This window comes from Rattus rattus, chromosome 1 (genome assembly GCF_011064425.1).
Source record: "Rattus rattus isolate New Zealand chromosome 1, Rrattus_CSIRO_v1, whole genome shotgun sequence".
In the NCBI taxonomy this organism is placed as follows: Eukaryota; Metazoa; Chordata; class Mammalia; order Rodentia; family Muridae; genus Rattus; species Rattus rattus.
This window is the reverse complement of record NC_046154.1, coordinates 260,328,367-260,398,855: the sequence shown is the minus strand read 5'-3', so window position 1 is coordinate 260,398,855 and position 70,489 is coordinate 260,328,367. Positions and strand designations below refer to the sequence as shown.

The 70,489-nt window shown below is 49.7% G+C and overlaps 1 protein-coding gene across 1 annotated transcript; it reads right to left on the bottom strand.

The window, feature by feature from the left end:
- Positions 1-17,723: 17,723 nt before the first annotated feature.
- Calcoco1 (calcium binding and coiled-coil domain 1) lies at positions 17,724-32,835 on the bottom strand. Its single transcript, XM_032884356.1, has 15 exons — positions 32,761-32,835; positions 30,106-30,291; positions 29,748-29,850; positions 28,806-28,996; positions 27,155-27,313; positions 26,672-26,820; positions 24,803-24,893; positions 22,491-22,646; positions 22,063-22,317; positions 21,592-21,717; positions 20,971-21,066; positions 20,546-20,654; positions 20,192-20,391; positions 19,704-19,810; positions 17,724-18,699 (listed from the first exon to the last, which is right to left on the bottom strand). The coding sequence occupies exons 2-15, from the start codon at positions 30,259-30,261 to the stop codon at positions 18,522-18,524; spliced, it is 2,076 nt and encodes a 691-aa protein (XP_032740247.1). The 5' UTR covers positions 30,262-30,291; positions 32,761-32,835; the 3' UTR covers positions 17,724-18,521.
- Between the last annotated feature and the right edge of the window lie 37,654 nt (positions 32,836-70,489).

The window sequence follows — 70,489 nt, the reverse complement described above, 5'->3', positions numbered from 1 at the left end:
TGGGAAGAATCTGAAAGGAGAAAACCCAAACACCATTTTTATAGTTTTTAAAAATCTTTGTGTGTGTGCGTGTGTGTGCGTGTGTGTGTGTGTGTGTGCAAGTGTGTGTGCATGTGAATGCATAGGCATGAGATGTGTGTGAAGTGTGTGTGCACATGTGTGTGGGTGTGTCTGTGTGCATGAGTGTGCATATATCGTGTATGTGTGTGTGTGTGTGTGTGTGTGTGTAACCTGTGTGAGATGTGTGCACACATATGCTTGCATGCTACAGCGTGCATGCTGAGGTCAGAGGGCAACCTCAGGCCCTGGTCCTTGCCTTTCACCTTATTTGAAACAGGAGTCTCTTTGTTGTTACCTGCTTGGTAGGCCAGGCTAGCGGGTCTTCCGGCTTCCTTCTGGTGATTCTCCTGTCTTGGCCTCCTGTTTTTCCAAAGGAGTTCTGGGATTGCAGACACATGCTACTGCATCTCAATTTATGTGGCTTCTGAGGATCCAAACTCGGGTCCTCACACTTGTGTGGCAAGCACTTTACCAGCTGTATCCCCAGCCTGTCTAGAACACCTACATTCTGATTTCAAGCTCAGTCCAAAGTCTACTGTTTTAGATTCATTTCTGCCATGCTAGCACCTTTGCCCAATGCAGATCCTGTTCTTGGACTCTTTCCTAATCTATATTTCTCTCCTTTTCTCTTCTCTTCTCTCCACGGGTCTTACTATGTAGCCCTGGCTGACCTGGAACTCACTCAGTAGACCAGGCAGGCATCACACTCCTAGACTTGCCTCTGCCTCTAAAGTACTTGGATTAAAGGCGTGTGCCACACCTAGAAAAATTTTTTCTTTAGATTTATTTTATGTGTACTAATGTCTTGCTTACATATGTGTGTGTGTGTGTGTGTGCCCACTGAGGTCAGAAAAGGGCCTTGAATCCCCATGGAACAGAAATTATAGACTTTTGGGAGTCACCATGTGGTTGCTGGGAATTGAACTCAGGACCTCTGGAAGAGCAGTCAGTGCGTTTAACCACTGAGCCATCTCTCCACCCCCCCCAGGAACTATATGTCTAATTATTTTCTACTTTTATTCTTATAGTGCTTATGCATTCAATAAACATGTCCCCAGGAGCTTGGTTCCAGGGGTACAAGAAAATGACACTGAGGCTGGTCATAATGGCGCATGCCCTTAATTCCAACACTTGGGAAGCAGAGGCAAGAGGGTCTCTTAGAGTTCTAGTCTAGCTTGGTCAACATACCGGGACTGCATGGAGAGACCCTGTGTCAGAACACAAAGCAAACAAACAATAAAAAGAGCCACCGTCAGAGCTAACGAGGTAATGGACTCCTGGTTTGATAACTGCACAGGATGTTGAGCACACAACGGGTCTTCAGTGTAGGTTTGATGCACTGGTGAACCACGCTGCTTTTCAAATAGGCGTTTTGTGAATGTTTCCATGACAACGGGGTAACAAGCCTCTGACGCAGATACAGACATCTCCTATACAATCTGGAAGACTATGAAGTAGGCACTACTGTTATCAACACATTATGGAGGACACCCAGAGAAAGCTAGGAAGTGGAGGCAGAATGGAACCCAGGAAGGAAGTCAGATTCCGCACTCTGCTGTCTACTCAATAGACCAGCATAAAGGACAATGGAGGTTGTGCAATTCACTTATCACTGTGTAACATACAGAAATCACTTCAACTTTCTGGTCTTCAGTGCCCCCCCTCCCCCAATTATAGAGGATGACCTTAGGTGGACCCGGGCTTCTTCGTGTGGCTTCACCTCTCAGTTGCCAGTTTGAATGGGAATATTTCCTGGGATGTAGAATGCTCGCCATCGAAGGTTCATTCAGAAAGCATGTAGCCAACACGTGGTTATGACTGAGAGACAGGTGATGAGTCGGTTTCTTTCTGACGGACAAGGTCAGGAAACTAAAACCAGCTATCGAGAAACAGCGGTGAGAGAGTGAAAACATCCCAGAGGAGCCCCCAGCATAGAAAGAAAAGCTGGGGGTTGGGGACTTAGCTCAGTGGTAGAGCGCTTGCCTAGCAAGCGCAAGGCCCTGGGTTCAGTCCTCAGCTCGAAAAAAAAAAAAAAAAAAAAAAAAAAAAAAAGAAAGAAAAGCTGTCTGAAGATCCCCCACACGGTCCCTTCATAGGTAGGATGTTGCCTCCCATGTACGCAAAGGATGATTGAACAGTGTGCATGGCTGGCCAGTACCAGCCGGTATTTGGCATGCTTAAGCAAACCTAGCTTGCTGTTTGACAGGTCTTGCTCCCACATCTCCCTTGCTTGAATGTCAAAGGTCAAGGGTAGCCCCTTCTGGATACTAGCTCTCCTAGGACTTTTTGACTGCAGACAGCCTGGCCAGTCGGCCTTCCTGAGCTTCGCTTTCACCACCTTCTTCAGCTCCAAACTCATCTTGTCATCTCCCCCCCCTCCCCCAGGAACATTTTCTGGCTTCCGTTGTAAGCTTCTAGCCTCTCCTTCCTCTGTCCCCGAAGAGAGTTCTACAGACACCAGAGCGGAAAGCATAATTAAAATCAACGTCTCAGTCTCTCTGTCTCAGTAATTGTGGTCCCCCTCCCCTTCTCTTCTCCTTATCCTCGTTCCTCCTCCCTCCCCCTTCTTCACCTTATTCCCCCCTTCCTCCTCTCTTCCCCATCTCTTTCCCTTACCCCCCCCCCAACAGTAGTTGGCTGATTTCATTTCAGGCCTCCCTGACGCTGCAATGCTCCTCCCCAGTAATGAAACAAGTTTACTCCCTCATCGGAGACAGGCCTAGCCTTTATGGGATCCACCTGAAATTGCTGAAGGACTGGATTTCTGTGGCATTTACTTGCCGCTAGGGGCCTGGTGACTAGCGCTGTGGGTCGGTGTGCATGTGTGTCTGTAGACATTTTCTTTAAGACACTTTGGTTATAGGTGAGATTCTAAGTGTGTGGGAGGAGGTCTTGTGATGAAAGGGGAAGAATAATTCCCATCAGTGGGAGTGGGGATTCAAAGAGAAGTATTGATTCCTGTCTTCCTGGGAACTCCCAATATTTTGAGAAAAACATCAGAGATCAGTGGGGTGAACCAGGGGTTCAAAGGAGCTTGGGGGAACAGAGACACTTCGTTTACAAACCTAATACAAATGCACTGGCAGATGCTTTAATGCTGGGACATCTAGGACACAGGACAGGAGGCATGTGGTGAATGCCTGTGATGGTGGCACAGGTCAAGCCTTCCAGAGAGCGATGGGGATGTGCTAAGGGGACAGTGTCCGCAGAGGTGAACTGCGAACTGCAGTTTGAGCACTGACGCCAACTGAGGCACCAGCTCAGGGTCTGCCGCAGAGCTGAGCCCAGGCGAGCTGGGCGAAGAATCCGGACAGACAAGCCTGGCTCTCTGTTTCCTCTATAGTCTGACCCCGCGGGCCTCGGCTCTCGCCTCTGCTCCCCATCGTAGACCCTTTACAACTGCTCCTCTCACTTCCCCTGGATAATCTTCTGACATCTCTTCAAATCCAATTATCGAATTAATTGACGTGCGACGCGAGAGGCAAACCGAGAGGGGTGGCAAACTCCACGGGACTCAGATTTATCCTCCGGTCTCCACACGCCCCGGGCCGGCGAGATTTACTGGGTCTCGAGCACCGCGACAGTTCAAACCTTTGATTAATCATGTTTTTCTCCCAGCCCTATAATTTAGTTGCTCTTTTTCCCTCCCTGCCTTTTTTTTTTTTTATCAGTAGAAACAGAGACGGGATCCTCATCAGCTTCAATTACAAATATTAAGGCTCCGGACAGCACTTTGACAGAGAGGCGGCCGGCCCTGCTCCGTTCCGCCCCCCTAAATCATCGCTGAATTAACATCACAATCGGCGGCTGGCGCACGTTCAGACTTAAATGGTGGCATATTGTTCGCGCACTGTCTCGGGCAGACCCGCGGGATCGCTGCACCGGGCGGTCGCCTCCGCCCCTCCGCCACCGTCCCCTCGGCCTCCCTGGAGGCTGCGGCTCGCCATCACCGCAGCGCGCTGGGCCCTGTCGCCGGCAGGGGGCGCTGCAGGCGGGGGTGAGCCAGGGTGAGCGCGGAGGGGTTGTAGCCCGGGGAGAGCCCCAGCGTTTGGTCCAGAGTGGGAGGGGAGGACTGTTTATTTATGCAAACCAAATGCAAATAAAGGCTCCGAAGCTGCTGGTTTGGGAATACCTCTTTCTAGACCTTTGGATGAGATTCTGACCCCTCTCGGGAATTTTGGCCGAGTGGCAAGGAGGTAGGAGCAGCAGAGGATCCCGCGAGCCAGGATTTCTTTAATTCCCAGCATATCAGAAAAAGTCGAGCCTAAATTACAGTTGAAAGGCTTGAAGATAAGCTTAAGGCAGGGCAGGATGAGGTTCCCTGGAGGGGGAGTCTGTCGCGTTTAGAAGGCCCTCCAAAGTAGCCAGATTTTAATGGATTTTTGGAGGTGGGGAGTGGGAAAGGGGTATACTTCGCTCTTCCACTCCAGAGATGAAAAGGGACAGTTATTATCCTGACCCTATCGAGCCTTTGCGATTGAAAGAACTCAGGAATAAAAAAAAATGTCCAGGAGTCTAGGTTTCCAGATATTGTCATAGTCACCTGCCTCTCCAGTTCCGGCCTCATCAATCTCCAGGACCCAAATTTTGCCTAGCAACATCTCAACCAATCAAGACGCAATTAAACCTGCCAAGTCATCTCATCCTTAACTGGGATTGGCTGCGCGCGGAATGCGTATCCCAAGTTTTCATTGGCTGACGGCCACCTGTATGGAAATGAGAAATACCCGGGACTCTGAGGCCCTTTTCAGCGGTACAGACCTGTGGCTTACTGCGCTGAAAGGCCGGGCAAGCCCAGAGCCCAACCTATGCTTGCTCTATGATATTCTACCCTACAAAAGAGATCTCTTTTTTTCTTCTGCGCCCCAGCTTGGGCCCAATCTGAGAGAAATTCGAACCAATGACGCAGAAATAGTGTAGATGTGCAGAATTTTGGCATCTTCGCAATTCCTCAGTTCAGTGTCAGGATTTTGCCCTGTGCTTCAATGCCGTCACTATTCCTACCCCTTATCATTCTTGTCCATCCCAGGGGTGGCTTCTCTCCATGTGAAATCCCTCACCCGCAAGCTACTGTTCTAAAAACCCCCTCTATGGCTTCAGCTCTCCCAACTTCCAACTGTCCCCTGCTTGCTACTCAAAATCCAGGCAGCTCTCACAACAATCCAGTTTAGAAGGGAGTTAGAGGGGGAGACGACACCCTCCCCTAAAAAAGAAAAAAAAAAAAACCCTCCATCCTCTTTCCCCATCCATTTTCTCCGAGGGAGCCGAGTTTGACAGCGAATTCATTCCGAGCGGGGAGGGTGATTTATTCTTCAAATATACCGACAAGTGCGGGCATGATGGAGCCCATTAAAATGTTGGGAGATTGTTTTTATGATTGAAGTCTGTATTACTCCAACCATAAAGAAAGAGAGCAAGGAGTCATTAGCATTTTCATGATGGTGTATTTCTGCTTGTCTCCGCGCCATCACTCATCTTTACTGCCCGTCCCTTTGCTCTCGCTCTGCTACAACGAGGAGAGACTGAAGCCTGAGCTGGGGTTGGGGGCTGCGGGAGGCGGGGGCCAGAGATCCCCCCGACACTCTGCCCTTCACGCCAAATCCTCACCCTCTCTGGGACGCAGATACGGGGGTGAGAGGGACACAGAGGATATGCCTCCACTTCTTTAGCCAGCTCCTCCTGCACCCCCCCCCCAAGGAGGCAACAGGATGTCCTGCCCAGGTGGTCCTTGAAGACCAGGAGGGGCTGGCCTTGGGGATAGGCCTTCTTTTCTCGGGCTCATTCTTTCCTCACTTACACACCCCTTGGAGCTCTCTGGACTCATCTCTGTGGGAATAGATACAGGACTTCTTGTCAAAGTGCCCTGGCTTGGAGATAGGATAGAGAAGAACAAGAGGAATGATCCCCAAACCTGTGGGTTGGGAACTGTGTTGGCAAGAAATTGGAAGTCTGGGCATTTGGTTCTCGATTCAGCTACTCTGGAAAGTGCCTTGTCTCTATTCCAACCCCCCCAGCTCCCACTTACCCCCCAAACCCCTAAACCCTCAATTCTTTGCAATCCTTTGCAGCAAAATCCTCCAGCGCCCCAAGGAAACCAATTTGTTCCTTCAGTGAGTTAATGGAGATCAAAATAGCTATGGTGGGGACTGGGAGGTAGCTGAGAGGTAGAGCACTTGCCTACATTGTGTGGACGCCTTTGTCCAATCCCAGTACAGTAAAAAAAGAAGCACAAATAACCACTACCATGTTAGGAGCTTAGAGTGTGCTGGCAATGGGCAGAACCCTGCCTCCAGGTGCCCAGCGGTCGCTAGAGTCTTCTATGCTCTTCCTTCTCATCGGACGAGATGACCATGGAGAGGTGTTCATTTCTGATTGGGTGGCTACAGTCTGCCTACATGTTACAATGCCCCCAAATGTATGATAGACCTTGGGTTGGGGGCAGGTTGGGATCACTGAAGGGTGATAGAAAAAAAGGAGGTAGGAGAAGAATCAAGACCTGAACTTGGTCTGCCTAAGAAGGGTCTCTGATGTAGAGAAGTCCAGTGACACATTGTCCTATCCACCGGCTTTATCTAGGTCCACACGCAAGTATGGAAGGCTGGTAAAAGCTTGAAAGTTCTGAGGAATTTTGGTAAGAGTACTCCTCATTTGGTCACTGTGTCTGGGTAGCTGGGCTGTGGTAGTTAACCACTGTGTCTGTGGCTAACACTGCTGGCATCCGTACTCTAACCAGTTAGGTAACGTTTACTGAGCATCTACTATGTGTCTTTTTTTTTTTTTTGGTTCTTTTTTTTCAGAGCTGGGGATCGAACCCAGGGCCTTGCGCTTCCTAGGCAAGCACTCTACCACTGAGCTAAATCCCCAACCCCTACTATGTGTCTTTTGATTTACCACAGCTTCCCTTTTCACACCTTGTCCTTTCCTGAGATGGGCACCTAGAAGGGTTGTCGGGTCCTGGACCAGGGTAGCGGCCCAGAGGGAGAGGGGGTGAAGAGGTGAGAGCCCCTTCAGCGTCCGCACAGTGCTCAGAGGCTGCTGCAGTAGCGGCTCCAGATTTACAGCTGCCCTGGCGCTGATGCCATAAAAGCAAACGATCCTTCTCTGTACTAATTTCTGTGTAATTAGATCTCTCCTGGCATGGAAAGTGGGAAGTGGGGGCAGCCGGGAGAGGAGGGTGCCAAGGACTCCTCACAGAGTCTTTCTTGGGAGAAGGGGCTTCAGGACATACATGACTTCACATGGCTTGGATACATGGATCTGCATGCACCGTGACAGAGAAAGCCAACGATGCATACACAGAGACAAGGGAGCAGCTAAATCTTGACATGTCAACACGGTGAAGCTCAAGATAGGAGCAGAGAAACCTGGGATAGTGTACAGACTTCTAGAAACCAGAAGAACGTCTCCTGGCTATGGGGCCATATAGCCTGTGTGCACACAGAAGGTATTGCAATTCCCAAAGGAGAGGGGAATGCAGAGTAAGACCTGTCAGAAGGTTTAAGCAGCAAAGAATTCCTGCAGACCCACCTACATTTGCATCCACATATGCAACACCACACACACACACACACACACACACACACACACACACACACACACACCTGCACGAGAGCATATGCACACCTCTCTTAATCAAGAGCAAAGTTTATAGGGTCTACACATAATAGGAGCTAAACAAATGCTTGAGTGCCTCCTCCATTGTTGCCATTCACTCATCCCATAGAGGGAACTAAATGACAAATAAGGCTTTTTGCTTAAGTAAGATTTCTTTAAGGTGCTTGAAGATGGAGCTTATGAAGAAAAAGATGAGGACTGCAAAAGAAATCAAGGCGAACACAGGGGTGTTTAGAAAGGGAATGTCCCCCAGACTCTTGCTTTTCCTTGAGAGGAAGAAAATCTCAGAGAAGGGAGAATACTACGATTATTGCTGTCCCCCATGCCCACCCTGTGGTGACAAACAAGCATGTTGGGCATGGCAATAACGCTGTTTGGAGCAACACTTGTGCCGTGCTAAGTATTCATCATCCACTCAAGTATGCTTGCAGAGGGACCTCAGAGGGCCTCTTACCCAATCTCCCTCTGCAGCCTGAATCTCTTTCATGGTAAGCTTGCCCGGGAGTCAGCCAGCCTGCTTCAATATTCCTGCTGAAGTGCAGCTCTGTACTTCATGCGCAGTCTGCCCCTGTCACTGGACAGCTGTAGGGGTGAGGATATCATTCTGTAGAATCGAAATCTGTCTTCTCTTTAATTTCAGAATATACTAATCCTAACTGCCTGTCATATCTCCTTGAGTTATTCTAATGTTTTAAGACCGGTTCAATCTAAGCATTAATCGTCCCCCCACAATGGCAATAACAATTAGGTACCCATTGGAAAATCAGAGATTTTGATCTCCGCAGATGACTGTCATGTACTTATCTTAAGCCCTTGTTCTAATGGGTAATTTCTGATTAACCCGAGTAATGGAAATGTATCACAATAAAGGAAGATTTGTCATGCCTTGTTATCGCTTCATAAGGCCATCCTTCCAGATACCTGCCATAACATCGGGGTATTTCTATCCCAATAAAACACGATCATGATGTGCGTGGCTAATAAAAAGGAAAAAGCCGTGTATTAAAATATGTTGAGAATGATTTGCGCTAGTGGTGTAAATACAAACTACCACCATCATCATGGTCAACGGCATCTCCTGTTTATTTGCCGTTTGAAATCCCTGCCTGACCTTGAGGGTGAGAGGTAGATAAAGGAGGAGAGAGAGAGAGAGAGAGAGAGAGAGAGAGAGAGAAACAGAGAGACAGACAGAGACAGAGATAAACAGAGAGAGACAGAGAGACAGAGACAGACAGAGAAACAGAGAGACACAGAGAGACAGAGACAGAGACAGAGACAGACAGAGAGACAGAGATAGACAGAGACAGACAGACAGAGAGAGACAGAGAGAGACAGAGACAGAGACAGAGAGACAGAGAGACAGAGACAGATAGAGAGACAGAGAGACAGAATTTAGTATTTATTAAATGCTTAACACTTATTAGGTGCTGTGCTCAGCATACCCCTTATATGGGGAAACTGGGCTCATTCACCACAAGTCACTTGCAGGTCATTGGGGAAGGAACTAGACAATTGGGATGTTAACCCAGTCTGACTTCAAAGTAGGCATTCTTTATTCTCTTTATGGACTGGTTAACGGGGCTCTGACCCCTGCAGAGCTATGCTGAGTGGTTCTGTGTTATTGGCATGGAGCTGGTGGTAAGACAGGCTGGGCTCAGTAATTTTGCTCCACATTCAGAGTTCTCCAAAGAGCACCTGGGTGTTCGAGAGCTTGAAGTTCCTGGGTCTTCTGCCCAATCACATTACCTCCTTCACCTTGGGTGCTTGTACACTGTTGTGTGCAGAGCCGTACACATTGATGTACACTGATGTAGTCACAGAACGCTGTCCTGGCCAAGTGATGCCCAGTAGGTCTCAGGAAGACCTTTAGTACCTACCTCCCTGGCTCTTTGGTGCTGACGTGAACAGCCAGCAGGGGTCGCCGGCACACCAGGAATTACTGCTTTCCAAGTCTGTCTCCAGCAGCAAAAGGAAGGAGGAATGTCTCTCCTTCTTTGCTCTGTTCCTAAAATCTTGGGCTGACCCCTCCCCTTCCCCATTTCTTTCTCCTCCCAGCCTTTTACAGTCTGAGATTTCTAAGGTACAGCACAGCTGAGCAGTTACCCCTCAAGTCAGCACTCTGCCTTCCTAAACCCTAAATCAGATAAGGGACCAGGAACTGGGCTATCGGTGGTCAGATAGCAAAGAAGAAACCTGCAGCCCCCAGCCTCCTGGTCCAGGCTTGGGCGACTGATTAAAAAAGACACATCCCTCCTCCCAGTACTTCCCCAAACCTGCTGTGGCATATCCACTAGACTTGGCCTAGACCATCTTTGTCTCTTCCCAAATCCCTGTAAGCATCTATCTCAACCCTCCTCAAACCTCCAGGTCTTTACTCTCCTCATTTCTGGAGCTATCTGTGGTCAGTGGTTCCAGACAGGAAGCTACCCATTGGGGATACAAGAAAAGGACCTGCCTCACAGGGCATAGAGGGGCCAGGTGTCTGTTTTCTTCAGGGAAGGGGCTGCGAGAAGGGCTGTGTAGGCAGTTTTGTCTGTTTGCTGGGAGGGGTACTTCTCTGTGCTTTTCCACTCCTCTCCCCTCCCTTGTTGTAGCAACAGTGCCCTTCCTCTCCCACCCCATCTCTTTGCTGATCCCCTCCCTTCAACTCTTGGAGCTCAGTGATTGGCGGCTGCCTGCTGCAGAACAGGCTAGGTTTATGGCTTTGCAGCAGCTGGGGAGAAAGCAAGGCCAGAGATAGAAAAATGGAAATCAACCAAGAAAATTGAGAACAATGACAGAGAGAGAGAGAGAGAGAGAGAGAGAGAGAGAGAGAGAGAGAGAGAGAGAGAGAGAGAGAGAGGCAGACAGACAGACAGACAGACAGACAGACAGACAGACAGAAAAAATGTCTCCAAGAATATTAAGAACCAAAATGCTTGGAGGGATTCTGGAAGCAGAGCCATTGATTCAGCCCACACAGAAGTGATGGAGAGAAAAATAGCTAGAAAGACACTGGAGAAACCCTTAGGATAGAGATATGTACAGCTTTCCAAGGCAGGTTTGGGAATCACCAGTAGGACAGTCCTTGTATGTATTTAAGGTCTCCAGAGATCGTTCCCTGATACAGACCCGAGTGGAGAGGATCTTGCCGTGGGTCCCATTTCCCCCATGAGAGCGCTGCAATTCAGTCATCTTCACGGTAGCCTCTTCCATGTTCCTGGAGCTTTAAAGCTGCTGTGGAAATGCCCTCCTTGAGAGCAATTGGATTTAGTGTGGAAGCATCTTGTTCTGTGTTCCTTGAAATGAACGGGAAAGAGCTATGCGATTTGGGGGGATTTGGGGATTACAGCCTCCTTGGTTGGGCATGAATAACTTGCGATTGTCATTCCTCGGCCTGTGGTGGCCTCAGCCGACACACACCACGTACACCTTATAGTCACTTCCGTGATTTTGTTAAAATGTAGGCTTCTTTAATGGTCCGATCCATGTCTGCCCTTCTTTGCCGTGTCTACAGGGTCTTGTTTTTGCTCATCAAGTGAGCCAGCGAACGGCCCCGTAGAAGTTTAAACAGAGGGTGGATGACTACCAAGGAGGGATTAGTCCAAGGAATGTCTACACCGAATGGGAGGCTGGGGATTCTTCAGGAGCAGCCTCTGGTCTGGAGGTTCTGTGAGTCTTTTTAAACAGAATGGAGTCTACTCTGCAGCTTTCCTTAATCCTCTCAATCTGCTGAGCGAAGGGACAAAGTGGGAAACGGGGAATTACAAAGCAAGGGCCGAGAACTGGACCCCAACAAGGAGGCTTTATCTGCGTTTGCAAGGCTTAGATCCAGCAATGTCTTACTGAGGTCAGGTGACTAGGAAGTATGTCCTATCTGGGCTACAGGAGTGCATAAGAATGCAATCTGAGAGAAGTGTGGTGACACATACCTAGAAGCCTAGTTAGTGCTTGAAAGGCTAAAGCAGGGGGATTTCAAAGTCATCTAGAGCACCACAGAGTGAGTGCCAGGCCAGCCTGCATGTGTGTTTTCGTGAGTGTGTGCACACGTGTCTGTTCCTGTGTGTATGTGTGTGGGTGTTTACATGCATTTGCATTTCATGTGTGTGTGGAGTGTGTGCTCGTGTATGTTCATGTGTGTGGTGTATGTGTGCATGTGTGTTCATGTATGTGTGTGAGTGTGTGGATGCATGTATTTACTGAGATCTGTCTAAAATATAAAACTGTAACAAGCAAAAAAAAAAAATGAAGCTTTTTGCACTCCAGGCATTTGTCTTCCTGCTAGGGGAGACATTAGGTGTCTGGGGGCGAATCAGAATCTGGAGAGTCTGGGCTTCAGGAATTGGGGCGTTACTAGAATTTGTTTCTACCAGTGTGGGAAATTTCCACAGTTACGGGTAGGAGGAAAAGCAAAGAGGAAAAGGGGTGGAAATGTAGGAAACAGGGAGAACATGTTTCCTAAATGCAGGGTTGTAGGGCCAGTTCTGATCTGTAAGCCAGGAAAACACCATTACATGTTCGTGTACTTGTGCTTGTGTGCATATGTGTTCATGTGTGTACACACGTGTGTTCCTGTGTGTGTGCAAGTGTGAGTTCACGCATGTATGTGTACATGAGTATGTGGGTGAATGCATGTGTGTTCATGTGTGTACACACATGTGTGTTCCTGTGTGTGTGCCAGTGAGTTCATGCATATATGTATATATGAGTGTGTGCACGAATACATGTGTATTCATGCATATGTATTCATGTGTGTGTAGTGTGTGTTCATGTATGTGTGGTGTATGTGTGCATGTAAATACATGTATGTGTGTGATGTATGTTCGTGTGTGTGTGTGTGTGTGTGTGTGTGTGTGTGTGAGAGAGAGAGAGAGAGTGTGTATTATGGTATTTGGGATGTGTAAGACATTCATACCATTGGGCAGCCCTCCAACACTACTCCTTTGTGCTTCCTTTATTTTGATATAGGTCTAAATTATTTCACAATCTTCTTGCCTCAGGCAGATTTCTGAGTAGCTAGGATTACTGTGTGGGCCACCACAGTTTAGCTAAAACTCACCTTTGTGAATTAAGACATTTCTGGTTTCGCCTGAGTAACAAGAGGAAAAAAGAAAAGTCTCAGTGACCAGAAGAACCTTGGAGACAGCACATCATAGATGGAAATCTGCACTGATTGTAGGGGTTGGGACAATGTGGCTCAGGGGTACGTCAAGACTGAAGTCTTCCAGCTTAGGATGAAGCTCAGTTGTCCAGTATGCAAGAAACCCTGATTTTTATCTATAGTACTACATAAAACGTGAGGACTTCAGTCCTCAGGGAGGCAGAGATAAGAGTATTTGCAAGCACAAAGACCTGAATTTGAATCCCTAGTCCCAAGTAAAAGGCTGTGCATGCCTATGCATGCATGAATGAAAACAGGCAAATCTGGAGAGCTCACTGGTTAGCCAGCCTCACCAAAATAGTGTATGGGTCAGTGAGAGACCCTGTTTCAATGCAACAAGTTGGCAGTTGGCAGTTGATAAGGACACCTTGCATCCTGCTCTGGGGCCTCAATACACACAAAGTGGGCACACACACACACACACACACACACACACACACACGAAAGAAAGAAAGAAAGAAAGAAAGGAAAAAAGAAAGAAAGAGGAAGAAGAAAACAAAAAACAAAAGAAAGACTGTAGTCTTGGGAATTCCATGTATTTGTCTTCCCGCTAAGAAAGATGATAATTTGGGGACACAGGGAAATCCAACCATGTCCTGACTGTAAGGGTCCTATTTTGTCAGTGAATAGTTTTCCTTTTTCTTTTCTTTTCTTTTTTTTTTTTTTTTTTTTCTTTTCCTTTTTTTCGGAGCTGGGGACCGAACCCAGGGCCTTGCGCTTGCTAGGCAAGCGCTCTACCACTGAGCTAAATCCCCAACCCTGAAGGGTCCTATTTTGTAATGGATCTTAGGCTAGTGCTGCACAGAAGAAACTTAGCTGTGGTCGATACACAATGTAACATTTCCTAATGGCCTCATTTGAAAAGTAAAGATAATCCAGAGTAATATTTGTTTATCCACTCCAGCTATGATCCCCAAACATGAATGATTACAGCTGTGGTTTGAATGTGTCTTCCTAGAATGTATCAGTTCAGCCTGAAATCAATGTAACATTTTGAGACATTAATGATTTTAAAGTATCAGAGTCTTTGAGATCTGTTATATACTCACGCACACACAGCATGTCCGTGTGGACTGGCTATAGTTCGAACATTCAGTAATGTAGTAATTGTGGCTCCTGGCTTCCCTAGTGAACAGAGCAGGACTTTAAATCACTTCAGCTTTTAGGCTTGGTGGTGCCTATAGTCCTAGCTCCTAGAGAGAGTTGAGGCAGGAGGATTAGTTGATCTCAGGAGTCTAAGGCCAGCCTGGCTAAACATAGCCAGACCCTATCGCAAAGAAAATTAGTGTGTTCCACACCCTGTTGGCAGGAGACTCTCTGATGTTGGAATTCTAAACATTTTGATTTCTACTCCTTTGGTTTTTGTTTTGTTTTGTTTTGTCTTTTGTTTTTCTTTCTTGCTTTTTGTTGTTGTTTGTTTGTTTGTTTGTTTGTTTTTTGGCTTTCTGGCTGTCCTGGAACTCACTATATAGGCCTCAAACCCAGAGATATGCCTGACTCTGCCTCTGCCTCCCAAGTGCTGAGATTATAGGTGTGAGACTCCACTGCCCAGCTCCTGTTTTTTCTCATACTTCAGTTCGGAGGCCTTTGTTTATCTTAAAATTTAATTAAAATTATCATTAAAATTTCATGTATTCTATGTGTATATACATGTGTGCGTGTGCCATGGTGCAGTTCTGGATGTCAGAGGACATCTTACTGGAGTCTGTCCCCTTCCTTCAACTGTGTGACTCCTCAGGGTCTGTTCAGGCATGGCAGCAAGTGCTTTAAATTGCTGAGTCATTTTGCTGGCGGTCTGGATATATTCCCAGTCCCCACAGCTCAGAACTCTGTACACTGCAGGGGCTGTGAAGCCAGCAATGCAGCCACTGCCACCCTAGGGCCATCTGTCTCAGCAGTCTGTGTCCCCGGCTGTTAGTCCAGTGGCTTCCAGGAGTCATTTTCCTGGCCTTGGTGTTGATCCTTCTTCTGCTGGATCTTCCCTTTCCCACATTTCCTAAGTAGCTTCTTATCTCTCTCTGGTTCTTTCCCATCATCCCCATCACTGTACACTCACCTCTCCCTTTCAGGTTGACATTTTCCATTCTGTTCCTGACCGTCTGGCTTTCATTTTATGCAAGTTCCCCCCACCTTCTTCTTTTTTAACCACCATGGGAATTGAACCTGGGTCCACTGGAAGAGCAGCCATTCAGGAAAACCACTCATACACATTTGAGAGAGAGGGAGAGATGAATGGAGGGAGGGGAAGAGAGATGGGGAAGGGGGACAAGGGAGGGGGAGAGGAAGAGGGAGAGGGACAGAGACTAGCTAGATGTGGTGGCATATGCCTTTAATCCCAGCACTTGAGGCAGGAGGTTCTGTGAGTTTGAGGCCAGTCTGGTCTACAGAGCAAGTCCCCCAAACAGTCAGGGCTACACAGAGAAACCTGGTCCTGAAAAAAAATCTGAAAAAGAAAGAAAACAAAAGGAAAGGGAACTGGTTTGTGAGTTCAGTGTGATGCTCACTTTATTCTTTATGTATTATTTTGTATTTATGAAGTCGTTCCCCCCCCAAGACAATATTTTACAATGTCGAGGAATCAACTTCTGTGCCAGTTTCTGTATTAGATTTTGGAGCCACAGGGTGTACACCTTCATGTTCCTTCCAGAGAGATGAAAACCTTGTACACATGATAACGAGCTTTGGTTTGTGTGCAGTGCTGGAGGTTCGACCAGGGCTTGCCCAGGCAAAGTCTGCACTACTGGGTTCTCTGTACCAAGCCCCTTCGTTGCCCACTTCCTCTTTTCTTCAAGGATGGGGTCTCACTTTGCAGTTATGCTAGCCTGGACCTCGAAAATGTCATCACACCTAACCAGCCCTTGGCCTTTTGAAACAGGATTTGAAATTGTCTATTTCCCAGCTACTGGGGTTCCAGGCATGTGCAGCTGGCAGAGTGAGCGTTTCTGAAAATGCCACACGTGCTCTATCTCTTTGTTCAGCACCCTGAGAATTCAGGTGGGTTTTGAAAGCAGCCTTTGGGTGGATAGAAAAGCAGCTGCTCAGTCACTCGAAAACTGCACACTTCTGGTAAATGGTTCTGTTCTACTGCAGCACTGGGTTTTCCAGGGCAGGATGGGAGGTGGAAAAGCACACTGGGAACAGCTAGTGAAGAAGACCCTGCACTGGCACCCCAGGCCATCCACACTTCAAGTTCCTGTAGATAGGGGGGCAGCCACAAGGTACTCAGAGGGGACTGGGCTCATCGTTTGAGGACAAATACTGACAGGAGTGTTGGCCACTTCACCTGACTCTGCCTTTCACTCCAAGATCTTCGGTTCTCTCAGCTTCTGCACAGATACCACAAAGCGAAGATAAGGACACATCCATTTCAGAACGGAGGTCTGACAGGGTGAGTTCCAAACACCACACAATATGTAGGCTCAGAACTGGATCTGAAGGCCAGCCGTCCCCCTCCCTGCAGAAGTCCCAGTGTGAACACACATACACAGCACAGGAAGAGACACATGGATCCAAATTAAAACGGAGCCGGAGCCGTGGAAGAGCTTGGTGTCAAGTTAGGGGGTGGAGGAGGGGTTGCTTCTTGGAGGAAGATGCTTCTTCTTGCTGTGGGAGGGTGAATCAGGACGAAGCTGAGGGATGGCAAAGGGTTGAGAAGGGCCCATGCCAGGGAGAGGAGGAACAAAGCCCAGTGTGGTCCTCACCAGAGCCTCCAAGTACCAATGGCCTGGTTTGTTGGCCATGTGGCTTTTGTGTGAGATGGAGGGCTGAGGGAGCAGGTGCCTTGCTCTGGAATCCCTGTTTCTCCCTTTGCTCTAGGGGGAACCAACCTCCAGGAAGCCAGAAAGTATCGGTCCCAGATTCTTCCCTCCCAACCTCCCCCAGTCATAAATCACAAGTGATTTCATTAAATGCACCTCCTGCTGGGGATGTTGGCTCATAATTCCTCTCTGATTAACCCCCACTACCCCGGCAAGTTTATAGGCCAAGAGAGGGAGGGGGAGAGGGGAGGGGAAAAGGAGGGATGGGGGGAGTCCTGGGCGGGTGATGGATGCCTCTGTCAGCCCAGCTCGTATTTATTAATAGTCTTAATACGGGAAGCAATAAAGGAAGAGAGGGATTCTATTAATTAAATCATTGTTATAATTAACTTTCATTAAAGGAGGATCAATAAAGAGAGGTTGAGATGGAGAGAGGAGAGAGATCCATTATCTCCAATTTCCTTGGAAAGGATTCAGGGAATGAGATGGGGTTGCTAGGAGACAGACGTGAGGGAAGGAGGAGGGATGTAAGATGTCATCCAGGTGCAGTAGGAAGGGGTGGTGGTGGATGGGTTGGTTTCAGGTGAAGACAGGATTGTGGGGGTGGTCCAGTAGTGAATCTGAAGGGATTCAAGGTGCTGAGGAGGGTGTTTTGGGACAGAGAATGAGAGCTATAGGTGTATGCCTGCCAGGGCCCACAGAGAGCATTGGTGAGCACACAGGTCCTTAATATATGCTCTATGCTGCTGTGGATGTCTATGTCGCCCAGACAACTGGTTGGGACAGATGGCTGTGTTGCTCTGACTGTAGAGTCAAGGAGTGTATGGGGCTGTGCGGGATATAAACAAGGGTAGTAGGGAGCTTAGAGCACACCTCACTTGGCAGAACCCAAAGGTGTGTGCTCTTGGTGGGAGTAGGGCAGAGCAAGGAGGGCCACGGAAGCCGATGGTCCCTGCATGTCCCTTCCCATCCCACCAGCATCTGCTCCTTCCTTAAAAGTGTCTCCAGGCCAGCTGTGGCCTCAGGTGGCTGGCACACCAGAGGCCTGGTACCTACCTATTACTCCCTCCCTCCCTCCCAATGGGACTAGGAATTTGAAGCCCTTCTTTTCTGTAGCAATGCCTCTTGATAAGAAAATGTCATGACAGCAGTTACACATATCATATAAATATATTTGTCCAAACTACAAATAAGAGGGGAGTTTAAGGGAGAGAGGAAGTTCTTATTGCTGTGGGGGCCTGGAGAGGGTGAGGGGCTGGGAAATGGGGACACCTGGGATCCCTTGTCCCCCTATCCCTCACAGAAGGCACAAATACATTTTCTTTTCTGCTTGAGGACTTCGGTGTGGGGTGGCAGGAGATGGTATAGGAACCCTTAAAAATACAAAAGAATCTTTCAAACTTATGGCCTAAGGTTGTGGGAAAGACTGGAGTTAGGAGTCAGAAAGAACCAGGGTAGGTCTTTCCTCATCAGGAAAGACCTGATGAGGTCATGAAGCCCATGCTGCTGCCTCCATGCAGGCCCCCGAGAAAACTTGAATAATAAACAAAGTCTGAACAAGAGAGGGGAGGGTACCCCAGGAGTTGGCTTTGGGGCATCAGAAGGAGTGGGGTGTGTGTGTGTGTGTGTGTGTGTGTGTGTGTGTACACACTTGAGCTATCAGTAAATAATTCTACTCCCACAAGGGAAAAGCCATCTCCATCCCGGCTCCTCTGAACTATTTTTCAGAGAGTAAACTCAGTCACTGGGTTTCCAAGACAGATTGCTGCCTGGAACAAAGAGATCAGGATGGAGACAGAGTTGTAAGGCTTGGGATGAAAGCGGGATGCAGGCATGGTCTGTAGAAACAGAACGTTATAAAGCCCAGTGTGATTAAAAAAAAAAAGGTATGAGACCAACTGCATAACTGTGTGTGTGTGCGCGTGTCTACATACGAGGGAAGGGTGAGATCACTCAAAGGTGAAAGGGTCCTGGGTGCTGAAAAAGAAATGTCCATCCATGTGGTCCTCCAGGGCATCCTTGTCACTCTCAGCAGGGAAGCGCTCCTTACAGATAGGACACTCCTTCCAGGCAGGGATGGCTGGGACCCCAGTGCTGGCCTCTGACAGAGAACTCACTGCAAAGCCACTAAAAAGAGGTGAGGAAAGACAGACAGGGTCAGGGTTCTCTGCTGCCTTTATTTTTATTTCTAATAGAGGGTCTCAAACTTGTCATGTAGCAATGGAAGGTTCCTGAATTCCTGAGCCTCCCCTTTCCCTCTCAGGGATGCAGATTTCCAGCAGTACCACAGTGCCCAGCTTCTGCAGTGTCCTTGACCTAGGGACCTCAGGGAATGAGACCCATGTGGTTCCTGTGCCTAATGTGCCATCCTGGTCATTCTCTGTTCAAGCCTGGCCTATGGCATTCTTCTGCTCCAGATGCCCGTGTCCTCTCTTCACAAGCCGCATCCCTGCTGGTGTCTATGGTATGGAACCCATCCCCCAGTCTCCGCTCTCCTCCCTCTGTCTCCGTCTGCTGCCTAATGAGGCTGAAAACGAGTCTGACACTGTTCTTCATCTTCCTGCTCCAGCAGAGAGACGACAGCACTGGCCCTTTCTGCCCCTGGCCCACTCACTGCAGGCAGAGGTGGGGGCCAGGTGAAGATGCTCCTTTCTCCGAGGCTCTGCCTGGCTGGCTGACTAGGACTAAAGAGCCACGCACCACCTGGTGCCTGCCCACACTTCAGGTTCTCCTCCCAGAGTTTCCCAGGGAGTCAGGGATGGGCAACATCTTTAGCACAGCCAGACAGATGCTCTGGGTGGCGTCTCTCAGTCTCCATCCCTGAGGTTTGGTCACCTTCTTCCTCCCTGAAGACCTAGGTACCTACCTGGTGGTTGGGGAGGGGGAAGGGGCAGGAGAGAGGGGAAGCAGGGCAATTTGGGCTCCACGGAAGATGAAGCTAGAACAACACAGAAGCCAGTCAAAGGCAGGGAGAGAGAGAACATGAAGCCACCTGGGGTTTGTGGAGGTAGCCAACATTCCTGTCAACCACACTGGTACCTTCTCTTGGCTGAGCCAAGAAGGGGGACTTGGGAGCAAGGCAAGGTGGCTGCTTGGGTACTGCCCTCCTCCCCTCTTTGTGCTGCCCTCACCTGGCCACATCATAGAAGGTACTGCCGAGCTCAGGAAGCAGAAGGTTGGCTTCCTCACCACCACTCTGCACAGCTGCCATCAAGACTGACTTCTCATCTTCAGCCTCCTGAGAAGGAAGAGATGGGGAGGATTGGGATGGGTCTGATGTGGGGAAGTAGAAGGTAAGGGTGGAGAAGCTAAGGCTGGTCCGGGGCAGCAGAGTGGCAGGAAGGGAGAAGCAGAACAGAGCTTTGCCAGGGATGGTGAGGTAGGGCAGGGAGAGGGGGACAGGACGGGGGCTGGGAGCATCTGGGCTATTGCACTGGCCTGGGTTTTAGGTGAGACAAGATTTCACTGTGTAGTCTGAGTCTGGAGGCCTGAATCACCACACCTAGCTAGGCCTGCCTCCTCCTGCCCAGAGTACATGCTATATGGTACAGGCTTTCTCCGTGGCTCAAGTGTGACCCTACCACTGCTTCCTACTTCCACGTGGGCTCTCAGTACTCACTGAGTCTGAGCTGCTGGCCTCCCCTGGCCCTGAGAGCTGGGGAGCAATGGGTGCTGGCTGGTTGATGACAACAAGAGAAGAAGACTCCCGAGGTCCAGGAGGAGAGGAGCTTGTGTTTCCACGCTCACACAAGCCGTAGGAGGGGAGCCTCATGTCTTCTGGGGACTCATCCTCCGAGTCTGTCAGAGCTGCAGGGCAGCCTATGAGAGGGAAGACAGAGAAGGAAGATCAGCCATGGGAGTCTGAGGAGACCGACCGTTCCAGCTACAGAGGGCCCAGGGAAGGGGAAGGGTCAGCTTCAAAGAGCATCAGAGAGGGGCAGGGAAGAGCTGCCCCAAGACTGGGGGCACAGACTCAGCCCCGCAGTGGCTTCCTCATCCTCTGTGGCAGCGTCTTCGTTCCACTTCTCATCCGCCACCTTTTCCAGGCGGGCCTCCAGTTTCCTCATGTACTCCAGCAGCTCCTGCAGTTGGGTAAGAACAAGCAGGTCCTGAAGTCTGCAGACACCAGCCTTGCTGCTTGCTGGGCCTTCACTTGGTGGAGTCCTACGAGGCTGGCCCGACGGGTAGTTCTCTCTCCTCTACCCTGTGCCTCGTTCCCTTCTGTGCTCCTCCCCTGCACAAAGTCAGTGTCTAAGAAGGGTCAGGGCCCTCTTTCAGCCTTTGTGTCCTCAAAAAGACACTGGTCTCTGAGCCAAGATTTTACCAAGATGATACAGAATTTTGAGCCCCCGAGCTTTGGCATCCAGGGTCGCACCTATGGCAACAGGTGACTCTCACCTGTTTCTCTGTCTGCAACTGCTCCTTCTCCTTCTGAAGTACTCGGAGGGCTGACCGCAGCTCTGTGAGCTCCCGCTTACTCTCTGATAACTGCACCTGAGGGAAAACGGTAATGGAGCCTGGAGCCTGCAGCTATGTCCTTTCTTGCTCCACACCCAATGTTTCTTCCACAAGGCCCTTGTCTTGGCCCCAGGGCCTCAGGCCAAAGTCCTAACCTCTACCTCTCAAATGTGGCCATAGCTAACTATCTTATGCTGGGTGAAGAGGCTCTGTAATACCGAAAGCCGCCCTGTAACTCTGGTGTGTCATCCCGCCAGGCCCAGAGGTGCACGTTCAGATCCAGAGAGCTGGGAGGTAGGAGTCAGCTCACAGCACTCAGAGTGGAGAGGCAGTGGGCACTAGTGCATCAGGACATGGGTGTAACCCAAGCAGAGAGCTGGGAGGTAGGCGTCAGCTCACAGCACTCAGAGTGGAGAGGCAGTGGGCACTAGTGCATCAGGACATGGGTCAACCCAAGCAGAGAGCTGGGAGGAGGCGTCAGCTCACAGCACTCAGAGTGGAGAGGCAGTGGGCACTAGTGCATCAGGACATGGGTGTAACCCAAGCAGGTAGGCGCCTCACCAGGCTGGAATCCTTTTCTCGGGCCAGCTCGGTCTTGAACATGTGGCTCTGGCTCCTCTCCTCCTGCACTGTCTTCTCCAGTCGGAGGATCTCTGCACTTAGCTTCAGGATCTTATCCTTCTCAGCCTAGAGATGTGCAGGGGAGAGGGGAGGGAGGAGGCGAAGTGGCAAGGGAGCCATGAAAACAGCAGCACCCTCACTGGATCTTTCTTTTATGTCTGTTTCTGACCAATTCCCTCACTTCCGAGCCGCTTGAGAGTGGGGATCACTACCATGACAGCACGTGTCCCTATACCAAGGATGGTAACTAGGGATGTTGGTGATCAGGACCGGGACTTGTTGGGGCCGGTTCATGCCTGGAAAGCAAAGTGTGCACCTCTCCTTAAGTCCCCTAGGATCTCACCCACTCTTCTCTCCTCCCAGAGCACCAACTTACAGTCCGGAATCCCAGACAGGGAGGGTCACCCCTACCTCCATGCTCTGCAGCAGCCCTGTCCGCTCCTTGCTCCATTGGCACTTTTCCTCCTTCATGTGCAGGCTGAGCTCAGCCAGTCGGCCATTGACTTCAGCCACCTCCAGTCGGCTGCGGTGTAGCTCAGCTATGGTTCGGTCTCTAGCTCCTGCTGCACTGGCCAACTCCTCCCCAAGAAGGGCCGCTTTCTGTTGGCTTGAGGCTGCAAGTTCCTGGACCCCTCGGAGCTGCTCTTTCAGAGGCTCCAGCTCGGCCTCCAAAGAAGACAGACGATCAGACCCCTCAGGCAACCGCATGTGAGCCAAGGAGCCCTCATCAGGGTCGTGCTGCTCACTTTAGCCAACTTTGCTTCTTCTCTGCATTCCCAAATTCATCTAGATTACTTGGAACTCTCACAGCTTCCTACCACCTACAGGCCTTCACTCACCACTTTCTGCTGGGTTTGGCCCAGGGTGTCCTTCATGTGGGCCACCTTGTCCTTCAGTCGCTGGACCTGAGCACCTTGCTCTTCGTGCCGGCCCTTGGCCTCCTGCAGCTCTGTATTTAAGCGGCAGTTCTCCTCTCGCACCGTTTGTAACTCAGCCTGAAGGAAACAGAAAGCAGGTGGAGATCAGGGGTGAGTGTGGGACAGCCAGGGGCCGGCTGCTGTTCAGCCAGGTGTAGAGGGCTGGTTCTTAGATTCAGCACAAGTGGAAGCACTCACTCCTGTCCTGCCTCCCAGCCTGGGGTCGTACATTAAGGCAACTCTGCTTTCCCAGTTACTTTTCCTCCAAGTCAAAACAGTCTGGATGGCCCCTAAAGCTGAGACTATTGCACCCCTCACCTCCTCTCTTCCCCCTCCCAAGGCTCTGTCTCTCTGTTCCCTCCCCTGCAGTAGGGTTGTACTACGTAGCTAGTCCAGACGGCTTTAGCCGTGCAGTTCTCCACCTGCTGCTGTCCCTAATGCTGAGATCACAGGTGCACACCACCATGCCTAGGCTTTCCTAAGACTTTTGTCATTCATGTCTGCTGTACTGACAGAACTTCTCAGTTCACACTTGGGTGCTATGCTTGGCTGCCTTTTCTCCTCAGCAGTTCACAGAAAAAAGCAACAGCTTTTCCGTTCTCCACCCTGGTCACAGCTATCTTCTCTTTTCTATTACTGCCACAGACAGCCATGTAGTTCGGGCATGGCTGTTCCTGTGGAATGACTGGATGGTGCCATAACCAGTTACTCAGAGAACAGGAGCAGGCAGGCAGTGCTTCTCAGTATAACTGGTTTCTGGTTTTCTGTAGACAGGGTTTCTATGTCCTGGAACTTGCTCTGTAGACCAGGCTGGCCTTGACTTACAAAGATCTGCCTGCCTCTGCCTCCCTAGTGGTGGGATTAAAGGTTTGTGCCACGCACCACCCCCCAGCTCTCAGCACAGTTCTTTAAGCATGCGTATCCCTACCTGACATGCACCGGCATCTCTCACTGCTGAGGAGAACAGGTTCCACTGCAGATGATCTGCGCCTGTCTCAACTCTGCACGAGCTCCCTTGAGCGGCCCCTTGCACCTTTCTTTGTTCTGCGTAACCCACACGTTTGTATTCTTTTATATTTTTTAAGATAGAATATTTTTTAAGATAGAATCTTGCTATATAGACCAGAACCTCAAACTTGTGGCAATTCTCCTGCCTCAGCCTCTCCAGTGCTGGAATTGTAGTACCATCACACTTTGCTCAAATTCCCTTCTTCACTGCTGAGCAGTTTTCTAGAGAAGCCCAGGGTTCTGAGAAAGCCATTGAAGGTTCTGCAAATATTTAACTTGAATTCATTCATTTTTTTTTTTTGCCTTGCATTGGCAAACAATGAACTGCAATCTCAGCTCTGAACTTGCTCTAAATTATTAAAAACTGTTTTAAGAAGTCTGTCAGCACACAAGTGAGTACATTGAAGAGCACCAATCCACTGATGAGTGTGTGCTTTAGGTTAATTCAGAATTAAATGTGTGCACCAATCCACTAATGTGTACTATAGGTTAATTCAGAATTAAAAATTAAATTTCTTTTGTCTTTTCTATCAAATTGAAGAGCAAATCAAAGCTGTAAGGTGGACAGTTTAAAAATGGGTGTCATTTACCACTTACTTGTCCATGACTCAAAGTGTGGTTTAAGGTTTGAATTCCTTCCTTCTTTCCTACCTACTGACATGGTGGCAGCTGAGGCTAGCTTTGAAGTAAAAGATCCTCCCTCAACCTCCTGAGAGCTGGAACAGAGCACCAAGCATACCATCATGCCTGCCTCTTACCTCTTACTTCCTCCTCCTGATAGCCTTTGCATTTGTGTGTGCCTGTGCGTGTGCGCGTGCGCGTGTGTGCGTGTGTGCATGTGTGTGTGCGTGTGCGTGTGTGTGCTCGAGCGTGCCCGCACGAGCCCCTGTGGAGCAGAAGTTGGTCTTGGGTGTCTTCCTCAATTGCTCTACCTGCTAACTGGCTAGACTGGCTGGCAGATCGAGGGCTCCTCTTATGCCAGCATTATTGGTCTTCTCTTAACAGAGGTGCTCTTTCCCACCTTTCTGGACCCTGTGAGACTGTATTGGGCTTCTCTTGGGATGTTATGCTGTGACTGCTTGTGATATGGGTAGGGACTGCACACTGGGGCAGGGGGACACAGGGTCTCCTTTACAGCTAGCCCTCATGTGTGCCCAGCATTCAGAAGAGACCTGACACTCCCTAGCTGCATAACTGAGAAAGCAAACCCACTTGGAATCTCTTACCTCACTCTGCTCCTTGTCTGCCTGGAATTCCTTCAGCTGCCCCAGGAGCTTCTCTTGTTCCCGTGTCAGGGCCTTCACCATGTCTCTAACCCTGTGGATGAGATGACAGTGTCAGGCGGGATACTCAGACCGCTGGCCCACGCTCTTCCAGAGCACATTTGCCAACTGCTTTCCTTTCCTGCTGTGGTGGTGGTGGTGGTGGTGGTTGTCACTTATCGAGGCAGGATTGGTTTCTCTGTGTATCCCTGGCTGTCCTGGAACTCACTCTGTGCCCCAGGCCGGCCTCCAACTCAGAGATCCCCCTGCCTCTGCCCCCAGAATGCTGGGATTGAAGGCGTGTGACACTGTGTCAGGCTTCTTTCCTTTTTGAGCACAGGGTGTCCTACCAGGGGCTCCCCGTTTTCACTCAATTACAAGATGAGATCTAACCTCTCTGTGACAGTGGGCAGTCACTATCGACCCTGAAAGTGGCAGACGCAGAGGAGGCTGCAGGCAAGTGTGTGCAGGGATGTGCATGGAGTGCGATAGAACCTTATCTAACGGACACTGACATTTGAATTTCTTTTGTCTGATCATCGGGCACCAAATCCTGTAACAACAGGTGGTAGGCAGGCTAGACGAGGCATGTGGCACATAGTCTGACAACACGGACATCTTACATGACCCAGGGCAAGCCTAGTACAGTACGAAGCAACCCCTTGGATCACCTTGCTTTCTACCCTGAGACTTCGGTAAAACATCTCTTTTTCTTGCAAAGATTTCTGTAGTTTAAGATTACATCTTCCTGTCTCTGTTTTCCCAACAGGAAGATCTTGGCTCTGTACAACAGACGCAGAAGTGATAGCTGTTTGTTACTGAAAGAAGCTGGGCCAAGAGTGGCTCTCTCTGAAGTTCCTTAATGTCACTCTCAGTGTTGAGATTCTGTGATTTAGCCAGGCATGGTGGTACAGGCCTTTAGTCCCAGCATTTGGGAGGAAGGGGCAGGAGGATCTCTGTGAGTTTGAGGCTAGTCTGATCTATATAGTGAGTTCCAGGGTAGCCAGAGGTTCTGTTTAAAAAAACAAAAACAAAAGATTCCTGTGATTTATACCTTTTCTTAAGGGAGAGATTTTCTTGTACTCTTGGATCACCAGCTCCAATATGTCTGTCTCTTTTTTTTATAGTGCTGGGACTGAAGCTAGCTAGGGCCTTATGCACACTCAAAAGTGATCCTACCACTGAGCTATGACACTGAACATTCCCAATAGCAAAAAAAGAACCTAATGCTTTTCCTGTGCTTTATTTTTTTTTCTTTTTTCTTTTTTTTTTGGAGCTGGGGACCGAACCCAGGGCCTTGTGCTTGCTAGGCAATCGCTCTACCACTGAGCTAAATCCCCAACCTCTTTTCCTGTGCTTTAAATACATACATACATACATACATGTGTGTATGTATATATATGTATACACACACATATATGTATGTATGTATATATCTCCTTATTTATGTGACTATACATCACGAACGACTCTATGTTTCTTTCTAGACTCGAATGATGCTTTTGACTCAGCTTCTTTTTATCTTGCATTGAGTGTTCTATCCAATCTCTTCTAGATATTTCATCTCCAGCTCTACTTAGATCCCACCACACAATAATAAACAGCAACTGACCTTCCTGAAGGCCTAGAACAGCATCATAGAGACATATGAGAGCTGGCGGAAGGAAATCCCTAGTCACCAGAATACCCTGTACGCGACTGTGAAGGACCAGATAGCAGGTTCGCCCGTCTGAAGCAGGGAGTGGAGTGAAGGCCTTGGGGAGGAGAGGCCAGGAGAACGGTGTGGAGGCCTTGGGGAGCAGAGGCCACCCTCAGGCCGGGGAGGTCCCCTACCTGTCCAGCTCCACCTCCTTCATCAGCACTTTGTCACTCATGGTCTGGATGTCATCCTCTAACTCCAGGATACGGGCCACATGCTCTCCCTGTTGCTGGCTCAGGATGTCTCTTTCTTCTGAGAGCTCCCCGTGGGACCGGGAGAGACCCTGGAATCAAGGTTCCACCAAGAAAGACAGAGGGTCAGGGCAGACTCGGGCTTAACATTCATGCTCTGCCTCTGTCCTGCCACCTTCCTTGGAAAAGCTGAGTGGAGTGACTGTTGTCTGGGATGTGGCATTATGCCAGTGTTCCTGGGTGCAGAGAACTGGGTCTTATTACAAACTGGGATGCACCATGCTCTTATCATCCGAAGTTTAGTCTCACCTGTTACCCTCAAGCCTATTTCCTTGATACAAGGACCATCTTAAAACTCTACTGACATCTTTCCTTTCTCCTCTCTGCTGGGTCTAGGCCCCACCCCATACCACCTCCGACTCCCACCTTGTATTGCTCGGTGAGCTCTGAGTGCTCCTGTCTGGCCGTGGCCAGAGCTGCTTCCAGCTCCTGCACTCGGCTCCTCAGCTCTGTCACCTGATCCTCCAACTGCAGCTTCAGCTGCATCAGGTCATTCCGCTCCTGCTGGCTCTCATCCAGCTGGTTCTACAGGGGCAGGAGAAGGGGGAGAGTGTGTGCGTGCGTGAGGCACTATTTCAGACGCACCTTGGGGTAGAGAAACAGAGTCAGCATGGCCCAGCTCTTAACTGCCAGCCCTCAATCACCTTTCAGCCCAGGCCTGGCTCCTTCCTCTGACAGGGCGCAGTGACAAGGGGCCTCCTCTAAGTTTACTCTATCTCTGAGTCAGGCAGATTTCAGTAAATCTGCGATACAGTTTTAACAAGCCAAAGCACTAAGCTCCTCGTCTGTGAGGCTTAAATGAGAGTACACAATATAAAAACAGAACGCTGGGTAGCAGCCTGCGCTCCTTCTCAGGTGTGAACATCTTCCTGTCGTGGTGTTCCATGTATTTATGAGGAGAGCAGGGGCTTGTCCACGTCTCTGAGGAACTACAACTTTCACCTTCCAAGCAGCCTTCCTCCCATCTGGAGAATGAATGGGCTGCCTCCCGCCCATCCCTGTCCCTCGACTTCTCTCAGGCTCGCTCTGTCGTAGCTGGCTTCGCTCCCGAGACTCTTCTCTGGCCCAGTGGAAACATTTATATGAGGCACATGTTTTAAGTTTGAATTTTCTAGTACCCACTTTAGTAAGAAGTCTGTGAGGGCCAGAGAAACAGCTCAGCAGTCAAGTCAAGTCAAGTCCAGAGGTTTAGTTCCCCACAGCTACATCAAGTGCCTCACAACCACCCCTAACTCCCTCCAGAGGTTTCTACCCTGGTCTCTGCATCACATGTGTACACACACCTGGGTGGGGAAAGGTAACTGAGGGAGGGACTGCAGTTCAAAGCACCATGGCTGGGCCAGCAAGATGGCTCGTTAGATAACGATACTTGTTACCAAGCCTGGAAACATGAGCTTGATCCCTGGATCCTTGAAACCTATGCAGCAGGACGAGAGAACCGACTCCCACCAGTGGGTCTCTGACTCCACCTGTGTTACATGTGCACTCACGTATATACATATATACGCGTACCCAGATAAACACATCTAAATAAATAAATGTTGAAATACTAAGTGTTTGAAATCCAGTATGTTATCTTTCCTGTGATTGTACCTCAACCTGGATTAGCCATACCTATAGTGCCAAAGAGCTGTGTGTAGTCAGCACCTTTGGTGCTGAGTGGGACAGTTCAGAGCCCTGCTGCACCCACACTAGAGGCAGATCTCTGCCTCCCTTCCTCCCGTGTTCCTTGAGGGGGTTTTCCTCCACCCTGTGGATCTCCTGTAGGACTTAGGGCAGGCAGGGGCCCTCTCAGAAGGCTGGCTCAGTTCTAGAATGTCAGTTACACTGGCCTATGATGGCTTGCTTTCCTGTTCTGTGTCTGTCTATGTAAAAGCTGTTGAGAGCAGACCTCTGGTGCTCCCAGTGAAGTCCTCAGTTAGGTGACAGAGGAGGGGAAGTGAAGCAAGGAGGGGACTCTTGTAATGCTGTCCTTGGTGTCCCTGGCCCAGAAACAAGTCTGCTATTCTTTTCTTACCTGAAGCACGGTGGCCTTAGGGACAACCAACAGGATGTCAGAGCCTCCATCAGCCTCCTCCAGGGTCACCAGCTCATCCATGGGCCTTGGCTCTCGGAACTGGAATGGGGGGCTCTGCCCACACACCCGGCCCTGGCGGTTCACATACCGGAACTGGTAGAGTTGGGCTCCTGGTTTGGGCAGGTAGCTGGCTGTGGGAAGAAAAGCCCAGAAACCCAGTATGATTCTGGTTCTCAAGTGCTGCAGGTCCCTGTTCCTATTAGGGGAGGAAAAGTGTTACCCGTGTTACCTACTATCCACTCCCCTGTGGCTGGTCCTTGGCATATGCTTCTTCCTCCTTCCCTCCTGGCCACCTGCTTTATTCACGCTTGGTCCTCCTCATCACACAGACGCTAGCTGCCACACATTGAGTGCCGGCACGCGCCACGCACTGAGTGACCAGCTTTCCCCAGATCATTTAGAAATTCCTGCACTGTTCCTATAAGCTGGGACCCTGTTCTAACTCACCTGCTCAATGTCAAACAGCTTGTAAATCAGGGAGCTGAGATTTGAATCCAGGTCTCTCAGACTGCTATTACCACACACTTTTCCTTGTCCCATACTGGGAGTCCCTCTTTTGCTGTCCATCTTTCTGTAGTGTCCTCTAAGTCCCCAATGCTGACCCTACAATAATCTGCTGAACTGTTGGATGCCGTCTCACAAAGTCTTTTTTTCTCCCTTTTGAAGACAGGGTCTGCCATGTTGCCTAGGCCAACATTGATAGCCTGGATTCAAGTTATCTTCCAGCCCTAGCCTCCTTGAGATGACACTTGGAGTAGCGTTAGACCTGGCAGTAAAGAGTTCTATGTGCTCACTTTTTATGGTCCTTAGCCCACCACCATCCCCCAAACCACCATCATCCCCCAACCACCACTTGCTTGGGTCCTCCATCTTTCTCTATACCTTGGAATTGGACACTGGCGTGGGTGGGGGAGCCATCCGTTGTAGTTTCTGGCACTGAAGACCACACGAATGTGTGATAATCCCGAACACAGGCAGCTTCCACCTGAGAGAGCAAGGCCCGATGGCAGAGTTATGAACACACGGTACCAAGGGCGCTAAGAGTCAGGTGAGGCTGGAGGGGGGTATACTATCAGGAGAGAGAGGGGCAAAGATAGAGAGGTGAACTCTGTACCATACGGACAGCAGCCCGGTGTCATCTTTCTCCCTATCAACCTGAGAATCTAAGGACCTAGTCCCTCTTCATAATTTAACCAACCTGTGTCCCGTAAGTTTGAACCACAAGAGGGTCTAGGGATACCTTAAAAATGCCAATCCAGTCGCTGGCACTGGGCATGGTGCCCGGAGGCAGAGTGTAGTGACATTCCACCTTGGTGTTGGGGATGTAGGTCCGGGCCACGTTCAGGAAGCTGACTCCACCCCGGGATGGTGCCCGGCTTAGTGATGACTCCTCCATCACTAAGATGTCCTCAAGATGCCGGATGCCCTATGAAAGAAAGGGTTGATAGACTTAAGTCTTTCCACTGCTTCCTTCCCTTGGCCCATGTGTACCTACCCATGGTCCCTGTCACTACACAGGTTCCCAGACCCTAAGGTTGTGGGAACTTTTTAAGGTATTACTTTTAATTCCTGGGACGTAGGTGTCGCCTTTCGAGTCAACTTCCTACCCTGTCGGGGTTGTACCCTCTTTGGTTTACAGGCCCCTCCCTCGCTTGTGTAATTTCTAATCCTTTTCATTGCCCCACTGACCCAGTATCTCAGTCTCTGCCCATCTCTGTCTCTCCCTTTCATCTCTCAACATCCTTGGGAATCCCAGATTCTCTCAGCCTCCCCATGCCATCCCCTCTACCCTCTGGTTCTAGAACTCAAAATCCAATGGAAGTGTGGGCCTCTCAGTTTGAGCAGGCCTCCCTTACACATGCCTAAGCTTGCTGAACCTACTCTACCCAGGTTAAGAGTCCCCAAACAGTAACTCATCACTGGTGATGATGATGATGAGTCTCCAGAGGGGGGATATGGTTTGGGGGCCAACAAGCTAATCCTGGCTGCTCTGCTCTCGCTGCACCTCTGTGTGAATTGTCTATCCCAGTTAACCCTAGGGAAGCAGAAGAAGGCACACTCTGGCTTTCCTCCAAGAACTAGAGAAGGAGAGAGAGAGGATAATAGGATAGACAGGTTCTGTCCCTCAGCTTCTATTCCAGGAAATCAAACATTCTGGAGGTGGTAGTTCAAGGGTGGAGTGAAATATTCCGCAGGAAGGTGGTGGGGTGGAGAGATGGAATGTGGGGGCTTGGAGCCAGGAAAGCCCCACCCTTAGGCAGGGAACAGGTTGGAAACAGGGTAAGAGGCCCTGAGAAGGGGAAATGTGCATCAGTGTTGAGAAAAGGCAGAGAGTTCAACAAGGAACATTTTTTCCCCCACATCTTGCCAGGAGCAGAGCTAGAAACCTAGTGATCTGTTTGAGTGCTAAGCCAGCCCTATTAACCTGTCTCCATTCTTGTTGGCTCCTCTTAGCCTCAATTCTAAGGGTCCAAATCCTGCCCTACGCTTGGGTTAGTGGCAGAAGATACAGAGATAAAATGGAGTTAGCTAGGGAGAATTAATTGGAAAATAGATAATAATAATAATAATAACAACAACAACAAGAACAACAACAACAATCAAGAGTTCCGGGGGGTTGGATATCTGGGGGGATAAAAGGTGCCTGCCACCAACTCACATGGTGGGAGGAGAAAACTGACTTCCCCAAGTTGTGGTCTGACTTCTGTACACCTACCTACCTTGCGCGCGCACACACACACACAGAAATAAAAAAAAAAAATCAAAACAGTACTACTCAGAGATGAATAAGAACAAAGTATGATGTACATGTTTGAGATGTCATAATGAAACTCATCGTATATTAACTCAAAAAAAAAAAATACACCTCAATCCAGAGCGGAGAGGCAGCCCTCTTCCCTCTAGCCCACACATCTGCTTCCTGTGTCAGCTGCAGCAGCCGATGTGTCCAATCAGCCATCACCACTCGACATATGCACGCCCCCAAACATCACAAACCCACACCAGGCTGAGGCAGTGGGGGAGGAACTTTAAAAGAAATTAGACACTTCGTGGAGATGGAAAGATGGGCCAGCAATGCAATAGGAAACAATTTCTCCGTCGAAAAGAGACTGGACTGGAGCTATTATTTCAATGTATTATTTCTATCTCTGAAAAATCCCTCATTACAGCTACTCCGTGTTTTCTTCAAATATAACTCTCCTTAGGGTAGAGTGAGATCTGTCTCCAACGTTCTAACGTTGAGAACCCCGAACGTCTCCTTCCCCACAAAGAAAATCCGTAACAGCTGCAGACATTCTCCAGAACTGAAAGACCTGGGCACCTAAAGTGTATGTGGTCAGATGCTGATGTTCAAATGTTCTCTCTCTGTGTGTGTGTGTGTGTGAGAGAGAGAGAGAGAGAGAGAGAGAGAGAGAGAGAGAGAGAGAGAGAGAGATAGAGAGAGAGAGTGTGTGTGTGTGTGTGTGTGTGTGTGTGTGTGTCCTCTTCACTGTAGGGCCCTCAGTGTTTTAGCGTTCCACAAGTTGGAAGTTTCCCCCTCAGGGATTCAGCGTAGTAAAGGCCTTCGGATCTTTGGTTTTGGGTGAGAGAGAGAAGGTCTGTGAGGGCAAAGACTTGCCTGGAGAAGATTAAGCAAATATTTCAGTCCCTTCAAGATTCCATAAACGGATCGAGCTTTACAAGAAAGTGAGGACAACGCGGGCTACCCCCAGAAGGCCCCCTTGAAATCAACAAACCCGAAACGTGAGGGAGGCTTCCTCAGCGCGTAAAGTATTAAAACCTAAACGCTCCTACCATCCTCTTCTACAGTTCTCTCGGATTAGCCTTTCGCAGGCTGAGCAGCGGGCTGACCATCCCCGCGTAAGCCCACCCTCAGTTAGGCCAAGTTTCTTACCCCACAGACGGATCAGCTGTTCCCCTCACCTTTCACCAACAACAAAAACAGCACTCCGACTACTGGAGGGGAGGGGAAGAGTGACGCCAGACCTTCTGGGGCCTGTGGTTTTTCTGTAATCCGACGCCGCTCAATTTTCTGCCTCTAGAACTACACCTCCCAGGAGGCTGCGCAAGAGGGGCGGGAAAGAGGGCGGGGGCGGTGATGGACTCAGCGTCGCATCCCGGGAGTTGTAGTTCTCACTTCCTTGGCAGTCCAGGAGGGTGTGGCTTCCAAAGGACTTCACGGCCCATGATTCCTCAAGAAAGGGCAGGCTGATTTAGTGGTGGCTGCTGGTTCGTAGCATGCTTAGTGGGAGAGTTGATGGCTTTAACGCGTTCTGCACAGCTCTTTTCGGTGGGGCGGAACGCTTCCAGCACAGCCTTCTTGTTCGCCTTTACAAGATAGGTCGTAGTGTTATCTCTACTTACAAAAGAAGAAACTTGCTTAAGGAACCCTCTAGTGTCAGGGCTATGAAACTGTAAAACTCTGCCAGGCCTGTTCCAAGCTATGAGCTACAGTCACCATGTTGTGGGTTGGGAAACTCTCAGTGGTGCTAGTGGTTATTTATTTTTAGCTTGCTCCGACTTCAGGGTTGACAGATCTTGTAAAAGTCTCAGAGCTTACTGTTTGGTTCCAGTTTGAGAAGATTTCCATGCCAAGGAGTCCGATAACACACACACACACACACACACACACACACACACACACACACATATTGTTGCAAGTGCTCCCACTGGAGTGTTTTCTGCGGCTAGGATTAGGGTACATTGCTTGAAGTGGTGGCCTGGCTGTGGAATGAGAAGCATGCGGTTGAAAAGAAAGCTTGGCAGAACCTGCCACAGCTCACAACAAGCTACTTAGAGAGGCTTGTTTGCCCAAGCCTTTTAACTGGCTTAAATTAATTAGCAAGTTGTATTGTTGCTATAGGTTTTTGTTTTTTTTTTTAAATAGGTGAAAGATTCACACTGTTCCCACACCCCAAGTCACTTAAGGACTTGGATGGTCCTCATCGTTGTTGGTGGCCTCCAACCGTGGAAGAGTTCATAGTTCTTTTCCCTGTCTCTATATTAATGGATTAAGTGAGATACAGTGCCACGCACCTGTAAATTCAGAGGCTGGGGGCTCCTGGAGATTTCGATTCGGACTCAGGTTACACAGGAGACCCTGTCTCACAAATAATTACATTGGAAAGATGGCTGTCCTCTTCCTGGCTATGTCCGTTCTAATTATCTGCTGCAGTAGGTTCTGGCACCCCTTTCTTTACCATTTTTTTTTGGTAGTTTTTTTTTTTTTCTTTTAAGATTGAATACGGTATTTGGTGCTGTCCTTGGGTGCCTTTCATTTGAAGATCTCCAAGCATTAAGTCACTGGGCTGCACAAACATTAAGATGACATGTCTGTGTCATTAGTCAGGATTTATGAGTTAGGGCACAAGCTGCTGGATAGGGAGCTGGCTCAAGGTCCTGGGTTAGCTAAGAGTGAAGCCTGTCCAAAGACTCAAGTCTCAAATGTTGTTTATTTTGTCTGCATTCAGAATGGAAGGCTGTAAAAATCTCAGTCTCAGGTAGAACTGAAAGCAATAATGACGTCCATGTTTGTGATGCTTACAGTGTTCTTAAGCAGCCACAACGTATGCCCTATTATCATCCCCACTTTACATATAATGAGGGCAACACTCAGACAGCTGAGCAATTCATGAGGCTAATCCAGCTAAGTGGCAGAATCAGGGTTCAAGTTCCAGTAGTCAGCACAGTATTAATGTGGCTTTAAATTCTGTTGTTGTAAGAAGCAGTGTTAGTCAGGGGATAAATATTCACTGAGCTCTTATGTGCTTAGTGAAGGCACGAGGCAAAAGGGAAGCCCCGTCATTCAACAAGTACGTGTTTGTGCTATGCCGGATGTTCCATATGTTTCACTAAAAGGGTAAATATGGACACTGAAGGATATGTTTGATTTAGTTTGTCAAGAGGGGGACCAGGAAGAAAAAGCTTACTCCAGGATGAAGCCAAGATTCAGAAATGGGACTGGGTGATGCTCACTGGAGCCTAGGGAGGAACTCCAAATAGCACATTCCCTTGAACTTAACACATGCATCATAACAAAACGAAAACAAAAACGCAGAGGTGCTGGGCTTGACACCCAGTATGGCATAAAATGGAGCATATACCCATAATCAACTTGGAACCGGAGGCAGGAGTATCAAGCCTTCAGGATCATTCTTAGCTACATACCCAGTTTGGGAACCAGTTTTAACTGCAGGAGCCCTCATCTCAACAAAACAGTCTGGCGAGATGCCACATCAGGTTAAAGAAACTTAGTAATCTGAGCACAGTCCCTGGGGCCATTTGGAAAAGGAGGATGAGTGGCATGCAGAATCTCTGTCAAGATGGTCATGGACACAGAGAGTTGCCCTGATCCTCACAGGTCAGCTAGCATAGCAGAGACATCCAAGAGATACTGAGGGCTGGAGAGATGGCTCAGCGGTTAAGAGCACTGGCTGCTCTTCCAGAGGTCCTGAGTTCAAATCCCAGCAACCACATGGTGGCTCACAACCATCTGTAATGAGATCTGGTGCCCTCTTCTGGTGTGTCTGAAGACAGCTACAGTGTACTTATATATGATAATTCTTAAGGAGAGAAAGAGAGAGAGAGAGAGAGAGAGAGAGATGTTGAAAGTCGTCTTCTGACCTCTACATGTAACAGTAGTACCCATGCTACCTGAATTCACACACGTGCACGTGTGCGCTCACACACACACACACACACACACACACACAGAGTAAACAAACACGCAGAGAATACCCATACACCTAAGTGATAGATAAAATTATTCTTAAAAATTAAAAACAGAAACCAAGAAACACAGAACACATTTTGAGAGACTTTTTTTCCCCATAGTCTTTGCTTCTGGACTTGCTACAGAGGACCTTAAGATCAGGGACCTTTGAAACCATCTATTAGCCAGATCTGTAATTCCAGGTACTGGGAGACTAAGGCAGAAGGCTAAACAACCCAGAGCCTCACCGTGCTGCCTAGCGAGTCAGGTCCAGCCTGGGTAACTTAGTGAAACACTATCTCCAAAGAGTGCTAGGGATGTAGCTCAGTGGTAAAGCTCTTGCCTAGCGTGAGCAGGGTTCCAGGTTCTAGCCCCGACACCATGAAGAAAACCTCACATGTTGAAGATAGTGGAGTCTTAGGACAGAAGGAGTCTGGTTCCCTGTGTCACTATTAATCAGGGCTGTGCTTTGAGATTTCACTTGACATTGTTATCTATTTGGTTACAGGACTAGAGATTTGGACCCCGTTTTTAGCAAATAGTTTCTTAATTCATCGAAAGCTTGGACTCATTTGGTTTGGAAGTTAGTTACCAATGATCATTTTGTTTCTCACTATGTAGCCCTGGCTGCCCCGGAACTTACTATGTAGACCAGGCAGGCTTAGAACTCACAAATATCTTCCTGCCTTTTCCTCCCGAGAGCTGGGAGTAAAGGTTTGCACCCTTATTCAGTTTTTGCTCAGTTGATGCCTTCCTTTATGTTTTATTTAACGTGTGTCCCTCTGTACACGCGGAGGTTAGAGGACCACTTTCAAGAGTCGGTTGTCTTCCAGGAGTGACACTCAGGGCATCAGGCTTGGTGGCAAGTATCTTTATCCACTAAGTTAGGCTAAACCATCTCTCTCTATAGACAGCTCTGGCTGTCCTGGAACTCAATATGTAGATCGGGCTGGTCTTGAACTCTCAGAGAGCCTCCTGCCTTCTCAATGGTGGGATCAGAAATGTGTGCTACCATGCCCAGCACTGGACTCTTTTTGAGGAGAGAGAGAGAGAGAGAGAGAGAGAGAGAGAGAGAGAGAGAGAGAGAGAGAGAGAGAGAGATCGGACTTTGAGGACAAATGGAATTTGTGGAGGAAAAAAGAATACTGGGAGGAGACGGAAGACTTGGGGCTTTCATATTCTTGGGGTGCAGTCTGATGAACTCCTGACAAAGGGAGAGGGAAAAGGTGTGCTCTCGGCGAGATCTCTGGAGGCTGTGAAGAGGGCGGCTGTGAAATGAATCACATTTTCCTGAAGTAGGTTCCTCTCAGCTCCTCCTGTGCTGGGATGGAACTAGGGTACTAGTCATGCTAGGCAAGTGCTCTGTGGCTGAGCCATACCCTAACCCCTTTCTGAAGTTTTAGGCCTCTTTTGTCAAATTCCCAACTTTGATGTTCCCCTCCTCTAGCTCAGGGCCTGTACAAACGTGACTATGAGTAACCAGACTGGGCTGGGTGTGGTAGTACACACCTGAAATTCCAGCACTCTAGAGGCCGAGACAGAAGGATTGCTGTCAGTTCAGGGGCAGCCTGGGCTACAGAGTAAGATTGTCTTTTTCTCCAGCTCCTGGAAGCCTGAGACAGGGGGTTTAGTACCAGCTTGGGCTTTGCCACCTGTCCTCAATAAGCCAACTAAAGAAACAAGAGAGACAGTCAACCAAAGATTTATCCAGTGCAACCACACCAGAAAAGAAACTGGGAAGGTAATCTAATGACCCCCAACCCATTTTGGAATCCTGACATGAAGTATAAATTCAGGGCAAAAGGTATCCATCATTAAGTCCTGGTCAGGCTGTTTCCTGCCCAGCACCATTGTTTGGCTTTTGTCTGTTCTGCAAGGCAATCAGACAACGGGTAAGAACTGAGCAAAATCTCTTTCTGGGAGATAAGTTCTCCCTCTGGCTGGCACCAGACTTTTCTTTCCCAGCAGGAGACTCCTGGGGGAAACTCCAGTGTATTGGGACCTGGGAGCCATTGTCCCAATAGTCTGATAGTCTCTAAAGCTCCTGGACAGTTATTGGATGCTTAAGGTTGGTTTGGGCTACATAGTGAACTCAAAGGCTGTCTTAGACTACAGAATGGGACTGTCAGAGGTGGGGATAGGAAGAAGAAGGAGGAGGAAGAGGAGGAGGAAGAAGAGGAGGAGGAAGAGGAGGAGGAAGAAGAGGAGGAGGAGGAGGAGGAAGAAGAGGAGGAAGAGGAGGAGAAGGAAGAGGAGGAGGAAAGAAAGAATGAACAACCAAAGAAGAAAGGAGGGCTGGGGGGTTGGGGATTTGGCTCAGTGGTAGAGCGCTTGCCTAGCAAGCGAGAGGCCCTGGGTTCGGTCCCCAGCTCCAAAAAAAATAAAATAAAATAAAATAAAATAAAGGGAGGACAGGCTGGAGAGATGGCTCAGCGGTTAAGAGCACTGACTGCTCTTCCAAAGGACCTGAGTTCAATTCCCAGCAACCACATAGTGGCTCACAACCATCTGTAATGGGATCTGATGCCCTCTTCTGGTGTGTCTGAAGACAGTGAAAGTGTACTCACACACATGGAATAAATACATCTTTAAAAAAAAGAAGAAGAAGAAAGGAAAAGGGGTAAAGAAAACAGAAAAATAGCTCTCTCAGATGTTGCGGACACTGATAATGTTTCCCACACTCTTGGCACTCACTAAGCATAGTGCTTTGAGACTGGGTTTTACTGTGCTGCCCAGGCTTGATCTCCAACTTCTGGGCTCAAGTTACTCTTCTGTCTCAGCCTTTCAAGTCCTTGGGGATATAGACACAAAGTTTAAAGTTTGAGTCTTTCAGACATTTATTTATTGTGTATTGGTTTATTTATAGACAGGGTCTCCTCTAGTTCAGGTTAGCCTTGAACCCACTGTGCAGTTGAAGGTGACCTCAAGCTCAGTGTGTAGTTGAGGGTGACCTTGAGCTCACTGTGCAGTTGAGGGTGACCTTGAGCTCACTGTGCAGTTGAGTGTGACCTTGAGCTCACTGTGCAGTTGAGGGTGACCTTGAGCTCACTGTGCAGTTGAGGGTGACCTTGAGCTCACTGTGCAGTTGAGGGTGACCTTGAGCTCACTGTGCAGTTGAGGGTGACCTTGAGCTCACTGTGTAGTTGAGGGTGACCTTGAACTCACTGTGTAGTAGAAGATGAACTCTGTCTTACTGTGTTGTTTGATGATGACCTTGAGCTCCTTTTGTCTTCACTTCCTGAGTGCTGAGTGTTTTAGGCTCGGGCTGCTTGGACAGCTTCCGACTGTTATCAAGTGCTTTTGTTCTTTGGTTCTAGTATTACATACTTTTTCTTGTCATTGTGATTAAAATATCCCGACAAACGTAACTTTTGGTTTATAATTCTAGGGGATGTTCATCATGGGGTGGGTATGTAAGGGATATGAAGGCTATACTGAAGTCAGGAACTAGAGAGTGTTGAATGCTTGAGCTATCTATCTTTCTATCTATCATCTATCTATCTATCTATCATCTATCTATCTATCTATCTATCTATCTATCTATCTATCTATCTATCTCTATCTATCCATTCATCTATCTATCTATCTATCTCTATCTATCTATCTATCTATCTATCTATCTAATCTATCTATGTATCTATCATCTATCGATCGATCTATCTGCCTGCCTATCTATCTATCTATCTATCTATCTATCTATCTATCTATCTATCATCTATCCTAATACTGAGAATTGAGCCAAGGGCTCACACCTGATTAGCTACACTCTAGTTCAGCTTTCTCCTTTTATCCAGTCCAGGTCCTCCAGCCCATAGAATTGTCCCACCCATAGGTACAGTGACTCCACTCCAATTAACCTAATGCAGGTTGTCCTTCACAGGCGTGCCCAGAGGCTAAGCTAATCTAGACCCTGTCAAGGTGACAGAGAGTATTGGTCATTACAGCTCTCTTCACCATTCGCTTGGCTGTGGAGGGGGTGAAATTCCCATGGATGTTCCAGTCTGCAATCTTCCTCCCTCCACAGACCAGGACTGCTGATAACATCAGTTCGCCTATCTCTGTCCTAATCTAACTAAAAGGTGAGTTCTCATGAAGGAATGGGTTTACTTGGTTTACAGTTTTGGAGGCTGAAGACTGGGTAGCCCCTTTGGTTACTCCTTGTAAAGGCCTACTAGTAGATCTCAGATGGCAGTGAGTGACAGGGAGAGAGAGAGAGAGAGAGAGAGAGAGAGAGAGAGAGAGAGAGAGAGAGAGAGAGAGAGAGAATCACTGCATAAAACAGGATGCCATGGAACAAGCCAGTGCTTGGGCTGCCAGACTGACCTGAGTCTCAGGAGAACTACCTTAACCCCTTCCCAAGGCAGGAACCCCAGGGTCTAGGGACCTACTAGCTGTCCCATCTTCTTGAGTTTGCATAAAGCTTCCTCCTGGGAGCCTAGTTTGCTACTGTGAGCACTTTGGGGACAACCTCCACTCAAATAGCAAACACTGCTAGCTGTGTTGGTGATGCACACCCGTTAGTCTCAGGCAGGAATACCATGAGTTCAAGGCCATCCTCAGCTATTGTGAAACAAACAGTAGCAATCACCTCGGCGGGCTTTTAGCCACAGGGAGTAAGATGCAGTTTTGATAATTAAATCATCTGTTCATTCACCCGATTCATTAGTAGTTATTGAATTCATTTAGTGTGCATGCGTGCGCGTGTGCGTGTGTGTCTATGTGTGTGTCTGTCTGTGTGTCTAGACCAGATGTTGACATTGGGTGTCTTCTCTGATTTCCCTTCACTTGTATATTGTACTGATACACAATACTTTAATCTGGAGTTCATCTAGTCCAGTTAGCCAGCTGATCCCTGAGATCCCCTGTCTCTGTTTCCCAAGTACTGGGATTACAACCCCTGCCTGGCATTTACGTGGGAATCAGGGAGGTGCTTAACCTGCTGAGCCCTCTCACCAGATCCCTTGAGGATGCTTTTAATAAGCATTGTGGACTAACTGTGGAAGAATAGCCAGTGACCTTTGGAACTTTGTGGTCCCAACCTTTTGCATCCTTGGACTCACTTGATTTTCACAACCAATACTAGGAAGCAGGTCACACAATTACAATCTTTTGTACTGCATACTGAAGCTTCAGCCTCACGCAGGCAAGGCGGGTGTCACATCAGCAGCTCGTGGTGCAACTTTTAATGTCGAAGAAAACAGCTCTTGGGAACATGGATAATTTGATCAAAGTCACATAGCTTGTATGAAATGCATGCCAAGAACGTCTACTCTCTCGTGCCTCTGACTGAATCACAGGCAGGAGAAGTACCCGGGCTTGATGACCTCCAGTCTAGTCAAACACCAACAAGCTCTGCCTGAAGGAAATATGGCAGAGAGTGAGGTTATCATTCTGTCTAGGCTCCACCCCACAGTTACCTGGCAACAGCCAGGTATGCCTGACTCACTATAAAAGGAGCTGTTTGTTCCTCTTCTCTCTCTTGCTCTCTTGCTCTTGTCTTCCCTTATGCCCTCTCTCCCCATTTCCCCCCTCCACAGGCTCATGGCTGGCCTTCTCTCCTCTCCTCTCCTCCTCCTCCTCCTCCCTCCTCCTTCTTCCTCCTCCTCTCTCTCTCTCTCTCTCTCTCTGTCTCTCTCTCTTCCCTTTCTCTGCCCCTACTACCCTCTTGACTTCCCTCCCCATGCCCTGAATGAACTCTATTCTATACTATACCATTGTGTGGCTGACCCCTCAGAGGGAAGGGTTGCCTTAACATGGGCCCACAGAGGCACCCTCTTCCCCCATATCTCACCACACCTCCATAGAACATATCCCCCCCTCGCTTTATCTTTTTATAAACACATCAGTGATACCCACTGGGGAACCCGGCCTTTTCTTCTGGTCTCTTTGCACACATGTGCACACACCACACACAGAGACGGAAACCAGAGACTGAAACGTTGGGGTGGGATTGGTGCTGGGAAGAGAAGGGCTCTGTGTGATTCACAGGTGTTAGTGCCAAGAGTGGTGGAGAGGGGGGACTGTAGACAATGGCTGTGTCTCTGTATTTGCATAGAACATTAGTATTGTTCAGAACTGACTGGATGCCCTGGTGCTTTCAGCCTCTGCCTGCACAAAGGCATCGTCTTTACTTTACACTCTGGCCGCAAGCCACAGTTCCTGGGTCGGGCATTTAAAAAAAGGAACTGTCTGCTTTTCTCATGTTGTCAGCTCAGGGCTATTCCTTTCATGCCTGGGGCAGAGTTGGGGATGGAGGCTCTGCCCAGCCCAGGCTGTTTATCTAGGGAGCCCATGCTGAGGTGGTCTGCTCTCTGCAGGTGCTCACCCATATCTTCCTGGGTTAGTTATGTTTGCCTTGCTCTGAACAACATACCTGAGAAAATGATGGAAAGGGGGAAATGTCTACTTCGGCTCACAGCTTCAGAGGGTTCAGTTCATGGTGGCTTGGCCCTGTGGGATTTGGTCAGAACATCACAGTGATGGAAGTGTGTGGTGGAGGATTGGGAGAGCCCTGGGGACCAGATGTAACCTTCAAAGGAGTCACCAGTGACTCCTCCCTTCCTTCAGCTAGGCCTCAGTGTCTCTTCTACTCTCCCCAAGCAGCGCCACCCACTGTGGACCAAGAGCTCAACATGGGAGCCCATGGCGGGGGACAGGGCATGTTCAAACAGTGACAGTCTGCATCCTTCTTTCTGACTCTCTCTCTTCTCACAGATTGTGTGGCATTTTGGAGGGTGGAGTGCCTGGGCACCTAGCCCACCACTTCCCATCCCAATCTGGCCCTGGGCACAGGCCACATGGCGCTGGCCATCAGCCTGGCCTCCTGCCCGTCTATTATGGCCTCAGCTGCTGGGCTGGCACACTGACCAAAGGAGCCAGCCCTGCCCTCCCTCAGTCCTGTTCCTGGGGCAGAAGCGGCAGTTTGATGAGACCGTGCGGGGCAGGGGTGGGAGGTGGCGGTTAGTGAGAACTTAGGGTGGAGAAGGACTCATTATGCCCCAAGCAGGTGCGTCCCACCTATGACAGCCCACATGTGGCTGCTGACAGCTATGCACGTAGCCCAACACAAAACTATAAATGTAAAAACATTACAGGGATTTTGTGTGTGTGTGTGTGTGTGTGTGTGTGTGTGTGTGTGTGTGTGTTTTTTTTTTAAAAGAACTCGACTGTGAGGTTTCCAAGTATGAATTTTGTAGATGATGCTGTCTGTCATGTTTGCAATGCTGCTGTTGCATTGCTGGGCTGCAAACCTCAGAGGAGAAGCAGCTGCTGAGTTGCTGAGCAAGGCTGGGGGCTAGAGGGAGGGTGGGGGTCCCCACTGGGCCTCCTTGTCTCTTCTCTTTCTTCAGGGCCTGTGCAAAACACATGGGTCTAAGCACACCCCACACTGATGGGCATGCGCTGAGATAGCCCTGGTCTGTCCAGGCACAGACCCACTGTATCTGCTACACGGGCACTTCACACACCCTGGTTATGCAGAACAACGCCTCTCCCTTCTGATGGCAGCCTGTGCTCTGCCGGTGGTGAGGGCTGATGCTGTGCGGAGCGTGGGCCATACTTTGTTCTCACATCCATGTGCACCGTATGTTCAAATGTGTGAATCCCCTGAAGGGATGCTGGGTGGGGAGGGGGGGGTGCAGGAAGCCTGAAAAAGATAGGGAATTTATGAGGCGCTTTTGTCGGGAGACAGTCGTAATGAAGAAAATTCAATTTTCTGCAGCTCGGAGAGTCAATATGTTAAATCTCGGAGAAGCTGAGGAGTGACAGAGGAATGGCAAAGTCAATGGGACGTGCGTGGGAGGGAAGCCGTCTGCCCGAGTCTGCAGCCGGCTGCCTCCTCTCCATACCCTTGAACTGAGACTGGGGGACGGGATGATGCCTAAGTTCTTGGGAGTGCCCTGCCTCTGCCAGCCCATGTGGTTCCTAAGGAGAAGCTACCATTTCCCAAGTTCACATCTATTCTGGCACCAGCTTACTTTCTTTTTCCCCCTCCGACACAGGGTTTCTCGGTGTAGTCCTGGCTCTCCTGGAACTCACGCTATAGACCAGGCTTTGGCCTGGAACTCGCAGAGATCTGCCTGCCTCTGCTTCCCGAGTGCTGGGATTAAAGACGTGCGACACCCCGCCCAGCGGAAGTTCCTCTTGTAGTCTAACTAGTACTCTGTCTTGATGCAGTTACTATTTTACAGTGGCTGTTTCTAACTAAAGGAAACAGTAATAGGAAATACTTTAAATTTTTCACTTTTCCTCCATCATCATGTACTTGGCTGGCCTCCTAAGATTCAACTTTCCGCACCCAGTCTTCACCCTCTTTCCAGCTTCTCGTTCCAGAAGGCAGCACAGAAAGAGCCGGGGGTGGGGGGTGTCCACAGTGAGCCTAGTGTCACCGGGAGCTGTGATTAGCCGAGCTGCTGGCTGTGTAATTGGCGTGTGCCTGCGTCCCCGGGGTCTGGTGTGTTAACAGCGGGTCCCTGTGGTGAGTAACGAGATCTGGGCCCATGGCTGGTTGCACATTCTAATTAATTAGTGCTCCTCCGGTGTGGAGGAATGAGAAGGAGCTGAGGGAGGCCACGTGGGGGCGCCTCAAAGTGAGAGTTTAGTTCTTCAGAGCCCAGAGGTCCCCAAGGTCTGAGGGAACGGGAGCTTCTACCCCAGAGTGAAGGTTCGGTGGGAGTGGACTGGGTACAAACCCATGCGCTGGTGGTCCAAGCGTCTACCCCCAGCTAAGTCCCAGACTCAAGCCTTTGCTACACATCTTTCTGGTGAAGCCCAGAAATATATGAAGGACCAGGGCTTCCGGCCCCTTCAGCCTCATTCTTGTCCATTCACAGCTGCTGCCACTCTACAAGATGGTTCTCCACCAGCCATTCACTCCTGCCTCACGCTCACGAGGCTCAAGGACTTTTGCACTCTCCCCTTCTGGGCACTGCCTGTTCCTGCACATGTGGACTCTTGGCTCTTGGACTCTTGGGGTAGCTTCCAGTCCAGAGGCCTTTCCTTCAGCCCTGCTGTGGATTGACTCCAGAGCCTTGCTCATGTTGGGCAAGCATCCTACCATTGGTCTACAGCAGCAGCCCTTAGATTATAGCACAGGCTCTCACCATGTGGCCCAGCCAGGCTTTGAGGCCGACATTCTCCTGCTTGAGCCTCCCAAACGCACTACCATGTTTGTTTAGTCTCTTTTGAAACCTGGCATCTGGGAGGAATACAACAGAAACTTCAAGTAGGGAGCAGGGAGAAGGTTTGGAGAGCATCCTCCTCCCCACAGCCTTACCCCTACAACCTGATTATGATTATTATAGCAGCAAGAAAAATTAAGGCGAGAAGTGAGGAAGAACTTCCAGAAAGCAGAAGGGCTCTATTTGTTTGCTGAGGCAGAAATCTATGCCCGACGCCTCGAGGCGCTAGGGTGACCAGACACCATTTCCCATCCCCCTCACGGAGATCTTCCTTTTAACGCTGAAATCAAGCAAGGTGTGTGGGGCGGGGAGAGTGGGGAGGGAAACTAGAGAAAATCCGCAGAATTGGAGATGAGGCTGCGGCAGGCGCTCTGCCTTCCATGTGGCGGCACGAACCCCGTTCTCGCGCCCGGTAATTGCTAAATTACCCGCCATCTGCTCGGCTCTCAGACATAAATTATCTGCGAGGAGAAAAGCCACAGAAGCGGTGTACTTTCCTCCCGCCCGCCCAAACTCGCGAGAGGAGCTAAGGGTGGGCTCAGGCAGCCCAGGCCTCAGTCCTGCAGAAGGGGCAGCGGTCCAAGGGCACTAATAGAGCCCCTTGGGGCGGGGGCGGGGCGCCATGGGCGGGGCCTCACGTGGACCGGCCTTTCGGTGGGTGGGGCCTGACGTGGGTATGTCTCTCAGTGGGTGGGGTTCTCCCCATGGCTCCCTAGAGGAGGCGGGACCTGTGTGGTGGGCGGGGCTTCTCACAGGTGGGCGCACAGAGCACTGCGGGTTTTGGGGTGCCATTCTTCTCTACCCAACTTCCAGGCCGTGACCCCCGATGTCTCTCCAGCTCTCTGATAGCTGTCCCAGGATCAGGGCAGGAGAGAAGGGCACAGGCCGAGGGCGTGAGCAGGACCTTAGCCTGGGACCTTCGGTTCTGAGGGTGGGGCAGGAGAGGGATGTAGAAATGACAGACAGTGGATAAAAAGGCCGCAGGTTGCAGAGGTGCGGAGTGGAAGGGAGATGGGGCAGGTGCAGGTGGAGTGAGCAGTAGGCACAGGGGAGTCAAGACAGCCACTCAGGGATAGCAGAGTGAGCCCTGTGAACATGGAGGGTCCAAGGAGAGTCGAAAGCACAGACAGCGAACAGTATGGAGCCCAGGCCTGAAGGAAAGTGGGGAGCTCAAGGCTGTGCCAGGGAAAACAAGGGCGCCTTGGAAGGTCCCAGGAAGGTGGCATCTCCAGAACCATCTTCCGCTCTCAGGCTGGACCCTGGCTCTCTGGAGCTGAGGAGTGAGGGGTCCCACCCGAACTCCAGGCACCTGAAGGGTGTGCCCACTGGGTGGGGGCGGGCGGGCGACTCCCAACTCCACGCAGGACAGAGTGGGGTTTGTGCGGCGCGATTGTTTAGTATTCATGGGGCGACGCAATCTCTCCCACATCTGCTTAGCACAGCAAGTCCTGTCATATAACTGTCTCCCGCACTGTCTGTCCATAAAGAATGTCTCGGAATTGGTGTAATTCAGAGAAATTAATGACGACTTTCTGCGGGACGGCTCCCTGGGGGATGATTAACACTTCATCGTCCATCTGATGCGCGGGGCCCAGCGCTCCATCGCGAACATTTGGGCCGTGGCCAGCCGCATTAAAGGTTATTACGGAAAACGCGACCTGCAAACGGGCGAGAGGCATGATGGACCAGGGGCGGGGGAGGGAGGACGGGGTGCCCATCCTAGCCTGCCAAGTCCGAGATCAAGTTTCCTGAGGTGTGGGCATCTGAGGAGTCTGATGCTGAGGGAGAATGGGTTTCTTGTTTTAGACTATGAAGAACCTGGAGGGTGCCGGGGAGCAACTAGGCCCCATCTCACCTCAGAGCTGAGGAAGGGAACAGAGCCACTGTTCGAGGGGGACTGCTAATAGAGGCTTTCCTTGTCTTAAGCTTTCATAGCATCATTAGGTGAGTTTTATTATCAGTCGATGTAACTGAGACTCAGAGAGGTTGTGTCATGTGTCCAAAATAGCACAGCTTAGGAAGACAGCAAAGCAGAATTCAAGAGTCTTTTTTTTTTTTTTTTTTTTTTTTTTTCAGAGCTGGGGACCGAACCCAGGGCCTTGGCGCTTCCTAGGTAAGCGCCTACCGCTGAGCCAAACTCGAACCCCAAAATTCAAGAGTCTTTTTTTTTTTTTTTTTTGGTTCTTTTTTTCGGAGCTGGGGATCGAACCCAGGGCCTTGCGCTTCCTAGGTAAGCGCTCTACCGCTGAGCTAAATCCCCAGCCCCAAATTCAAGAGTCTTAATTCACGAGATCTTACCCTTTCTGCTACACCCTGGGGGAGAAGTAGCCTTAGTAAGTGTCTCCCCCAAACTTCTTGCACAGTGGGTGGTGGCTAAGTGTTCAAAATGGCGAACAAGTGCAGGAATTACCTATGAACGAACGCTCCACTTCAGATCTGGACCAGAGATCTGAAGACTCTGGTGGCAGGAAATGGTACAGGGTGCCATTGTGGGCCTGGAAGCCTGGTTTCCTACAGCTTCCCTGGGCAGTCTTAGCCTCTAGAGAGGGTATTGATCCTTAGTCTGTAGGAAGGGGTACAGGCATGCACTCAGTGCTGGTGAACATCAGAGTGCAAGTTTGTGTGTGCATGTGTCAACCAAGGTTTGAGTTATGAGTGGGTGTGCCTTGCAGGTGCGTGTGAGAACACACGTGCCACACGAGGAAACATCAACTTCTAAGTAGTCTGCCCCTCCCAGATTTTGTCTCATCTCACTCTTAGAGCAGCAGAGTCCCTACAGCTTTTGTTTTTGGTGTTTGTTCGTTTGTTTGTTTGTTTTGTGACATCAATATTCTGGAGCACCATACCCTTGTAAACTTCCTGCACTAGCTTCACTGAGTGGTTCAAAGCCATTTGTTTGTTTCCTGGAAATTCTGATAAAGGCTGTATCTACATTCCCACTGAACTGCACATGGGCAGAGGTTCCCAGGTCACTCGTGTTGAGGAGTTATTCCTTGAGTCTAATGTCAAATTCTCTTCTTATCTAGGATATTCTGTAGGCTCAAAAAAGGTGTTTGAAACGGGAGATTTCTCTTCCTGTTTCCAGCATGGGGATAATTTCTTCTGGTTGGTTCTTTGCAGTCACACTCTTTCTGTTCCTGGCATGAGGATAGTTTCTGGGGGGGTGGGAGGAGTCCAGAGTATAGGTGCTAATAGTGATTATTACCTTTAAAAAGTACCGGTAATGATCTGCAGTTAAAAATTACATTTATTATTTACTATGTGTGTGTGTGTGTGTGTGTGTGTGTGTGTGGTGGTGTTAGTGGGTACATATGCCACAGTGTGTGTATATGAATGGATGTGTGTGTATATGAATGTTTGTGTGTGTGCGTGTGCGTGTGTGTGTGTGTGTGTGTGTGTGTGTGCATGTGTGCACACAGGTCATCTTTCTGGGACTTGGTGCTTTCCTTCTACCTTGTGGGTTCTGGGATTGAACTCAGGTCATAAGACTTGGCCACAAGTTCCCATACTGACTGAATCATTTAGTTTGCCCTCTCTATGTAATTAAACCCAGACCTTCCTGTGTGTGGAGGGGTTGTGTGTGTGTGTGTGTAAGCCTGGTGAATCTCAGACCGATCTAGGAAGAGGGGAATGGATCAACAATGGTCCATCCTCATAATAGACGAGGGCTGGTGTCCTCACAGTGTCCTTGATGCATGAGGCTGTCACTGAAAGCCCAGGTCCCTGCTTCCTGGTCTAGGACTTCTGGAGCTGCTATCAGTGAATCCTGGTAGCCTGATAGCCACCATACCTTTTGCTTCAATGCCACATCTTCCTGTATGAACGCCTGTGTGGTGTCTTGGCTTCACATCCTAGTAGTCAGGTGCCCCCCTCCTTTCTCCTACTCTTAGACTCTTCCCCTAAACAGACCCCCCACCCCGCCCTTTGCAATACAATGCCCCATAACCGCCTCCTATGGAAAGGCCTCCTGGATGTTCCCTCCAGTATCTGTTGAAGTCCCAAACTTCCCCTTGGTAAAGTGCTGTCAAGATGCCCAAACTGTTTCTTGTTAACCCCCTCTTTCCCAATCATGTACCTGCACACCCCCTGGTCATAGCTGCTTTTATTATACAGTGGGTCTATCTCTCCTGGACCTCTGGCTCTTAGACAGAACTGCAGGGAGATGATTCCCCTTCCCCCCCCCCCGGCCCCCTTTTCCTGGCTTCCGGAAATGGTGGTAAGAGCCGCGCCCACTGGTCTAGTCTGTCTGGTGCATGGAGGTGGTGGTGAGGTCCTTTCTCCTGAGTTTGTTTGTGAGTTAGGACTCAGCCCTGGGCCCGGAGGCACGTGCTTTGCTCAGGCTGTGGACACAGGTCTTTGCTGGCTATCTGTCCCATAAAGGTGTGAAGGGAGCGACAGCCTTGCCCGGATTGCTGAGATTGGCCAGAGCCTTCGTCCGCTTTACTCTCCATCTTTCTCCCACGCAAGCTCACCACTCCACAGAGTCGTTCCAGAACTAAGCCCCTTTCCGGAGACTCTGGACTGGTTCTGCCCAGTATGACAAGAGGCGAGTGTAGCTCTAAGGAACCAAAGGCGCCTGGTCTCGAGACCAATCGATGGATTGGCCGCCACCTTGTGGCCAATAGTGAGCACCGCAGAATTGGGGTAGTCTCCTGGAAAGGAAAGGGGGTGACTTCATCCTGAATGATGTCCTCAGATTTCCTTATTATTCAGAGGGCTTCTCAGAAAATCTCTAAATTCCTACTTGAAAGGGGAGCGAGAACGGCAGGGAAAGTCAAGTAGCAAGAACACTTACAGAAGAATCCTACCTCCCCAAATAACCGAACCGGAAGCAGGAGTGGCGCTGTGACCTCAAAATACATTTGGTTGCTCGATGCACACTGTTGCATATTATGGTCCTGACTGGAGATGGAATCCAGGGCTTTTGCACACGCTCCCCGACTAGGCAGCCTCATTAAACAACCTAGGTTGACCATGAACTCCTGAAGCTCAGGCAGGCCTTGAACTTGTGACTCTTCTGCCTCCGCCTCTAGTAGCTGAAGATTACAAGTCTGCACCACAAAGCCCAGCTTTGCACATATGTTTCAAAGTTCTGATGGTTTCCTGTCAGTGAGTGTCCCATCTCTAGTCTTCTTCTCTCGAGACACTCGGTTCAACAAGTCTTTTCAGAAGTCTCAGTTCTGCAGTCTTCCTCTGACTTAGACTGCATCTATCACCAAGTAATTGATCTGGGAAGTTCCCTCTGTGGTCAAATTTTAATCTTTTTTTTTTCAGGACCAGAAAGGGAGAAGGACCCATGTAGAACCACAGGTGGGAAGACAGTGAGAGTGGTTCTGAGGGAGGGTCACTCTGCCCCCAGTTTTCCTCCTCTGCCTGTTTAGATCTTTGGAGATGATGATGATGATGATGATGATGGTAAAAAAAAATGGCCTACTTCCCTGGAGGCTTTGAGATTCACAGGTGCTAGGGAAAAGAACCCCCTGAGTGGGGGTTGGGGATTTAGCTCAGTGGTAGAGCGCTTGCCTAGCAAGCGCAAGGCCCTGGGTTCGGTCCCCAGCTCCGAAAAATAGAAAAGTAAAAAAAAAAAAAGAACCCCCTGAGTTCTGATTGACACATTGCTACCCCTTCTGTAGAGCAGGGTGGGGAGGTGCTTGTCTGATTCTTTCTCATCTCAGAGTCCTTTGCTCTATCAGAATCTCAGGCTCCCACAGGGATTCTTGATTTTTCTCAGTGCCAACCCTCCAAGGCCTAGTCTCCTTCCCAGAGAACCAAGGTTCCCAGAGTACTCCCAGCCATCGACTCTTCCTCCCCTGGCACTCCTTGGAAATCCAGACCCAGTGGTCTGGCTCTGCAGACCTCTCTGCAAAGTTTGAATATTACCTATGAGGTACAGGGGAGTTCTTCCTTCCATGGTGGGGAAAGCTTCACTTGGAACTGAGGTTCTCCCCTGCACCATTTGCTGCTGCTGCTGGCCTTCCCGAGCTAAATTAAAAAGCAATGTTCTGTGCGTGGCTCCAGCCCTGTGGAGCTTGACTCTGGGAAAAAAAAAAAAAAAAGACAATTACCAGCCCCTGCATCTCCCTCTTGTCTGGCCGCCTTATAATTTTTTTCCGTGGCTGCCTGGTATGCAACATTTATGTTTTTAATAATACCAGAATGGTTTTGACCTTGGGAATTCATAGTAGAATGGGCATTGTGCTGTCCCAACGTGACCGAGATCAGTGACCAGAATGGAGGCTCTGGGGCTTCCTAGATTCTGGGGAGATGCATAGGGGGGAGATGAGGGTTGTAGGGGCAGAATCTGAGAAACTAGAGTGGACCCGGAGACACATGGGGATAGGCAGAATGAAGTTTTTCAGAGGCTGGGTGTGCCCCCTCCTCAAGGAAAGTACCAAGTATGTATGGGGTCCTGTGGGCATGTAAGCACAGAACCCATTCGCCCCCAAGTGCCCAAACCCACAACAGGTCTCATTCCTCCTCACTCTCCTTTTTCTTTACCTCTTTAATTTAATGAACGTTGGAAGCTTGGAGGGCTAGCCAGAAGAACTTCCCAATAGAGGGTATGGGCAGCAGGAAGGGGCCTTTCTTCCCCTCCTGTCAGATTTCCTTCCTGGAGACAGTAAGGAGGGAGGGAGGGGCTGGAGAGCATGGGGTTAGGGAAGGGACTGGGAGAGAGCCTTCTCAGAAAGACAGCTGGGCCCTTGTGGAGAAAGACCAAGTGTAGCACCTGAACAGGGTTTCCCTGCATTTTCAAAGAGCCCTGGAGACAGTGAAAGTCACTCAGTGAAAGGGGATTTCTGTGCACAGCAGAAAGTAGGGAGGTAGGGCAGAGAGGTAAGTTGTGCCCAGCCAGTGTTAGCAGCCTGCACCTCCATGTCCCGGGCTAATAGTCCTGTAAGCATAAGTTTAAAAAGGTTAATGGAAGATAGTGTCTTTTGGTTCTGACTTTCCCAATCTAAAACAAAAACAAAAACAAAAAACCTTGGGTTCTAGTTCCTGCTTGGACTCTAGGGCGGGTCATTCTTGGAGCTGGGTGTCATTTGCTATACTCCGAGCCTCAGGGTCTTTCCTATGTCAGTGGCTCTAAGGCTAGGGACCAGGAAGGGCTTGGTGGGGTTGGTGGTAGAAGGAAGGTGCCGAGGTAGGTGATGACAGTTCAAGGTCTGGAGAATCTGAGAAGGCATGCTGGTGGTCACGGGTGCAAAGAGGTTTTCTCGGATTCAGAAATTCAAGCTCAGACCCTCGAGTCTGGGACTACACAGCGGGGTGACCTGGCTTCCTCGTGCAGGGAGCCCTGTTCTCTGCCGCCCTCCCGTGGCTGCTTGGCCCTTCTCACGTGGCTGCTGAAGATTCAGCTCAACTCTGCAGAGCTGCCTCCCTCGCCCCCTGGTGGAAATTTCATACATTACAAGAAGCGATCTTGGCTTTCTAATTGCGTTTGTGTTTTCCAAGATTCTGGAGATTCCAGGGCCTTTCTGCAGCTAGAAGTCCTTTCTCAAATATGGCCTTCCACACTTTTGCCCTAACATCGACTTGCACTGTGGAGAAGAGGGGTTGAGAATGAGCGAGGAGGGGTAGTAGGCATCGCTTCGTTTTTCAGGTTCACACTTCCCTGGTTGTCAGTTTCCTAGGGATGCTGGGTGGGGATTTTCAGGGTCTGGTGACATTTCCGAAGAATATGGATCCGAATCATGGAGCCTGTTCCAGTTTCCTCTAAGGGGCACCTGAATTCAGTCTGTCACCATCCACAGAGAGACGGATTGGCAGGCGCTGGAAGGCAAGAGACAGGGATGATGGAGGGAGATGGCGTCTTTGACAGATGCTGACAGGGCTCGTTATTTGCTAGCTCTGAATCCCTCCCACCCACCACGCTGCCCTTGGTCTCCCCCTCAGACTCAGTGCTCATTACTGACTGGAGAGAGCCCTGTGGGCAGGCAGCTCTGGAGGCACAGTGGCTGGTGATGAACAGTGCTTGGCTGAGTGCGGTTGGAGCTGGGGTTTCATAATGACTGTGATGTTTGAAGGGAAAAATCTCTCCAGACCGATCCTGAGATGCCGGGGGTGGATAGAGCCAGGGGAGACATATTGAAAGGAACTGAATTCACTGAGCCAGGCACTAGTTTGGGACAGCTCATATGTGCTTTGAAGGAGGGCGGGTCAAAAAAGGGCAGACCCCACATTTACTGCTTCTTTTCTTGTATACTTTTTGAGATAGGGTCTCATGGACACCAGGCTAACCTCAAAACTGAGAATGCCCTGACCCTTTTGCCTCCACTATCAGAATGCTGGGGTAACAGGTATAATCCCTGCTCCCTTCCTGTTTCATCTCCTTGACAGATTGCTGGGGTGCAGTCTTGATTTCCAGGTACTTTTTTGTTCTTCACCCCCATCCCCAAGAGTAAGCACTTTTAGTGTTCTTCCCACCTCTCCTCCTGGGTGACGGGGGAGGGGGTGGACGGGGTTTGGGTGCCTCTCCTGTTTCCCGTGGAGGAACTGAGGTTACCGGAGGTGGGGGTAAGTCACATTACCATAAAGGCCCATGGAGCGGGCAGGGAGAGGACGGACATTTGGAATGGTAGAGAAGGTTCGGGGAGGAGCCGAGTGCTGCAGTCAGAGCCGGTGCTGCATCCTAATCAGCGCTGCTGCGGAGGCTGCTCAGCGGCCGTCAATCATCCACACAAAGGGCCGCCCGCCCCCTTCCCCCTCTCAGGCCTGCGCACCAGCCTTCCCACTCCGTCCTCAGAATGTCTGGGCAGTGCTAAGAGGCTGGGGTTGGGGGGGGGGACAGACCCACCAACAGGAGGGACCCGCGATATACCCAGTAAATACAAGCAGAAACCCACAGAATGGGGCCGGTACAAAGCTGGGTGGGTTCTAGCGCCCTGGAGACTGAAGAGGGAGAGACAGAGGGACAGATGTGGAAAGGGAGAAATGGAGGAGAGGGGCAAGAAATAGGAGGGAGCGAAGTCCGACACAATGCTAGGTGCGTCCCCACATCTGAGCTCGCAGTGACAGACATAGGCTCAGTGACCTGAGAGGATCCCAGGTTCAGGGAGAACTGAGAGCCACAGACCTGAGGCACAAGAAATGTACTAGGAAAGGGGAAGAGGGGGAAGATGGGAGCGGAGGAAAGGGAGGTGATACAGTAGCATAAGGTGATGCAGCCTTATGTCCAAGAGCTCCCCTGGCCTCCCAGGACGCGGGTCTCAAGTGGAGATCTTAAGCCTGGGGCGGTAAGCGGCAGTCCAACAATTCAGAACTTTACTGAAAATGCCAGATTACCTGGTGTTGAAACAGACCTCCACTCCCACTCAGTCCTAGCAGGCTCAGAACAATTAGGAAGGGGCAGGGAGTAGAGAAGAGAAAAAGATGCCCGTGGAGGACGGAGAAAACCCCCAACAGAGAGCAGAGGGATGGTTGGTATTGAAAAAGAGTAATTGACAGAAACCAGAGAGACCGGAGATGGAGAGCAGCCACTCCTGTGGATGAGGGAGGCTTCTAAAGGCTGGAGTTGTGAAGGGGGCAGATTTGGGGGCTGGCACAGGGCACACCTATCTCGCCAATGAGTCAACCAGTAATGTGTTGGGGAGGTAAAGATTTATTTATCTACTATTATTTTAGGGTGACCTTGCGTTTCTTTTTTGTTCAGAGAGCCCATCTATTCTGGTTCATGCTATCTCATTCCAAGTAGCACTTTCAGCTGCTGCGGTTGGTCGCTGGGTCATTCCTGGCAATTCCTCTTTGGGGACTGCCTTAAAGCCTGCAGCGCAGCTCCGAGCAGTCTCTCACCAGAGGCAAATTTGTATCCTTTAGGGGTGGATCTAAATTCTGAAAACAGTCAAGTGTTGTTAGGAACCACGACTGGAGAATAAGGTGAAGGCCTAGCCAGGGAATAATATTTCTAGTTAAGTACAAGGTGAATGTGGAAAGATGCCGTGTGTGTGTGTGTGTGTGTGTGTGTGTGTGTGTGTGTGTGTGTTGCCCCTCCTCCCATGTAGCTCTGAAAAGCCATTTTAAGAACCTTGCAGGATGTGATAGGAGACCTTGCAGCTGCCGCTGGAGATTCCAGTCTTCTGCCTGTTAAATATAGAGCTCCCAAATCCCAGTACAGCATCAGATGGTCAAGACCTGCCCTGTCCGGATCCTCCCCCACCCCCACCAATGGTGGCTCATAACCCCATCCGTGTTGGTGTAGAGCATACTCGAATGCAAGTAACCTAGGGACACCCTAGATATCAGAGTGAGAAGGTTAGACTGGGGTAAATGTATAAGGAGGGCTAGTGAATTCACGTAGGAAAGCTGCCTGGAAGACGGGAGTTAGGAATGGGGGGGTGGGTGGAGGAAGAAACCCAGTAATGCATGAAACAGAGGGAAGAGAAGTAGCTCTATGGCAGTTCTGAGGAGGGTGGACAAATTGTGAGTGTAGTGAACAGTTTTTTTTTTTTTTTTTTTTTTTTTTTTTTTGTTTGTTTTTTGTGTTGGTACAAGGAACCGGAAGGGAGGCAGGTTCAAGAGACAGGCTGGGTGATCCCATTTCTAAGAGGAACTGGGGCCTACTGGAGGGCACACTGACATGTGTTAGATGGCACAATTTTCTAGATAGATGTGCAGTGTGTGTGCGCGTGTGCATGTGTGTGTGCGTGTGTGTGAAGGGGCATGTATATCCAAGTAGCTTTGTGCCGTGTGGCTTTATGCCCCAGGCTCTTGTCTTTCCATCTGTGTGCGACTGGCATTAAGCTATGTCTGAGCGTGTTTGTTCATTTGTGTATTTCCACGTGGTCGTGTGTGAGCAATATTTCCATTGCTTTCTGGGTGTTTCATTTGGCTACATGCGGCGGAAGGCATCGTGAGAAGTGAATGCGAGAGCTATCTGTGCCCGAGTGCGCTTGCTGGTGTCTGCAGGAGCAGCGGGGCTGGAATGGAGCCTTGTCTCTCTCACTCCACTGGCTCCATCTGCCCTCTCCGAGGTCGTGACAAGGAGGCAAACAGCAAAACTGGCAAGCAGCTACAGCTAGGGAGTCCAGAAGTATTGCAAGTCCGGCCCAGACTATCCCTGCTGGGGAGAAATAGCTGGAGGGAGACCGACAAGACGATCGCGCGCACAGATGCTGCGTGGACGCGCTTCCCGGGGCAGGTGCGCTCATGCGTATAGGCCATCAATAGCGTCAGGGCCTCGGGCACACCGGGCCGGACTCTGGCTGTTGGCCTTCATTCCCTTTGCTCTGACCAGATCTCTAACGCCTCCAAATGCCTGTCCCGGTTTTTGGGACGCTGTGGCTGGGGAAGCACACTTCGACTTCGGAGCCAATCGCGCGGAATGTCTGCAGGCTCCTGGGGCGGTGGAAGAGATGCATGCGGGGGCGTCCTCGCCCTCGCTCCCTCCCCAGCTCCGCCGCCTCCTACCCACCCCCTTCCGGCCCGCGGCAGTTTCCGAAATCGCCCGGCGGCCGCGAATTCATTAGCGGGGGGCGGATGTAAACGCAGCGCGGTGGAACGTTTTAATTAGGCCTGAACAATAAACAAGCTAAACGAGGCGCACAGGGCTCCCTGGCGGGCCCTCAGCCTCCTCCGCGCCGCGCGGACTCATTACGGCTGCAGCCAATTTCATGCCAGCGCCGGGCGCGCGCGGCCCGGGCCGGGGAGGGCGCGCGGGGGCGGCTGAGACACTCTGCCCGGGGCTGCGCGCTGGGCGGTTGCGGGCTTCTCAGGGCCGCCGCTCCCTCTACCCAGCCTGGCTCGGTGTCCTTGAGCTGAAGGTCTCCGCCCGCACCCGCCTGCTCTTTTAGGGTCTGCCCTGCTCTGCGTGCGGCCCTCGTTCCACAGCTCGGCGGAAGGTTCCGCTCTTGCCCTCCCCCGCCTCGAACCCACATTCTTGTCTGCCGCAGTCTCCCCATCTCTAAGGATATCTCCTCCCCGCGGGACCCTTTTCATACATTGGCGAGGACCGTCGGGCTTAGCTACCCGCCTCAGTGTTGGTGGATCCTGTGGCCTGGTGCCTCGGTCTCGTTCCGGGTATCCGCCATTTCTCTGCTCGCTGATGCGGCAGCCTGCCAGCCTCCTGCCCACCCTCCGTCTCCTGCTAGGGTTCCTCCCGAGGCCGTTAGACCTAAAGGTTTAGGTGCAGCCGGAGGTTTTGTTCTTAGCCATTAACAGGGCTTCTGGACTCAAGAACCTGCAGAGTAGGTTAGCGTTCTTCCTCCTCCCCACCTTTTAGCTAAGCTGCAGGCATGTTTTGCAGGTGCTTGTCTTGGCCAAGATTCCCATGCCTGGCTGTTGATGGCCTCAGGCCTTGTCCCTCACCATGTGGCTTCTTTGCCTTGCTACCCTGTGAAGGTTGGGAAATAATTTTAGTGCTTTGTGAGACAGTTGTGAGAAATAGCGCTGGGATGATGAAGGTAGCGACCTTGGTACCTAGTATTCACTCAATCAATATTAGCCCTCCTTAGTCTCCGGGTTCTTCCTCAGTCTGCTCTTGTTTCCCTGAAGGGACTGACAGGCTCAGATGTAATAGGCCTCGAGGGGATTTCACGTGAGCAACTGAACACCTGCACAAAGCTCTGATTGGACTGACTCACAGAACAAAGGACAATGCAGATCAGTACACAGGACAGAGCAAATTAAAACCCAGAGGCCAACGAGGAGCTGTGGCACAGACCTTTAATCCCAGCCAGCACTCTGGAGGCAGAGGCATGCAGCACTCTGTGGTTTCTAGGGAGTCACATAGAGGCTAGCCAAAGGTACAAAGATACCCTGTCTCAAAACAGGCAAAAACAAACAAACAAACAAACAAAAAACCAAACCAAACAACAACAAAACAAAACAAAAACCCCAGCTACCACAGGGCATGACCCAATCTAGTCTGTATAGCCTGAGATGGTGGGGCTATGCACTCTTGGAGGCGGCAGTGGGTTGCTAAGATTTTTACACCCTGTAAGGGACAGATTTCTTAAAACTTCGTACCCTCAAGCCTCTCGTGCAGCCTTGAACTGGAGATATTTCTCTATGACTAGCTGTCTTCCTGCCATTTAAACACTGCAGGGCAATGATGGGCCCTAAATTATCTTCCTGACTGTGACCCTTTACCCTGGTGCCTTTTCTTTTCTAAGGGGCAAGATCTGAGCCCACAGCTATCTCTCTCCGAGTACCACCCACCGTGGACTCTGTGGACTCCAAGGGGAGATGCAGAGAGGCAGAGATCTGGGGCTTCCTTAGCAAAGATTTATTAGTTTGTTTGGAGCAATTGGATCGAGCATTGTATCTTGGTGTTGGGGAAACTGAGAATGACCAGGTAGGGAAGATGTTGGAAGCCATGTGAGAAGTATAGGGGAATTCCTCTTGGAAAGGATCATGGTGCTCATGTATTGGACAGGGAGCAGAGCAGTTTAACTCTCAGTAAAGTAAATCTTGTTGGGTAAGCATAGGCCAGTGGGAAACTCAGAAGCAGAAGTGAGGAAGGAATGGAGAGTGGCAAGCATGGTGTAAAAGCGGGGGTTGGGGGGTTGGGGGGTGGGGATGGGCATGCTTGAGAGGTCATGCTTGCACACCAAGGTAGAATCTCCGCTGGCATGTCCTGGAAGGGCTGTGGGATAGGGCGACAGTGGTGGCGGGCCTATGAGGCAACACCGTAAGATGTCCCAATGTTGAAGTTCCACAGTGACCCTGGGCAGGATGGGCAAGATGCTAGGAAGCCAGGCTGACATCCCTGGCCGCGATATGTCCTCAGTGCAAGGATGGATGAGTCTGGATTTCATGGGTTAGTGAACCATGGCTGGGTGCAGACAGCCTTTCAGGCTGTGAAATGTGAGGAAGAGGCATCTGGGGTCAGGAGACAGAAACAAGGAGAGGCAGACAGAAATGGGAATGGGGAAAGGTTATAGGAAGACCCAAGGTTTTGAGGCCTGTTTGACTATCTACTCCTTTCTGTGGATGGAATTAAACATTTTTTTTCATTTTAATTTTTCTGAAACAGGGTCTCATGCAGCTCATACTGGTGTCACAGTCCGTATGTAGTTGAGGATAAGCTTGATCATTTGGCCCTCCTGTTTCCATCTGCATCTCCTAAGAGGAAAGGGAGAATATGTTTGGTGGGGGTGCGGTAAGGTGTGGGGGAAGTGGGTGCCTCTGTGGGCCCATGCTGAGGCATCCCTTCCTCCTGAGGGACCAGCCGCACCATGATGATGGTACAGTATAGAATAGAGTTTATTCAGGGCATGGGGAGGGGAGTTTGAAAAAAAAGGCAGAGAGCAGAGAGAGAGAGAGAGAGAGAGAGAGAGAGTAGAGAAGTAGAGGCCAGTCATGAGCATGTGGAGAGAGAGAGAGAGAGGGAGAAGGAGAATGGGGAGAGAGGGCGAAGAGAGTAAGGGAGCAAGAGCAGGAGAGCAAGAGAGAGAGGAGGGGGCAAGCAGCCCCTTTTATAGTGAGTCAGGCACACTTGGCTGTTGCCAGGTAGCTGTGGCCGGAGCCTAGACAAAGTGCCAACTCTGAGTATTGAGATTATGGGTTTACACCACCATGACTGGTTTATGTGGTACTAGAGATTGAAGTAAGAGCCTCGAGCACACTAGGTGAGCACTCTACCAACAGAACCACATTAGCAGCCTAAATTACACACCCGAAGCCAAACACTCTTTATTTAATTATCTAGTCTAGCCGTGTACTCCTTTCCTATTTCACAGAGGCCTAAACAAGTTAACCAGCTTGAACAGAGGGCCGGGACGGCACACACTGAAAAGCACACAAGGACTCAGGTTACTTCCTTCGGGGGTGGGTGTGGGTTGGTGGGGAGACAGTCTCTCCCTGCACTGCTGGATTCCAAGCCTGGCTGCTCCCCAGAGCAGAATGTTCTGGAGTTGGAACCAGAATGGGCAACTTCACTCCTGGCAATTCACCAGCTCTGGGTCCTGAGGCAAATTATTCAGCCTGTCTCAGTGTTAGTTCCGTTATTGGTAAAACAGCAGAGGTAGAATCCACTCCTGTGCCTTGTGCCTTGCTCTCGAGGGTAAGATGAGGTACACGAAAAGAAACGTGCACAACTGGACGGGCTCGGAAACCCAAACGTATCAGGCATTTAAACCGTCTCCGTGGGCTCTGAGATCTTCCTAGCTGGTTTTCTTCAAATGTGCTGCAGACATGACATCAGCTCTCCTTCCAAGGCCCGTACAGCCCGGCAAGCTCCTAAGCCCACTTGCTGCCCTCTGGTCCTGTTCCCTATCTTTCATGTCTAGTTCCACACCCCTTGCCCTGTGTCCCCTCAGTGGCTTCATTACAGTCAGTTAACTTACAGGCTTCACTATGCTCCCCTCTTCTGGTCCAGTTCGCTGCTTCATACACCCTGGAGAGCCTTTGGACTTTTTCCATCTCCCTAAGACTGGGTTTGCCAGGTGATTTCGGAGACTGGACGCTGAGAAGGGTACAGAGGTTAGAATAGAATAAGAGGTGAGGGGCTTAGGGAAGACCCCAAGCTGACTGTCTGCTTCAGAGCTCTTACCCACAGGCTGTGTGACTTAACGTTCTTTTGTTTGTTTGTTTGTTTTTGTTTTTTGAGACACAGTAGCTTAGCCTGGCCTAGAACTTACCGTTTGGTAGAGGCTAGTCTTGAACTTGAGGCAACCCTCCTGCCTTAGCCTCTAAGTTCTTTCTATACCTGGTTCTTCTGCAATGACCTGGTTGGGGATGGGATGGGGAAGTGATACAGACGGACAGTCAATTCCGCTTGGAGGTAAGGTTAAAGGGGATTATTTCTCTAATAGTTTGACAAATTGTGTTTTGCCTTATCAACCACATGTTATCCAGTTGAGAGAAAAATGTGTGTGTGTGTGTGTGTGTGTGTGTGTGGGTAGTAAGTATGTATGGTGTATGTGTGGTGTTTGTGTGTGTATGTGTGTGCACGAGAATGTGTGTGTGTATGGTGTGTGTGGTGTTTGTGTGTGTGTGTGTGGTGTGTATGGTATGTGGTGTGTGTGGTATGTGTGTATGGTGTATGTTTAGTATGTGTGGTGTGTGCATGTGGTGTGTGTATGTATGTGTGTGGTGTGTATGGTGTGTGTGGTGTGTGTATGTGTGTGTGTGTGGTGTTGTGTGTGTGGTGTTTGTGTGTGTGTGTGTGTGTATATGGTGTGTGTGTGTGTGTGTGTGTGTGTGTGTGTGGTGTGTGTGTGTGTGGTGTGTGTGTGTATGGTGTGTGTGTGTGTGTGTGTGTGCATGTGGTATTGGTGATGATGGAATATTTATCAACCTTAACTCTGAGGAAGGAAATCCTCTGTGAGGTTGACTCTAAATTTCTCCTGCTGAAATTGAGCCCATGTCTTTAGTGGAGGTATTAAGTAAAGTCCTGGATTTGGCTCGATGTCTTTTGTGAACGATGTGTGTGTAGGGAGGAGGGGAAAGGAGAAGGAGGCAGCTGGGGAAGTGTAACCGCAGCTCCTGGCTTTGACGAGACGTAAGCCTTGAAAGGTGACCTTTACTAAGTCAGGAGTCTGTGGTTGGATGGGATGGACTAGCGGGTTTTGCTCTCTGATTCTCTCTTAGGGCTTCTCGGAACGCTCCCTTACACACCTCCTCCCCTTCCAAGCCGTTGGCGGCACTCAGCTACAAGTAACACCACAGTTAGCTTTCCCAGAAGGGATGCCCTTGTCTACCTACCCAGCCTAGCATCTCACCGGCGGTCTCTATCTTTCCACAGCCCCCCAGGTTCTCTCCAAAACCAGTATGTTTCCCAGGAATACTGTTTTGTTTTTGTTTTTTAGGGGGGTGGTGGTATACGCTTAGCTGTTTAAGGAAGGGGCCCTTTTTGTAGGAAGACCCTCCTATGTATCTTATTAATTACAAACAGAAAGCCTGTCTGTGAAGGTGGTGTTCCTTGGTTTGTGGAGGGAGTCAGAAGCTGGGGGATTTAAAGTGCAATTTCCTGTACCTTTTTCATTTCCTGCTGGGGGTTGTGGAGAGCAATAAGCAAGGTGGGTGGCAAGGACCAGAAGGTCTGGGCAAGTGGGGGATGGGTAGGGAGTCTTCCATTATATACACATGCCATGTCTCCTTCTCATGGCTCAAGCTTAGTCTTTGGAGAAAGGGACACCTGACACACAGAACCTGGCCCTCTTACCGATGCCCCTCTTCCCCCCTGAGGTGAGGAAACCCTGTGGAAGAACTGGCAGATGATCCTGGAGGAAGTAAGAGAATAGAAGACAGGCAGGAAGGAACCTTAGAATCTCCTGAGGTTTCTGAGATGGAAACTGAGGCCTGAGACAGGCCCAAGGTCAACCCTGCCCAAGGAATGATAGAGAGAAAGGTGTTGTGCTTGGGGTGTACCGGCCTCTCAGGATTTGTGCTTTGGTGTCTTTCTTCAGGCAGGGTAGCAGTGGGTAAGGGTGAAGGCATGCGTGTGCACGTGTTTGAAGGAGAGCGGTGTGATAGGAGGAAGTAAGGTAAGGAGTAGGAGGTGATCCATCCAGGTCCTGAAATATCTGTTACTTTGGCAGGCTTTGTGGGAGAGCAGGCAAGCGACAGCCTTGTGTGTGTGTGTGTGTGTGTGTGTGTGTGTGTGTGTGTGTGTGTTGGGTCAGGATGAGAGGAAAATGTAGGCACAGTGGCACTGTTAGTTAGTTCAGTGTTAGCTAACCACTTTACAATCAGAGTTGGATGAGGTGGGGGAGGGGGTCACGGCGGAGGACAAAGGAGCCAATTATTGAGTGAGTGGATTAATTGATTAATTGTCTAGAAGCTTCCAATGCTCCCCCAACAATGACATCCCCTCCTCTGACCCCAGTCAGGCATGGCCTCGGTTGGCCTGGATTATTAATTAGGGCTTGAAGTCATTTAACGATGATTTCATTATCGACGTGCTGTCTGTCTCGGCTCAGCCCGGTTGCCAGGGCGACTCTGATCGATTGCCTTCCGGTCTCCTTGGCGTCACCACCTTCTTCATCTCCCAAGCCTGGCTGTAAGCGGGCACTCCCCTAGCGATCATTTCTGGTATTGCAGTTTTCCTCGTTGCTAGTTTGCAACGAGGAATAAGCCTGGAGCTTTTTTAACAGGGAGAGAGCCAGTCTTTCAGCTGGGCTGGGCAACTATGGTCCCTAGGCAGATGTGCTACTTTACCTGTGCTAGAGACCCTGGGGGTCGGGTTCTTCTTCCCTCTGGATTCCTTGATTCTGTCCCCTGGTGGCTTTCCACTGATGCCTCTTTGGAGTTAGGGATTAAGAAGTAGGGACTGTAATTGTTGCTCACAGAAGACTCTAAATTTGGGGCCCCAAATCGGCTGGAAAGAAATTATGTCTGTTGCTGGGAGACGTCTTGGACAATTGGCCATCACCCAGTATTTAGCCTCTCACTTCTTTAACATAGCCAGGAAGGGAAAAGGGAGATAATTCCTCTTATGCTGCCCAGTTAATGTTGGTAGTTTTTCCTGGCCCTGACAAAGGCAGGATGATCTAGTCTTTGCAGAGCTCACCCATTTCCTCAATCTGGAGACAACCCAGAGCAAAGGCAGTTTTTACAGGGCCGTATTAAGTCTTAGTTCTGCTCTTGGCTGTTTATTTGTTTGGTTTTTGAGACAGAGTCTTTCTATGTTGGCCTGGCTCTCCTGGCACTCGGTATGTAGACCAGGGTGGCCTTGAACTCACGAAGATCTTCCTGCTCTGATTCCTGAGCGCTGGGATTAAAGACCCGTTCCTAGTGCTCTTGCCCTAGACTCATTCGTGCACCCCGGGGCTCTGGATTCCCATTCTAGCCTTACTTCCTCTTTTGGTGTGGTATACATATACATATACATATACATATACATATACATATACATATACATATACATATACATATACATATATATATATATTTTTTCTTTTTTTCTGGGAGCCCGTTCCTGGAGAGTTGCTTGAAAGCATTGGTCATGGCTACTCAGAAGGTGCATATGTGGTCGACTGCAAGGGGACAGCCTGGGGTAGGGTGGGAGGTCATATCCAGGCATAGGTCTCAGATTCCCCCAGGTTGGTGCTGGAGGTGAGCCTGGGGTGGCTGTGGCAGCGGCGTCACCCTATCAGCTTTCTGGGCACATCCACCACCAGGCAGCACCTGAGAGGGAACAGACTCCGCAGTGAGCAGAGTGAGATTGAAGAGGATCATAAAGAAAATATATATCCCCCTCCCTGGCCTCGCTCCCTCCTCCTGCCGCACGCTCACCTCCTTCTCTTTGTCTGTTCCCTCCCCCTCTGCACCGCAGCCCCGTTTCCTTTGTTCCGTCTTTGCTTCCCTCACCTTCATCTCTGTCAGGCAGGTCTGTCTGTCTGTCTGTCTGTCTGTCTGTCTGTCGTTTTCTGGGATGACGCCTGTCACGAGCTGTTTCCCATGCAGGTTCCCTCAAAGGGTCTCTCTCACTCTCATGTCGTCCTGACTTTCCTTACATGCCTTCCAGTCTCTGAGTACAGGTCCCCTCCTGTTTGTCCCCGTTCATGTCCCCCATCGCCATCTCTTACCCTCCCCTCCATCCCTCCTTCCGCTTCCTTTGCCTGTCTCTTTTAGCTCCTTCCCCAATACCCGTACACACCCCTGCCCGCCTCTCATCGTACCCCACCCACCCACCCACCCCTGCAGGATCAGATACTTCACGTGAAATCACGTGGATGGACTCCAGCTGTCAGGTCCCCCCCCACACCAGTTCTGTACCCCCTTTCTCTCTGAGAGATTTATGGCTTTGACTCGGCCTCCTCTGCATTCCCCCAGCCCTGGGCCAGTTCTTTTCATTACCTGGTGATTATCTGGGGGCCCTGGCATTTCCCCAGCCTCCCACCCTTACCCAGCAGGCAGCACAGCACGGGGAGAAAGGGGGAAAGGATTGCTCTTGGGCCCAGACGCAAGGACACAGAGACCCTCCCCCTGTGCCGCCCTCCTTCCCCTCCAGCAGTGCACATCTGGGAAAATCCCAGCTTGAGGCAGGGGAAGGCAACCTAGGGTTGTTGGAACAGACATAAATCAAGTACCCAGATGCCGCTCCCCTACCATCCTATCCTTACAGCCATCTTCCAACGCCTGCCTATTTCCTTTGCCTCTGAGAATTTGGTCTCTGCAGTCTGAACTGGGGCAGCGCCCCATCATGTCCAGGATGAGGAGTCCTTAGCTAATGTCCTTGATCCACAGCTAACTGAGAAGCTTAGGGTAGGGTCAGTGTGGTTTATCAGACTTGGAGGTGCTGAGCCATGGGGGAAATTTCTCTTCGCTCTTAGTCCTGTATTCGATCTTAGAATTAATAAAAGCTGTGTACCTCCAGGTCTCACTGCCACCCTTCTCCCCCTCCTCTTCAGTTTTCCTGCATCCAATTTAGGGTTTGAAGGTCTCCACAGGACCAGGGTGCAGTGCTGCGTTGGGACCCATGGCTTCCTGATGGCTTGTCTGCTGGGCCCCCAGTCTCTGAGTTCAGCTCCCATCAGGTCACGGACTGGCCAGTGTTTGATGGAGGCACTCCCTTTCTACAGTCCCACATTTCAGGGATTCGGACCTGTGCTTTGAAGAAAGCTGTCCATGCAGGGACTTCTTTATCTCCGGCTCCATGGCTCTCAGTGAGATTCTGCTGATGGGTGCTCTGAGTGCCCGATGACTGTCTTGGGAGTCCTTGGTGAGGAAACCTGAACTGGCTTCCCTGGGTTTTGTAGCTGGGGTGATGAGGATGTTGGTGAAGGTCAAGCAGGCTAACGGGAAGATTTGTGGGAGCGCCGTCAAGAAAATAGGTGATTTTCTCCTTGTTTAGAGAACCTTGGAGTGGAGGTCTTCTTAGCTTGGGTTTGGGACTGGCTAGCAAATTGCCACAGGCAAACTCTACCCCACTCCTTTTTCTCTTCCAGCCAATCAGGTTTTCCCGGGACTCCTGCAGACTTCTTGTTTCTAAACTCTGTGCTGGCCAGTCTCCAGCAGGTAAGCCTCTCTTCCACTTTCACACTCAAACTGGGTCCAAGCCCTGCCTTCCCTGCCAACCCAAGCTTTTCTCCTAGATTCCAGGTGTTGCCACCTGCCTTCCCCAAATGCATGCCTCAAAAGACACACCTCTGTCTACAAACTCAGCGTTTTCCCCTTCAGCTCTTTCTTGTCTGTTATAGAAAGACCGTGGGCGAATGAGTGATGTCTCCTGGTTCTGAAGTCAGTGCTGTAACTGTAACAGAGAGGAGAGGAGGGCTGGGCCTGCAGGACTGCTGAGGGAGGAGATTCCACAGCTCCATGGTAGACTCTGGATTGGGGATACAGAACGGAGGGCTGTAGACCCAGGGTTTGGAGGCTACAGTCTTTCCTACTAAAAACCAGGAGACTCTTTAGCATATCTAGTCCCAGGAAAACGGGGGGGGGGGGAGGCCACGCCTGGAGTTCTTTTCCTCCAGCATCTTGTCTTTATGTTTCACGCCCTTAATCCTGGTCTCTTCTTGATTTTGGTGTAAATGTTCTGTTTTCGTCTTGTCTTTTATGCAGGGACCAGCATGTGGCGTGAATAGAAATGTTCTTTGAATGAACGCTTTTCCTCCTTGGATCTCCTGCTACTTCATCTTTGGCTATCCCTCCTCACTTCAAAGTCTCAAACTCTCTGTCTCATCTGGTTTCCAGAGACACTGAACCGAGGTGGACTTCTCAGAAGACAGGCTCCAGTTTGACGAGGCCGCTGTTGACAGTGAGAGGAGATGAGCTTGAAGCTTATCTTCAATAGATCTTGAGAGCTGCCAAAGGCAGTCGTCTTGTTCTTTTTTGCTTAGAGAGGAGAGTTTTTCAAAGATTACCAAGTTTCACCAGCACATGGCTGCCTGGTAGTTTCTAGAGAGATGGCTCAGTGACTAGGAGCACATTTTGCTCTTGCAGAGGACCTGGGTTTGATTCCCAGCACTCACATGATGGGGCACAGCCATCAGTAGCCCTAGTTCCAGGGGATCTGATTCCCTCTTCTGATATTCATGGGCACCAGGCACGAAAGACTTGGAGAAAAACCTGTATCTCCAAGAGGGGTTTGCTGTTACTATAGAATATACTCGAGACTCTTTAATTTCTGAGGCCCTTGAAGTCTTAACTTTTTCTCTACCTCAAATGGATGAATTAATACATGCACCCTTTGGATAACATCTCAACACCAGAAGTTCAGAAAAAACAACCATAATGCCTGCTCCAGGCTGACTGTGGCTCTTGGGAAAGTTTTCTCCATGGCCAGTGAACACATGGTGTATGTCTCAGAAGATGACTTTTAACCCCTAACTTCAGCAAAGTCACGTGGAAATCCTAATTTCCTTTAAGAAGTACAAGTTAATAAAAAGGATCCTTGAAGGCTCTTCTTTTTTATTCTTTTAAATATCTGTGTCTCTCTGTGCATCTGTGTGTAGTTGCACATGGTGGCCAGAAGGGGGCGTGAGATCTGTAGACTGGAGTTTCCGGTGGTTGTGAGGCACCCATGTGGGTGTAGGCACTGACATCAGCAAACACTATTAACAGAGAAGCCATCTCTCCAGCCCCTCAATTCCATTCTGTTTACCCCGACCCCCCAACGTTGACTTTTTATCATCGAAATCACAAGATAGATCAGGGGTTAGATAGAACTAGAGAATGAAGATAAGGAGTGTCTCCCCCCAGGAAGTGAGGCATTAGAGCCCTTTTGTTGTAGACTGAGAGGAGGCAGGAGCTATGAAAAGGCAATTGGGTCTTGACTGAAGTCATATTGATTATATTTGATGAGAACTCAGGAATTTGAGGTACGACACAACCTTCATTTGACTCGTGTGATCTTGTGGGGTTTTTTCCATACCACAAAACAGCTTTCCTGTGAAGATGGTGGGGTACAGAGAAGCTATATGGGGCTATGAGAGGAACTAAGCAGAGTCTAGAGAGAAGCAGGGAACACCCAATGACACGCTAAGGTCACCCAGAGAGAAGCTGACATTTTTTGATCCACCTATATGTAGGGTGTTGTTACGGCGTTGGGGAGGAGGTTCATGTGAGAGGAGACTGCAGGCTCTGACCACTTAGGACTGCTAGTCTAGAAACAGACACAGGTTTCATGACAGACAGGACTCTTGAATGATTGTATACATTATATGCTGTCTTAGGGTTCTACGGCCATGAGCAGACACCAGGACCAAGGCAACTCTTATAAGGACAACAGTTAATTGGGGCTTGCTTACAGGCTCAGAGGTTCAGTCCATTATCAGCAGAGTGGGAACATGGCAGCATCCAGGCAGGCATGGTGCAGGAGGAGCTGAGCGTTCTACATCTTCATCTGAAGGCTGCTAGCAGGATACTCCTTTCTAGGCAGCTAGGACTAGGGTATTAAAGTCCATACTCACAGTGCCACACCCACTCCAACAAGGCCACACACCCTAATAGTGCCACTTCCTGGCCCAAGCATATACAAACCATCACATATGCACAGAAGGAAATAGGGAATGGGTGGGAATAATCAGGACTCACTTAGCAAGGCTTCTTGGGAAAAATGGGTGTTGTTAGAGCCCCTCGTCTACAAATGATGTCTTCTTAGAGCTTTAGATTGGAACGTGGGGTTGATGGATGTCACCCCTTGTCTTCCACAGGATTTTTTTTTCCCTGAGGAGTTCTGGATTGATAAAAAGCTGAGCTGAGAAATGGGAGGAGAGAACCATAGACTAAAAGAGAAGAAATCTATTTCTCCTGCTAACATCCCCTTTCTCACCCCGTGGTCTGTTACATCCTATCTGGCTTTTTCCAGCTCTGTCTGTCTGGTCTGTTGAGACCTAAAGGCAGTTCTTCTCCACAGGACACTTGTTTTTCAGATTTTTCTCTTTTGATTTGTCAGGTTGAGTGTCTTTTGTTGTTGTTGTTTTTGATAAAAAAAAAATGCTGAGGATTTCCAGAATTGGAGCTGGGCCTGGTGTTACAGGACTAGAATCTCAGCTATTCGGGGCATTGTATCAAAAAGACTACAAATTAAAGCTCTCTTGATAGACACAGTGAGTTCAAGGCCAGCCTGGGTAACTTAATGAGATACTCAGCTGGGGAGATAGCTCAGTGGTAGGGCGCTCGCCTGGTGCAAGGCCCAATCCCTAGTAATGATCTTTCCCTTCCAAAATTGGATTCTGGCTGCAACTGAATCTCTTAATGAGTCAAATCATAAATGAAGGAGCTGTCCAGAAGTTGTCCTCATGGGTCTCAGGAACACCAGCTTGCTCACAGCCATACCAAAATACGCTAGGTAATATGGAGACCCTGTATCCTCCAGTGAAGCTCTGGACATCTGGTGCTTTACCCGCGGTGAAATCTCTGCAGTGTCTGCACAGAGCAGAGGCTTTATCAGTAGGGAGGGAAGGAAGCAAACCTGTTTTGGTTTATTTATTGGATCTTGGTTGACATCCACATAGACTCCGTATGGTGTGGGTGGGTGTTTGGTGAGAGGGTTCCACGACCTCGGAATCCGGCGTCTGTGGTGCTCTGATGGTGGCCAGCATGTGAGTTGAGGAAAAAGCTTGTACTACTTCTGCTTGGGGACCTGTACAGCATTCCAGTCAGGGACTTGGTTACAGCCAGAACTGTTTACTTGCAGAATTACGATTTCCAGCTTCACTACAAGGACACAAGTCAGCTTCCACCCGGAGGAGTTTTATTAAGATAAGGGGAGCAAGTGCTCTCTGAAGGAACATTCCAGAAGAATGCAGTGAGATGAAGTCTACAGGTCGGGGGAAGATGCCTGGTAAACACTTTGGTGGGGTCATTCTTGAAGACTCCTAGGAGGGAAGCTTGAATATTTATCTCCTCCTGTAATGAGCTGAACTTAGCCATTCAGCTTTCTTCCCAACAGTTCAGGGAGACCACCTGGGTCTCCCGTTTCTTTCCCCAGAGGCAGGTAATGGTTACTATTGAAACATGTTTTCTTTCTTCTTCTCCCCATAGTACTAGATTTAGATTTACTATATTTTAGAGCCTAGATCTGCATCAGTGTCGGTTTGCTTGTTTAGTTTTGTTCGTTTTTGTTTTTGTTTTCTTTTCTTTTTGAGACAGGGTCTCTCTACACAGCCCTGGCAGTCCTGGAACTCACAGAGATCCACCTGCCTCTGCCTCCCTCCTGGCCATATTAGTAGCTGTAGTGACTCTTAAGCATTTAAATGCGATTGGGAGATCTGGTTTACTGGTTTTTTTGGTCCTGTTTTATTTGCTTTCTTTTGGGTTGGACGGCCATCAAGAAGGAAGGAAAGCCTGTGAGGTCTGGTTGATTAGGGACGGGGGTGTCACAGCTCCAGCCTTACACAGTCATCAAGATGCCACTTGGATGGTTCCCTGACTGACCTGAGGAGGTGGAATACACTCTTTAATCGGCCAACTCAGATAAGTGAAGCATTTGCTGAGAGCCTTCTGTCAACTGTGATTTCACCCACTACCTTACCGTTCACTTTTGATTTATGATAAATCTTTCTAATCTGTGGTTTACATATCTAACGCTTTATCCCATGGGTAGTGAAATACCCACGGAATGCTCTTATTTGTAAAGTTCCACAGGAGAGATAGTCTCTATCCTTCGTCAAATGGATAAATAGGTATATGGCAGTTTGGTAGTGATGGTGGTGGTGTTAATTTTGGGGGTGGGGGGAAGGGAGGGATATTGATCGGACTTAACTCCTTTGAAAAGATAATAATTCTTTGGTTCTTAAATTTTCTAATTTGGAATTTGCCTGTCTAATGCTCAGTTGAAATCCGATTTTTTTTTAATGCTGGAGATCAAACCCAAAACTCATGCATTTAAAATATGATTTTAGTAG

What these genes read in the sequence shown, in the direction of transcription:
- Calcoco1 (XM_032884356.1), bottom strand. Translation starts at nt 30,261, where the DNA reads ATGGAGGAGTCATCACTAAGCCGGGCACCATCCCGGGGTGGAGTCAGC. An exon ending in ACTGGATTGGCATTTTTAAG is followed by an intron (nt 29,851 to 30,105) that starts GTATCCCTAGAC and finishes TTGCTCTCTCAG; the next exon opens with GTGGAAGCTGCCTGTGTTCG. An exon ending in GGCTGCTGCAGAGCATGGAG is followed by an intron (nt 21,718 to 22,062) that starts GTAGGGGTGACC and finishes GCACATCTCTAG; the next exon opens with GCTGAGAAGGATAAGATCCT.